A 60948-nucleotide genomic window follows, 5' to 3' on the forward strand; every position below is an offset into this window, starting at 1 on the left:
TACCATATACAAGTAAACAACATTCATTAGCATTTTGTATGCAATCCATGTCCACATTTATCAATCAACATGCCTCCATAACAACCACGCATGTCATACATACACAGGGTGCAGTTTTCTTACTCAGATTCGAGCTAGAATGATTAAAAGAACGACCCTTGAGAACGATCAACCTTTAGTCCTTTAGCGGTCACCTAGTCATAACCAAATACGGGACATCATCAATAAAAATGATCAACATAGGTTTCCAAACCAATATATAGCCTCCGGGACATCAATCCAAACTAATCCAAGTAGTAGGAACAATCCCGAGGCCTAAAACTATGTTCCCGGGGTCAAAACACACAAACGAGCTCAAAACTGCCCAAGAGTCGCAGCCCCCAGCCCTCTCTGAAGCAAGCGCCGCGGCACCCTATACATAGGGTCGTGACGCTCAGCAGGCACAAACTCAGCCACCTGCTTCTTCAAGCTAGGGCCACGGCCCCCAGCCCAGAGCCATCCCCAAACATGTTCTCCTTCATCCCAAAGCCCCCAAAAACATGCCTAAACATCCCCAAATCATCAAATCAAAGTTCTCAAGCTTCCCAATGCCCCAAAACCATCAAAACCAAAGGCTCAATCGAACAAAAAACTCAACGATTCACAAAATCCAATTCAAAGCTTAGAAACTCTAAAAACTCAAAACTTTAAACTTAGGTTACCTTCAATTAGGTTGTTTTCCGTCAAATCCTTCGGTCAAGAAGCTTCTAATCTTTCCTAGGATCGCTATGCCTTGATCCTTGCTTGATTTCGACTCCTAGAATTCAAGATTTCTTCGAAAACGCTTCGAACGGAAAAACGAACTAACGAAGGAGAGAACGAGAGGTTTTTCTAACGTACGTTCTATCTGATAAGCTACTTCAAGCTTAAGTAACCTCAAATAAAACCTAGTGCTCGGGGTCTCGAAAACACCCCCAGGGACATTATAGTCAAAACTTCCAGAATTCCATCCTGATCTCAATAACTCCTAATTTATCATCAAATAAACATTCCTATTACCCAATAATTGACCCCGTTATGACAAAACTGCTAATCCATTATATAGGACTGTCTCATGCCGAATAGCTTGAATATATCTCCATAATAATGGAATCTCATTCACAAATCACAATACGCACCCAAATACAAAAATATACCCTTAACGGGCCAAATTATCAAAATATCATAATACTCAAATGTGGACCCACATGCATGCATATAACATCATATTATAATATAATTCACATAAACATGCATATTATCAATTAATGGCATAATTAAGCAAGTATGGCCCTCCCGGCCTACTAATCCCACCATTAAACCACATCGGAGAATTCGGGGCATTACAAATGGCAAATGACAAATTTACCCTTGAGGGCTTAAGAGGGCAAGGCTTAGGCTAAGGGCAATATGGTCATTTTGGTGCCAAGTTAGTGACTTATCACTCTTTCCATCAGCAAAAGGAAACCTCACAGCAGCAAAACAGAGCACTCCCTCCCTCTCTTTCTTGGCTAGCTCTCTCTCTCTCTCTCTTGGAAGTTTTGATTGAAAGCTTGGGTTTTTGAAGGATTTGAACTAGGAACTTGTTAGGGTAAAGCTAGAAGGTCATTTCAGCTATTAAGGTAATGATTTAAACCTTTGATTCCTAAGTTTTTTACTTTTCTGGTTGTGTTCTTGAGTTTCAAAAACTCAAGTATTGATTTTGAGCATTAGTGGTGTTTTGATTGTGTTTAAACTTTGGATTTGATGAGGTTGGTGTATTGATGAGGTTTTGGGGTCAAATTGCAAGTTTGGATGGTGTTTAGATGAGGTTTTGGTGATTGGAACTTGGGGGAAAATGCAAGGGAAGAACCAGAAGGTTCTGGGCTATAAGGATAGCGCCCCAACACTAGGCAGGGGAAAAACAAGGGTGCCTCTCTGACTTGGATGGTGCCCCTGCATTATTTTCAGCACCCCTGCGCTAGTCCAATTTCAACAAAGCCCATTTTTAGGGCTTGGGAGGACTTTGGGGGCTCGAGGGATGCTTCTACCACCCCGTAGGGTGGGATTGGAAGTCCCGAGAGCACGGGATTGGTCCCGGGGTTTGTGTAATGTCCCAAATTCCCTAATGTGGTTTAATGCTTGGATTAACGGGCCATAATGGCCATAATTGATTTATTACGCAATTATGTGATTAAGTGCATGATTATGTGAATTATATGATGATAATTGCATGCATGTGGGCCCACTTCTTATTAGAAGGGCATTTTCGTAATTTGGCCTGTTAAGGGCATATATGTATATTTATGTGCATGTTGGTGATTTATGGATGAGAAAACATCATAATGTGGATATGTTTGAGCTATTCTGCATGAGACGAGCTTAGGTTGCAAGATTAGCAGTTTGGTCATAACGGGGTTTAATTGCCAGGCTTGAGGTGAGCCTAGGGTAATTTGAAGTTTAGTACATTACCGGGAATGAATGGGTAATGGGATATTATTTAATTATTATTCGAGAATATTAAGAGTAACGGGAATTGGATGACGTTAATTATAATTAACGGGATAGTCGGGATATGACTGTTTTGCCCTTGGGTGGCTGTAAATGTTTTAATAGGGCTTAGGGGCATTTTGGTCTTTTGACCATGGGATATGTTTTAAGCTAGGAAGGTTGTAGATGCTTAAGGCAAAATCAGAGTAACTTTCTCCTTCTCTCTCTCGGGTTTGGAATTTTGAAGCTAAGCTTGAGGATTCAACTTGGGGAATTAAGGCTTGTGAGCTTAGGGTTGTGTTCAGCCATTGGAAAGGGTTCAATTATGTGTTTCAGGTAAGGTTTTCAGTTGAAGTTTCCTGGTTTTGCTCTGTTTTTGAGTTAGTTTAAGGTTGGAGAATCTTGATCTTGGAAGTGGTTATTTGGTGTGGTTTTTAGTGTTTTAAAGCTTGGGTTTTTATGGTTTAACTGATGGATATGTTGTGGTAATGTTTGGTTAAGATTATGGGATTGAATTGGTGAAGGTTTTGGCTGGTTTGAATTGAGAGAAAGGCAGGGGAGCTGGGTTCACAGGGTCAAGTCGCGACCGAGTTCATGCAAGTTGCGACCTGGACCAGAGCCTCCCCTGGGCTCTATCTAGCAGTCGTGCCGCGACCCACTAGGCCAAGTCACAGCCCACCTCTGGCACCCCAGACAGGGGCTCTCTATCTTGGGGGCGCAACGCGGCCCTAGGGGGCAAGTCGCGATCCGCCCCTCCCTTTTTGGCCAGGTTGGGTTTCCGGCTCGAGTTTTCATTTCCTAAGGCTCGGGATCGAATTTACTAACCGTTTTAGTACGATTCGAGGTCCCAAAGCGGGGTTTAGACCATGAACCTTTTATGATTTACTTTATTAATGGGATTTCATATTTGGTTATGACTAGGTGACCGCTAAGGGACTTAAGGACCGATCGTTCTCAAGGGTCGTTCTTTTATTATTTCACGCTCGAACTAGAGTTAAAAAGCTACACCCAATATGTGACATGCATGGTTATTGATGAGGCATGTTGAGTGCTCTATATATGGACATTGATTGCATTGTAAATGCATAGCAGCTTTTCTTATTTGTGAATGGGACTGACTTATTGTTGGGAATTGTGCCCTGAAAGCATATGTAGTAGAGATTGTTTTATGAAATAAATAAATAAATTGAATTGGTTATGCATATTTTTTTACAGACTATATTATTCTGTTATAATATTATGTGAATATCAGAAAAATTCCTAAGTTCATATATGTGATCTCAAACACGTATTGATACGGGAGGATTGTGTTTGAGATATGAACTTAAATAGTTCGCAATAAAATAAAGTTATGGAATCTTTAGATTAATTACTGCAAGTACGGCCTAGTAGTATTATGAATACATGTGATCTAGACCCGGGTCACTAGTGTTGTAGGACACTGTAGTGGAGGTACTTTATATATTAGAGAATATATAGAACTGGACCAGATATGTTTATTAATACTTAGTTAAATACCGTTTCGAAGTATTAATTAAATATATCAACTGATGATCATATACAAATAGATCTTAATCCTGAAGTTACTATGAACTCCTGTTTATGTTATATGAGTTCTTTAATTCACTCATTAGGGTCTGTCAGGATGATCAGGCTATAAACTTTTGTTTTGGGAACTCATTAATGTAAATGGTTGGGGACATAGTATACAGATATGGATTATATGCCTTCTTGCAAGAGATTGAATAATGGTTCTCTTAAGGGTTGACTTTTGGGACAGAAAGGTTATTAAGCTCAAATTCATAATTTAGTTATGAATTAACCATCACTAGTAAAGTCAATGGTACTTAAGGAAACAAGAGATAATGAAAAGGGTAAAATAGTAATTTTATTCCTAACTAATTATGAATCATTATTAGAGGGTCAATTTGTATGCAATGATTATATCAATAGACGCTTTATAATTATAAAGTACTCAGTAAATGAAATGTCTATAATTACAAGAGTGTAGTCTCATATTTATAGTGGAATAATCATATGATTATTTAATTAAAGAGTTTAATTAATAATCTCACATTTATTGGAGCTTGGAATTATAGGTCCATAGGTCCCTACAGCGGCTCTATCAACATTATTCAAGGCAAGAGTTGATATGAAGGGAATAATAGTTTAAAGACATATTTAAGAAGAAATTTGTTCTTCGGGCCAAATAGGCAATTATATGATAATATGATTAATTAATTAATTACAAATTAGTTATAATTAACAAAATTAATTAATATTTAATTATTGTATAATTTTCAAAATTATATTAAATAATCAAATTAATTTCAAATTTTAATTAAATAATTAATTAATTATAATTTTCGAAATTATAATAAATTAAATATCTAATTTTAAAAAATATTGGATTTAATTAATTGGTATAATTAATTAAATATCTTTATTTGAGTGGGAGCTAATAATTTGATAAGTTCAAATTGGATTTGAATTTAAAAGATTGATATTTATTCAAATAATTAATTATATTTGATAATTAGTTAAAAAGATATTTAATTTACATTTGAATTCAAATATGAATTAGTTATCAGGTTGTTAGATTTTTATCTGACAAAATAGTTTGAATAAATAATTAAATAAAAATAGAAAAATCAAATATCCCTCAAAATAAGGGTGGTACATGACCACACACAGTCATTTCTTCAGGGATAGGATTTTCATTTTTATTTATTTAATTAATTAACTAATGGATAATTCAAAATTTTAGTTTTTGGATATTTTTATTAATAAAATAAATAATTAATTAAAAAGATAAATTGTAAGTTATAGATTTATTTTTTAAATTTGAATATTTTCTTTTAAGTATGACTAATAAGAAAATATACAAATAACTCAGACAACTCAATCTTTCGCTCTGTAAAAAATAGAACGATATTTTTCTCTCCCTGAAAAATTAAAGAACCAATTCTCAGGCCTATTCTCTTGATCTCATGTGTTGAGTACGTCAAGTAGAATCACAAATAAACTATCCTTTATTCTCTAAGTGCCCACACACTTCTTGAGGTGTAGAGAATGTTGTGGAAGATCTTGGTGTGAATACTTGGGAACAGCTTGGATAGGAAGATCGTTCTTATTACGAAAAGATAGAAAGGACACTTGATAGGATTCAAGATGTATGATTTCTATTCCTAACTTGCTTATGATTAATGTATGTATATTAATGGATCCACATATTTAAAGGTAGTTTGAATATGTTACAAAATTTTTGTTGTACACTGGGCCAACCCCACCACCATTCCGCAGCGTATTAGGAAACTCGTTCCTAACACTTATTAGTCAGAGAACAACATTGGCATTTAGTATTGGTTGTGAACCTGTGACTTATCAGTCAAGATCAGTGATAGTATTGAGCACTGGTCATATGGTACTGGCTTAAGAGTCAAGAACGACATTAATGTGTTTGACACATGCCGAAATGATTAGATCTAATCACCATAAGCATGAAATGCTTAACCAACCTAAAGGTCAAAGAAAACTAAAGCGCTTGTTTAGTCTAAAGGCTAGTTACTTAGAGCTAGGGCCAAAAGGATCAGGTGACTGAAACGTCATGTGGCTTAGGGTGCAGAGCCCAGAGTGTGACTCATTAGTCACCTATACAGAGTGTGACTTATTAGTCACCTATACAGAGAGTGACTCATTAGTCACCTATACGGAGAGTGACTCATTAGTCTCCTATCTGATTAGGGCTGCAATCCCCAGAATGATTACCAAAATCATTTATTGATATTGTATACATGCATTAATAAGTTTTCTTGCTGAGCCTTGGCTCGCGGGTGCTATGTGATGCAGATAAATGGAAAGAAAAGCTCACCCAGCCTTAAGTGAAGAGCTTAGGTGGCGATGTGTACATATGCGGCCGCTTGACCACCACGACCAAGGTGTTTTTCAAAAGAACTAGGGATTAACCCTATTTTTACCACTTAGGTCAGTGGGTTGTAATTTTTTAACTGTAATGACCATTTTGGATTGTAAATAACTTTGTAAACACTTTTATGGGCCCATGTACAATTTAATGTTTTAAATAAAATATATCCATTACTTTTGATCAAGATTTTCACCCAGACCTATTAATGACACCTAGATGCACGTTTATAATCAAATGACTCGTTTAGCGAGTTAAGCACGATTCAAAGTCCACAGTAACGGTCCTGGAGTAACCGGGGCATTACAGTTTGCTTTTAAGGATTGAATCTAATTAGATTATTATGGTTGTGACTAGGTTATAGCTAGGGGCTCAGCGCCAGGTACGCTGGGCCAGCTCATACGCTTGACCGATCTATTGGTCGGGGAAAACTCAGCACCAGGTACGCTGGGCCAGCTCCAAGACTGGTTATACAGAGGATAGGGCAATGGGCCCCGGGGTGACTTATTAGTCCCATATCCTAGGACTGGGCCCCAACATTGACTTATTAGTCAAGGAAGACATTAACACGCTGAGTGATGTTCATGAAGCATTGGCTTATTATTCAAGGATGACATTAGCATGATGAGTGCTGATTGTAAAGCATTGACTTATTAGTCAAGGACGACATTAGCACGTTGAGTGCTGGTCGTAAAGCATTGAATTATTAGTCAAGGAAGACATTAGCACGCTGAGTGCTGGTCGAAAAGCATTGACTTATTAGTCAAGGGCGGCAATAGCACACTGAGCGCTGGTTGGTATGACTTAGTCCAACCTGGAGCGCATCATACGCTTGATTGATCTATTGGTCGGGAAAAACTAAAATGCCAGGTACGCTGGGCCAGCTCCAAGGCTAGTTATACAGGGGACAGGGCAAAGGGCTCCGGGGTGATTCATTTGTCCCATATCCTAGGGCGATGAGCCAGTATGGTTTATTAATCATGTGTTTGGGCGCCGGGCCCCAGTATGATTCCATAATCATGAATTTTGGGCATTGGACCTCGAGATGATTCTTTGACGGTTATCTTGGGCTATTGACCCAAATGACGTTGGAGTCATTTATATGGATGGTATGCATGCATGAGCAGGGTTATTACTACTAGGTATGCTTATTATGATCTAGTAACATGTTATTAACTGCTTATGAGCATGTTTAAGTTTTCATGCTGAGCCTTGGCTCACAGGTGCTATATGGTGCAGGTAAAGGGAAAAGAAAGCTAGACCATCCTTGAGTTGGAGAGCTTAGGTGAAAATGTGTACATATGCGGCTGCTTGACCACCACAGCTGAGGGTTTAAAGTAAAACTAAGGTCAAACCCTATTTTGCCGCTTAGGTTGGCAGGTTGTAACTCTTTTGTTGTAATTAACCTTTTAAATGTATTTTGGGATCTCATGTATACAATAAACGTTTTAGTGAAACGTTTGTATCTTTGAAAAAAAAAAATTAACCCTAAATTGTTAATCACGTTTAGTTACACGATTATGGCCAAAGGACTCGTTTAGCGAGTTTAGCACTATTTAAATTACACAGTGTAACGGACCCTGAGTAGTAGGGCGTTACAACTTGGTATTAGAGTGTACCAAGGTTAAGGGTTCCTGAAGACAAGATGGGCATGTACAATTGTCACTAAAGACAAGTTCCACTCATGGTATGGTGACTATTTATGTGGTTATGTGTTTAACTACTTAAATAAGATATAAATGCTTTACCTGCATGCCCTATTAGGAAGCATGAGATTTTGATAGGGCTTGGCCCTTGACTATTTATATGATTATGTGATTACCTACTCAATGAATATATGAATGTGTTATCTGCATGCTGGAGTTGAGAGCATGATGTGTATGTTGGAAAGAGAAAGAGTTATTGGTTTATGCATGAATGTTATGGGCATGTATTTTAGTACCATAGTGCTATGTGAATGTGGTGCGGTTTGGTTTTCCAATGGAAAGGCTTGTACATGTGCTCATTATGCTTAATGGGTCAAGTTACTGACTGCAAACTAAATCAGAGGTTAAGAACCCAAGGCAGTTAATGGGACCCAGTGGTGTTTATACTGAGGTTGGGAATTACAACCAAGGCCTAAGCCCTCTGCCTACCCCTCAGAATTGGCAGCAGGTGTTTACAGATATGCAATTAAGATTGCAGAGGCAAGAGGAAGAGATTATGTGTTTAAACATGGAACACCTCTTCCTTTGTTATGCCAGGAGTGGCACTAGTTTTGGCTCAGCCTAGGGTTGAAAACAGATGGGAATTTCTATATGAGAGACTTCAGGAGTATTACCCTCCAGTTTTTTAGGGAGGCCTAGATCCATTAAGAGCTAAATAATGGATGGGCATGATCAGTTCCATCCTCAACAGTATGGGGGTGGTATGTCACGATAGGGTGATCTGTGCTATATATGTGTTACAGGAAGATGCCCGAACGTGGTGGGAAGTGGTATCCCAGACACGAAATACAACTACGATGAATTGGGGAAAATTTAGGAAGTTTTTTAAAGGGAGGTATTATTGTGATGCAGTTAAGACTGAAAAGACAAATGAATTTATGTTAACAAATTCGATAGGTTGGCCAAGTTTGCTTTTGATACGATACCCATGAATGTAGCTCGAAAGGAGCGATTTATCTAGGGATTGAATTCCAGGATAGCTCAGGGCGTTAGAATCGCCCAGTACATGAGGTTTCTACCTATGCTCAGGTGGTAGGGAGGGTTCTTGTTGTTGAGAGCACAGAAAATGAGATTTGGAGGGAGAGTGCCGGAGAGCGCAAAGCTCAGGCAATGATACCTCTGTTTATTGGATCAAGCAGGGGAAGAGGCCCTAGTGATCAGAAAAGAAAAGTTATGAACATTTTCGATACTTCTGGACTAGAAAAGGGGTTCCAAAGTGCTCAGATAGGCCATCAGAATGAGGATTGGAAACTCTACCCGAAATGCGCTTAGTGCAAGAGACGCCAACTTGGAGGATTCCAAGCAAAGACATGTTTCTTATGTGGGATGGTTGGGACCTCAAGAGGGATTGCCCAGGGCTAAGGAAGGATGAACCAAAGGGAGCGAATAGCTCGACTCCAGCTCGAGTGTTTGCTCTGACGTAGTTAGAATCAGAGACTGAGACTGAGTTTGGTTCCTCAGTGGTGGCAGATCAACTTTCTGGTTATGATTCTTGTATTATGCTGATTAGTTTTGGTGCCATGTTGTTCCTTGTTTTGTTGCATTTAGTAGAGGCACAGACTTGGTATGGGGATTACGTGGTTATGTTGTGATGAGAATTTGGTACCCTACTAGTAACTCTTAAGAGATGGGTTAGATTATTGTGGGAAAAGACTCATCATTTGACTTGATAGAGTTGGTTATGACCAACTTTGATATGATCCTGGATATGGATTGGTTAGCCCAGTATGGGGAAAGACAAATTGCAAGAAAGGGATGGTAACCCTTGAGCCTGAGGGCGAGAAGCCCTTTGTATTTGTTGGCACTGTGCATGGACCCCGTATACTTATGATATTTTTACTGAGAGCTAGAGACCTATTGCAGGAGGGATGCATAGGATTATTAGCTAGTGTGGTGGATACCACTCAGGTCGTACTAGTGGGACCAGGACAGACTAGATTAGTCTGTGAGTTTTTGGATTTGTTTCCAGAGGATCTGTCAGGGTGACCTCTACACTGAGAGATAGAATGATAATTATGTAGGATCCAGGGACGGAACCAGTGTCTAGAGCACCGTATTGGTAGGCTCCGACAGAGCTGAAAGAACTAAAGGTTCGGTTAAGGGTAAAACGATATTCTCTAAGGAAGATTTTCGATCTGGCTATCACTAGCTGAGGATCAGGGAGAAGGATTATGCAGAAGACTGTTGTTTGTATCAGATATGGGAATTATGAGTTCTTAATTACTCCATTTGGATTGTCTAATGCCCTGGTAGTACTTATGGATAAATGAACAGGGTGTTCAAAGATTATCGAGATTGATTTGTGATCGCCTTTATTGACAATATTTTGGTATACTCTCAGTCAAAGATTGGCCAAGGCCAAGGAATGCCTCAGAGTTCAGGAGTTTACGTGGATTGGTAAGGTATTACATGTGTTTTGTGGGAGAATTCTCAAGGATTGTTACCTTGTGTGACAGAGTTGACATGCAAAATTAGCAGTTTGCATGGTCGGATAAGTGTGAGAATAGCTTTCAAAAACTGAAAGGTGATTGCCTATGCATCATGTTAGTTAAAGGATATGACCAAAGCTAGAGTAGAGTTACTGGTGGGCTAGTTAGCCAACATTACACTTCAGTTTACTCGTTTAGAGAGGATCAAAGAAAAATAGTTGAGTGACCCACAGTTAGGAAAGAGTAGAGGGGATGTCTTAGCTGGAATAGCTAAGGACTATACAGTGTCAGGCTTAGGTTCATTGAGGTATAAAGATCGAATTTGTGTTCCGATGGACACTGGGATCAGACAGGAGATTCTGGATGAATCTCATACTACCCCTTATTCTCTACATCTGTGCCTGGATCTGAAAGCTTTATATTGGTGGCCTGGGATGAAGATGGATGTAACCGAGTACGTGGAAAAATGCCTGACCTGTTAGCAGGTCAAGGGAAAGTATCAGAAGCCATTAAGGCCATTACAGCCTTTGTGTATTCCATAGTGGAAAAAATAGGACATCACGATGGATTTCGTGGTGGGATTGCCCAGGATAGTGGGCTAGTATGATTCAGTATGGGTCATTATGGGTCGGTATATAAAGACAACTCACTTTTATCAGTGAGGACGAGTAATACAGTTGATTAGTATTTAGATCTCGAGGTGAGAGAGATCGTAAGCCTTTCTTGGACTTTGAGGTCTATCCTGACTGGTAAGGACCCACTTACTTCCAAGTTTTGGGAAAGTTTATAGAAGGTGATGAGTATACAGCTGATGTACAATACAACTTATCATCCTTAGACTGATGGTAAATTAGAAAGGATTATCTAGATATTGGAGGACATGCTGAGAGCATGCGTATTGGACTTTGAAGGGTCCTGGAATAAATATTTGCCTCTAATAGAATTTTTTTTCTTATGATAATAACTACCAGTTGACTATTTGAGTAGCACCTTATGAGATGTTGTATGGTAGGAAGTGTAGATCGCCCATTCACTGGGATAAGATGGGTAAGAGGACCACTGAGGCTATTGAAAAGATTAGAGCTCGGATGCTCGCTTCTCAAAGTAGACAGAAAAGTTATATTGATCTGAAACGCAGGAACGTGGAGTTCTAAGTGGTAGACTATGTCTTCCTTAGAAGTTCACCATGGAAACGGGTGGAGAAATTTGGGAAAAATGGCAAGTTGAGCCCTAGATTTGTAGGAGCGTTTGAGATCTTGGAGAGGATCGGTCAGGTGGCTTATAGATTGGCCTTAGCTCCGGCACTGTTGGCCGTATATAATGTATTTTATATTTCCATGTTGAAGAAACATGTATTAGAGGAGGCTCGCGTGCTGAGTTATGAAGATCTGGAATTGGAGGCAAAGTTATCCTATGAGGAACAACCAGTTCAGATTTTAAATAGAAAGACAAGGTCTTGAGGAACAAAACCATACCTTTAGTTAAGGTATTTGTAACGCCCTGGTTACCCCAGAATAGTTACGGTGAATGGTGAACCGGAAATTTAACTCGCTACCCGAGTTCTTTGGTTAAAAACATGCTTCTAGGTATTATTAACAGGCTAAGGTGGAAAACCAATCAAAAAGAAAGGATATATTTTATTTAATACATAAAATTGTTCATGGGCCAATCAAAATGTTTACAAGTTATTTACAACTCAAAATGGTCATTACTGTTTAAATTTACAACCCCGCCGACCTAAGCGGAAAAAATAAGGCAAACCTCTTAGTTCCTTTGAGAACCCCTTGACTGTGGTGGTCAAGCGGCCGCATATGTACACATCACCACCTAAGCTCTCCACTCAAGGCTAGGTGAGCTTTTCTTTCCATTTACCTGCACCACATAGCACCCATGAGCCAAAGCCCAGCAAGAAAACACAATAATACATATAAATATTAACAAATGATTATTATTATAATCACATAAAGCTTATAGCTCTGAACAGATGAGTGAATATCACTTGAGCTTCTGGTAAACCATAATGAGTGACTGACAAGCAAGTCATTAGCTTAAATAGATGAGTGACTACTAGGTAAATCACTAGCATAAATAGATGAGTGACTGCTGGGTAAGTCACTAGCTTAAATAGATGAGTGATTACTGGGTAAGTCACTAGCTTAAACAGATGAGTGACTGCTGGGTAAGTCACACAAGCGCTTTTAGTTTTCATCGAACTTGAGGTCGGTCTAACATTAACGCTCTTCTGAGTAATTTAATGCAGATGTCAATTAGATCTAATTTTGTTGTCTTGCGTTGAACACGCTAAGGCCATTCCTGACTTATGAGTCAGCACTGTGTGACCAGTGCCCAGTACCACTGCCAAACTTGACTAATGAGTCACAGCTTCACAGTTGATACTGACACCTTTACCAATTCTGACTAATTAGTCAGTGCCATGCACAAGTGAGAAAGATTTGCTAAGCATTCAATAATCAATCCATGTCCATATTTAAACATTCATCATGCCTCATGAATAACCATGCATGTCACATATGGGGTGTAGTTTTCTTACCTCTGATTCGAGCGAGAATGAATAAAAGAACGACCCTTGAGAACGATCTGACTTTTAATCCTTTAGCGGTCACCTAGTCATAACCAAATATAGAACACCATCAATAAAATGAATAAAAAAGGTTCCTGAACCAAGATCTAGCCTCCAAGACATCAATCCCCACTAATCCTGGTAGTAGGAACAATCCTGAGGCCTAAAACCAAGTTCCCGAGCTCAAAACACTCAAACGGCCTCAAAACCCTACCTGAGCCGCAGCCCTAGCACCTTGAGGCACGACCCCCAGCCACACCAGGAGCAAGGGTCGCGAAACCCATTACCTAGTGTCGCGGCGCCCAGCACAGGCCTAACTCCACCAGCTGCTTCTTCGAGCTTGGGTCGCGACGCCCAAGAACAGGGTCGCGGCCCCCCACCCAGAACCAGCCAAGAACTCGATTTCTCCCATCCTGAACCTTCCAAAAACATACCTAAACACTTCCAAATCCAAAAATCAAAGTTCCCAAACACCCCAATGATTCAAAACCATCAAATCCCGAGGCTCAAATGAACCAAAAACTCAACGATTCATAAAATCCAAATCAAAGCTTAAAAACTCTAAAACTCAAAACTTAAAGCTTAGATTACCTTTGATTGGGTTGTTTCTCGTCAAATCCTTCGGTCAAGAAGCTTCTAATCTTTCCTAGGATCGCTATGCCTCGATCCTCGCTTGATTCCGACTCCTAGAACTCAAGATTTCTTCGAAATTGCCTCGAACGGTAAAAGGAACTAACAGGAAGAGAGAAATTATTTTCTAACGTACGGTTCTATCTGACAAGCTACTTCAAGCTTAAGTAACCTCAAATAAAACCTAGTGCTCGGGGTCCCAAAAACACCCCCGGGGATATTATAGTCAAAACTCCCAGAATTTCCTCCCGATCTCAATAACTCCTAGTTTATCATCAAATAAACCCTTTCATTACTCAATATCCCAATAATAGACCCCGTTATGACAAAACCCCTAATTAATAATATAAGACTGTCTCATGCCGAATAGCTCGAATATATCTCCATAATAATGGAATCTCATCCATAACTCACAATATGCACCAAAATACACAAATATGCCCTCAACGGGCCAAATTACCAAAACACCCTAATAATCAAATGTGGACCCACATGCATGCATATAACATCATATTATAATATAATTCACATAAACATGCATATAATCATCTAATGGCATAATTAAACAATTATGGCCCTCCCGGGCTACTAATCCAGCTATTAAACCGCATTAGGGATTTCGGGGCATTACAATATTATAGAGGAACAGCAAGGTCGAGGGAGAGACCTAGGAACTGGAATCAGATATGCGGGATCTATATCCCGATCTATTCAGGTAAAATTTCGAGGATGAAATTCCTGTAAGGAGGGGATAGTTGTAACGTACCAAATTACCTAATAAGGCTTAGGGCCTTGATTAGGGGGCAGGATGGAAAATTATGGAAACTATGTGATTATGTGATATATATGTGTGTATCATTGTATGATTATGTGAGTTATATTATAATATGACTTAATATGCATGTTTAAGTGTATTAAATATGCATGTGGGTCCGTTTCTAATTAAAATGGGCAATTTTTGTAATTTGGCCTGTTACGGGTATATTTGGCATATATGTGATATATGTGTGGAACTACATCATTATGTGGATATATTTTTATTATTCAGCACGAGACGATCCTAGCGAGCAAAGTAGCGGTTTAATCACAACGGGGTCAATTACCGGGTTCGGGTTGAGCCTAGGGGTAATTTGATAATTTAGTACATTATTGGGATCTGATAATGGGGAAATTATTTGGTAATTATTTGAGGATATTGTAAGCAATGAGAATTGTGAGACGTTAATTATGATTAACGCGATAAGTGGCAAATGACAAATTTCCCCTTGAGGGCTTAAGAGGACAAGGCTTAGGCTAAGGGCAATATGGTCATTTTGGTGCCAAGTTAGTGACTTATCACTCTTTCCCTTAGCAAAAGCAAACCTCACAGCAGCAAAATAGATCACTCCCTCCCTCTCTTTCTCGGCTAGCTCTTTCTCTCTCTTGGAAGCTTCGATTGAAAGCTTGGGTTTTTGAAGGATTTGAGCTAGGAACTTGTTAGGGTAAATCTAGGATGTCATTTCAACTATTAAGGTAATGATTTAAACCTTTAATTCCCTGAGTTTCTGAGTTTTTTAGTGGTGTTCTTGAGTTTCAAAAACTGAAGTATTGATTTTGAGTATTAGTGGTGTTTTGATTGTGTTTAAACTTGGGATTTGATGAGGTTGGTGTATTGATGAGGTTTTAGGGTCAAATTGTAAGTTTGGATGGTGTTTAGATGAGGTTTTGGTGATTGGAACTCGAGAGAAAACGTAGGGGAAGAACCAGAAGGTTCTGGGCTATAAGGATAGTGACCCAACGCTATCCTGGGCGCCCCAGCGCTAGGCAGGGGAAAAATAGGGGTGGCTCTCTGACTTGGATGGCACCCCTACATCATTTTCAGTGCCCCTGCGCTAGTCCAATTTCAACAAAGCCCCTTTTTAGGGCTTGGGAGGACTTTGGGGGCTCAAGGAATGGTTTCACCACCCCGTTGGATGGGATTGAAAGCCCTGAGAGAACGGGAGTGGTCCCAGAGTTTGTTTTTAAGGATTGAATCTTATGAGATTATTATGGTTGTGACTAGGTTATCATTAGGGGCTCAGAACCAGGATCGTGCTCGAGGGTCTTTCATTTGTGACCTGTGCTTGGACTAAAGGTAAGAAAACTTTACCCAATACGTGATGTGCATGATCAGGGTTGGGCCTGAATGTTGAATATAGAATTGATCAGAACTTGGGTCTCTGTAAATGTGCATGATTATGATTATGCTTGTGATTCCCGAATTATTGAACAGGAATATGAATAGGGCATGAACGCCTGAGAATGTGCATGATTATAATTATGCTTGTAATTGTTGATTAAGCATGTTGAATGCTTTATATTTGGATATTTGACATATGATATATGTCTTTTTGCATTATCTTATTGAAAAAGGCTTGACTTATCAGTCAAGGAAGACAATAACGTTGAGCGCTAGTCATAAAGCATTGACTTATCAGTCAAGGACGACAATAGTGTTGAGCGTTGGTCGTAAAGCATTGACTTATCAGTCAAGGACGGCAATAGTGTTGAGCGCTGGTCGTAAAGCATTGACTTATCAGTCAAGGGTAGCAATAGCGTGTTGAGCACTAGTCATTTTGGTTATGCTTAACCAGGAGCGCATCATACGCTTGAATCATCTATTGGTTGGGGAAAACTCAGTGCTAGGTACGCTGGGCCAACTCCAAGGATGGTTATACAGAGGATAGGGCAATGGGCCCTGGGGTGACTTATTAATCCCATATCCTAGGGCTGGGCCCCAGCATTGACTTATTAGTCTAGGACGACATTAGCACGCTGAGTGCTGGTAGTAAAGCATTGACTTATTAGTCAAGGACGACATTAGCACGGTGAATGCTGGTCGAAAAGCATTGACTTATGAGTCAAGGGCGGCAATAACGCACTGAGCGCTGGTCGATATGGTTTAGTCCAACATGGAGTGCATCATACGCTTGACCAATCTATTGGTTATGGAAAACTAAAGCGCCAGGTACGCTGGGCCAACTCCAAGGCTGGTTATATAGGGGATAGGGCAAAGGGCCCTAGGGTGATTCATTAGTCCCATATCCTAGGGCGATGAGCTAGTATGCTTTATTAATCATGTGTTTGTGCGCTGGGCCCCCAAATGATTCCATAATCATGTATTTTGGGCATTGGACACCAATATGATTCTTTGACGATTATCTTGGGCTATTGGCCCATATGATGTTGTAGTCATTTATATGGATGGTATGCATGCATGAGTAGGGTTATTACTACTAGGCATGCTTATTATGATCTGGTAACATGTTATTAACTGTTTATGAGCATGTTTAAGTTTTCTTGTTGAACCTTGGCTTACGGGTGATATATGGTGCAAGTAAAGGAAAAAGAAAGATGTACCATCCTTGAGTTGGAGAGCTTAGGTGACGATGTGTACATATGCGGCTGCTCAACCACCACGACCAAGGGTTTAAAGTAGAACTAGGGTCAAACCCTATTTTGCCACTTAGGTCGACAGGTTGTAATTCTTTTTATTGTAATTAACATTTCAAATGTATTTTGGGATCCCATGTATACAGTAAACGTTTTATTGAAACGTTTGTATCTTTGACCAAAAATTTTAACCCTAAACTGTTAATCACGTTTAGTTACACGATTATGACCAAATAACTCATTTAGTGAGTTTATCACGATTTAAATTACACAATGTAACAGTCCCTGAATAGTAGGGCGTTACAGTTATGGAAAAATAGCTTAGGTTTGTATTCTTTTATTCCCTTTTCCATATTTTATTTTATTTTTTAAAAAAGTCATATAAATGTAAAGTTGTATATAAAAAACCAGTTATTTGAAAAAACTCTATATAAAAATTGGAGGAATTTACACTATTTATGACTTTTTTTGTCACTTAACTATTTATATGAGAATTTCACTTTGTTAATGTTCCTATGCTTTTTTTTTTTTTAGTTTTCAAAGATATGGCTTTTTATTTCCCATGTAAATGTATAATTTATAAAATATGGCATAATATGTGCATAATTAGGTTGTATTATTTTCTAATGTAGTTTTGTAATTTTGATATATATATTTTTTTTTTGAGAAAAAAAGGCCTCATTAAAACCTCAAGAGTAAACCCAATGGGATAAACCTCAAGAGGAAAAAGAATGCCTATAAAATATATTGATCAAGTAATGTCATCCTGAATTACAACATTGATACAATTGGGGTATCCAGGCCACCAAACAAAATCATTAGAAAGAGATAAAGCAAACTTAGCCAAAGAGTGAGCAACACTATTGGCCATTCTAGGACAAAAATTAAAGGAGATACTATGAAAAGAATTACAATAAGCAAGAATATCCCTAATAATATATCCTAGATAAGAATGCTCGATCTTGTGACTATTAATAGCATGGACCACAATGGCACAATCAGATTCAATGACCACCGTATGATACCCAAGTCTTGAGCACAACAAAATACTGTGATAAACCACCAAGGCTTCAGCAATAGTAGGGTCCAATAAATGATCCCATGACCATGTACTAGAGGCAAGGACCATGCCATGAAAGTCACGGAATACGGCCCCAGCTCCTGCCTTCTTCGCAACATGGTCAAGGCCAGCATCACAATTAATTTTGACAACACCCTCCACTGGTTTCTCCCAACGATGCACTTTCGGAGTTTCCCTCAAGGACTCACTGGCAGGGAAAGAACCACCATTGGCATTCAAGTGACGATCTAGAAATGCCAAGCTCCATTCAATAACCATCTGATCAGGAAGAGTAGTCTTCTCATTAACAAATATATTACGCCGATACCAAATACGCCATAAACACACAATGAGTTTTCCAAAGTCAGTTACAGATAAAGAATCTAAGCAATTTAACAAAAACTCATAAATGTCCATTCCAATGTGAGGAACAAGCATAATATTACCAACCGTGTGTCTAAAGTTACTTAGTCTATCACAATTCCATAAAGCATGGAGTGCAGTCTCAGGACCCTTTAGGCAAAAAGGGCATAAAGAAGCAACAGAAATACCTCGATTGCAAAGGTTAGAAAAGGTAGGTAGCCAGTTATTAGCACCTCTCCACAAAAATTGCCTCACTTTCCCAGGAATATTTAATTGCCAGATTTTAGTCCATATCACTAAAACTCCATTAGAACCTGAAGCCTGGCCCATCCCCAACAAACGAATGGCCTGCCAATATCCACTTTTGACGGTATAAAAACCTGAAGACTCAAAATGCCATATAACACAATCATTAATAGGAAGATGATTGCAAGGGATAGAGAGAATAGCAGTCGCCTCTTGCAAATTAAAAGCCTCATTGATCAAAACAGAGTTCCAATTACCATCAGGAAGAAGAAGGCTAGAGACCATTGCATCTTCAGGAAGAAAATGATTCGAACAAGACCTATCACCATTCAGGCAGGGGATCCAGAGGACATGATACACAGAGACATTATTTCCATCTTTGATAAGCCACCTAGCCCCTGAGAGAAAAAGTTCTTTACCCCATAAAACTGATCTCCAGATGAAAGAGGATTTTTTTGAGCTAGTGGCAGTAAGCACTGAGGAAGTAGGATAATAGAGTGCTTTCATAACCTTTACAACGAGGGAATCCAGATTAGAATAAATTCTTGCGGCCTGCTTAGCTAAAAAAGCTTGATTAATCAAGGCAAGATCTCTGAACCCCATTCCTCCATCCGACTTGTGCCAACAAAGTCTCTCCCAAGTACACCAGTGTAACTTATGTTTATCCACATTACCACCCCACCAGAATCTAGCACAGAGCCGATGAATTTCTTTAATGAAACTAGCAGGCAGCTTAAACAAGTTCATAGAATAAGCAGGGATAAATTGGATGACAAATTTAATATGCACCTCTTTCCCAGCAGCAGAGAAGGACCGAGATTTCCAGCTAAACAATTTATTCCAAATACGGTCTTTGAGGGATTGAAAAAGGCCTTTCTTACTCTTCCCAGCATAACAGGGAAGACCAAGGTACTTCTCATGGAAAAAAACCATAGGAACACCAAGAATAGCGGCCATGTCAGTAGCATCACTAGAAGAAATCTGAGAACTAAAACACATGGCAGACTTAGAAAAATTCACAAGTTGACCAGAAGCCTTACCATACCAATTCAGAAGCTGCTTAAAACGGTGACAAGCAAACATTGATGCTTTGAAAAAGAAAAGGCTATCATCAGCAAAAAGGAGATGGGAGACCTGGGGACCAGTACGCCCACAAGAGAGACCTGAGAGTGCGCCATTCACACAATCACGATGTACAAGAGCAGACAAACCTTCAGCACAGATCAGAAATAGAAAGGGTGACAAAGGATCACCTTGTCGAAGACCCCTGCCAGGAATAATTTTACCCAATATTTCACCATTCAGATTAAAAGCATAGTCAACCAAAGAAATACAAGCCAGAACTAAACTGATCCATTTCTCATGAAAGCCCAGTTTCCTCATAAGGCTACATAAGAAACTCCATTCAACACGATCATAGGATTTAGACATGTCAAGCTTGAGAGCAAAAGCACCAGTTTTACTTTTAACACGCCGTTTCAGATGGTTAACACACTCAAAGCCAATCATGGCATTATCAGTAATAAGTCGTCCAGGGAGGAAGGCACTCTGCTCATCAGAAATCACTGAACCCAGAATCTCACATAATCGATTAGTCATAGATTTTGCAATAATCTTGTAAAGCACATTACACAAACTAATAGGACGAAAATCCGAAGCATGTTTAGGATCATCAATTTTCGGGATAAGAGTGATAAGAGTAGAATTGATACCTTTAATATGTCCACCCTCATTTAAAAAACGGAGACAAACAGAGCTAACTTCAGGACCAACAGTATCCCAATACTTCTGATAGAAGCCTGCAGACATACCATCCTTGCCAGGACTTTTAGAAGGATTCATTTGGAAAAGAGCCTTCCTCACATCCTCGCCAGTATAGGGTCTAGTCAGTTGATCGTTCATACGAGAAGTGACCTTGGGAACAATAGCATTAAGAACAGGATCCATATCAGCACAAGTAGGAGAACCAGACTCAAAAATAGACTGGAAATAGTCTTGGAAGACACCCGCGAGGTTATCTTGCCCGAACACTTCAGTATCATTCTTATCAAAAAGAGAGCCAATAAAGTTTCTTTTTTTCTGAGCAGTGGCACTCTTATGAAAATAAGCAGTGTTGTGGTCACCCAGCTTGAGCCAATTCTGCTTAGAGCAGTGTAACGACCCAAATTCACTAATAAGGCTTAAGGGCCTTGATTAGTGTGTCAGGAGGGCATTACTGGAATAATTGTGATTTAATGAGTAATTATATGTTTAATGATGCTTATATGATAATTGATTATATTATGTGGTAATATGATATGTGATATATGCGAGAACCACATTATGATGTGGATAAAGCTGCAGCCGACGACTCGAGGCGATCCTAGGGCTAGATAGCGGGAAAAGTCACAACGGGGTATTATAATTGACTTTGGGCAATTCAGGGGTATTTTAGGTATCAGGTAGTGATTTAGACTATCGGGTGATGAAAATAAATAATTGGAGATATATTTGAGGTCAGGATGTCTAGGCGGGAATATTGGAGGATTTTACCATTTTGGCCTCGGGGACGGTTCCGGTACCCCGAGCCTCAGGATTAACTTAATGGATAAGTTAGACTTAAGGAAGCCTTTAGAAGAAAAACACAAACCGACTAAGCATTTTCTCTCAGCTCACTTACACGCTCAAAGGAAACCAAGGAGGGAAAAACACAGAAAACTTAAGGGAGAAGCAAGTTGGAATTCTGAGATTTGTAGAGTGGATTTGGGAGTCTAGCTCAGGGGTTTAATCAAGGAACTGAAGCAAGATTTAAGGTAAGCATCTAACTCTATTTTCTGTGGTTGAATTATGAGTTTTAGCTGGGTTTTAGTTAAGTGCTGAAGCAAGTTTAGTTGTGATGTTCTAAGGCAGAATTAAGAAGGGAACTTGGGGACCTAGCTTGGCCATAGCTTGGTGAAGTGATTCTACAGCAAAGGTGAGTTCTAACTCCAACTTTAGAGGTTCTAGATTGTGTTTGAGTGGCTGGTTTGGGTGTTTTTAGCACTTGGGTTTCAGAAATGGAAAGGAGAGGATTAGAGTGTGATAGACTATGTTTTCTTGGGAATTATGTTGCTTAGATCATGTTAAAGAAGTTGGGAGTTAATTGGTTTTGAGTTGGGGTCTTTGGGATATCTTAAGGTGAGGTTTAGAGATTGAAAATGGTGGTTTTTTCTGGATTCGAAGGGTCGGGCCGCGGCATGGTTATTGGTGAGCCGCGGCCCTTCAAGGTTGTTGCAAGCTAAGGAAGGAGGGCGGGCCGCGGCATGGTCCAAGCAATGTCGCGGCCCTTACCTATTTTTGTGCCTTGGATGGCTCTGTTTGGGGGCCATGCCGCGGCATGGGTGGCCTATGCCGCGGCGCTTAAGGGATTTTGGGATTTTAAGATTTTAGGCTTGGGAATTTAACCTAGGGTGCTCGGGGTTGAGTCTTTTACCATATTTGGTGAAGTTCAATGTTCTGAGTACTAGAACTTGGCTTGGAAGCTAATTTAAGGTTGTTAATGGTGTCTTTCTTAATGGTTGTGACTAGGTGTTAAGCTAGGGCTCGAGGATCGGATCGCGCTCAAGGAGTATCGCCCGTAACTAACTCATCTGAAAGCTAAAGGTAAGAAAACTGCACCTGGTGGATTATATGAGACGAGACTAAGGGCTCCCTATTGTAAAAGCTTGAAAGGATGGTATTATGCCATGCAAGCCATTTAGTGAACCAACGGCCTAAGGGTGCCAATGGTCTCACTAACGCACAGGGCGCGGCTCGGCCACTGGTAGCCGAGGACAGCTTATTATGCACTGAGCTTGGTTTAAGCGGGCCAGAGTCAGTGGGTTAAACAAAGGGCGCGGCCTAAGTCGTCGGCCCTAATTATTATGTGATATGAGCAGTATATGTGGTCGAATGTATCTTGTATTGGATTGTATTTGTTGATTATCTGTTGTGGACTATCTAGTGAGTATACATGCATACTGAGCTATTTGTCTGTTATTATTGTTTGAGTTATCTGTGATGTTTTCTTGCTGGGCCTTGGCTCACGGGTGCTACGTGGTGCAGGTAAAGGCAAGGGCAAGTTAGATTAGCCCTGACTGGAGAGCTCGGCGAGCGAAATGTACATAGCCAAGTGCTCGGCCGCCACGGTTGAGGTCTAGGCAAGGACATGGAACCTAAAGACTGTCTGTTTTGCCTTAGTATGGCTAGTGGATACTTATGTACTTTTGGAAGTCTGTAAACTTATTGTAACTTTGTGTTTATGGGATCCCTTGTTTATTACAGTTTAAATATATGAAATGAGTCTTTTGAGACCGAAACCTTTTTAACCATAGATCTTACATGTCTAGTGACACGTTTTCAAATTAATGACTTGACTAGCGAGTCTTGCACCTTTATAAGTACACAGTGTAGCGGTCTTGGCTATCCAGGGCGTTACAAGCGGGGTGCCCAATATTTTTCTTCTTTGTAATGAAGCACATCCAATTCCTTCTCAAGAGACACATAATCTTTCAAATTAGCAGCTAAGAGAGAAGCATCCAAACTTTTTAATTGTTTTTGCTTTTTCTTAATATCCTTATGATGCCTTTTAAACACAGTAGTGTTCCAACGACCAAGATTAGTGGCAACATTAGCAATTTTAGTAGCCAAAGTCTCAAAGTTATACCCCACACCTCTATTCCAAGCCAAAGAAACAATATTCCCACATTCCTCATCCTCCTCCCAAGCAGTCTCATAATGAAACCGAGACTTAAGCAACACATGCCCCTTAATGCCCTCATTAGTATGATTAAATTGGACATGAAGAGGTCGATGATCAGAACCCCAAAAGCTAAGATGAGACACAGAAAAACTAGTGATATTGTTGTTTAAACGTAACATTTTTTTTAAAACATTCTACTAAACTGTTTTGCACGTTTTTTATTTTAATGAATGTTCACTTTTTTATTTTAAATTTTACATAAATAATTATTTAATATTCAAAGTATCTTTATATTCAGTTTTTATTTTAAGTTTACAAAAAAATGATTTTACAATTTTTTTGGTCTTTTTTTATTTTTATTTTGAAGGTATATTAAATCAATTTCACTCTAGTCAATAGTAAGTATTGTCATTATTTCACTCTCATCAATTAGTATTCTATGACATTGGGAAAAAAAAATATCAACAATAGTTGTAGATATATATAGTTTGTATAATTACATAATAATATGAGTGTAATTAAATAATGAATTTTTTATTATTTTGTACGTTAATGAATTATAATAAGTATTGATTTTTTTTTTTGTAAATTAATATTATATAAATAAAATAAATTGTGATTTTGTCTTTTTTTTTTCTTTCCATTTACTAGATATATGAATATAATAAGTATAATTATGTAATAATAAGACAAATAAGAGTATAATTAAATAATGAGTTCTTAATTGTGTTGTATATTATTGAATTATAATTATTTTGATTATATAAATGTATTGCATAAAAATATCCATAGAATTAGCATCTAAAATATAAGATTAGAATAAAATAGGAGAAACTAGAAAATATTACTTTAAATTTAGTATGAAACTATATACATAGTTATATATATAAATAAATTATTGGTTTTTGATCATGTGATTGACAGTGAAGTGGAGATAACATTTAAATGCGAAAATAACAATTATTAAACTATAAGAATGAATCACTTTGGGAACTATAACTAAAATGAGATCTTTCTCATGCGACATTAATATGAATAAAATAGAAAATTACAAATACAATTTTTAGATGTAGAACACGCGTAGATCAAATAGAGTCTTAGCCTCCTAACCAACCATCATCCATACTATGGCTCGCACAAAGAGAAGGAGACAAGTGGATGTCTATGTTATTTAGACACAAGAACACACTTTTGAATCTCAACACATGATAGAGTGTTTTTCTCACAAAACAGAAAGAACAAAGTTCTCTATTTTTCTCTCTTGACAAATAACGTAAGATGCATATGCTTTTTTTTTTCAATCTTCTCTATTGATGTTATGTTCTACTTATATAATATTCAAAAGAAGACCTAGCCCTAATCTCATTTGGCCTATGTGTGGGCCACAGTTCATTTGGACAATGGTTGACACCAACTACAGGGCTTTAGGCCCTATGTCATTTTATCTTTATAAAATCCTATTTGTTGTGCATGTAGCATACAATTATACCACTAAATTAAATATGATTAAATTTATTTTTCTTTAAATATTATTTTACAAAATTATCAATATAATTTTATTTTCCATTAAATACTATTTCACAAATAATATTAATTTTGTGATATTAAATTTATTATTTTTAATTATTTCTTTTTAATACCAAAATCCTACCTCTGCGTTATCGAGCTAGTACGTGGACAGTATGTACCCGTAGTTCTAAACTCCAATTATTTAATTAATTTCACTAACTCTTACTTCCATTAATTAACTTATTAAATATGAATAATTCTACTAGAAATTCATAGTTGAACTCTCAAAACTACCGTCTTATATTATTAGAAGATATAACTGTAATGTCATCCATTGATTTAATCATTGCATGAGTTATGACCCTCTGCTAGTTATTCATTATTAGAGCAAGGTATTAATGTTCGTCAACCTCTCTAATTATATTTTTATCAATTAGTTTCATTGATCCTCTAATGAACATTATTCTATAAATTTAATTATAGAATGAAATTTATGTTCTCTAACAAAAATTGAGCGCTCTATGTTCAAGTCCCGAATCAACAATAGAAGGACAACTAATATGCTTTCATTTAAGTAAGGAGCAGAATTCATATATGTGAAGTATGTTCACAACCCCTTATTGTTCTATGACTCCAAGATATCAAGAATTCGGTCGTAGGAATATTGAATCTTACCCGATAAGTCTAAACTCATAAAAGCACAAATAGGAGTTCATTACTCACTTCAGGATTGAGGTCAAGTCTCAAATGACCATCGATTGATGAATGTTGAACTTCTATATTTTAACGGAGATTATCAAAACTTCTTTCTTTCATTGTGTCCCAGTCCAATACAATCTATATTGTATACGGTACATCTATCTCTTTGTATCGCTATACTTAATAGTCTAGATATACTGATATGTCTTAAATAGAAGATATATCGTACTCATAATCTTTATTAAATAAAACTCCTACTTTATTTAGCGATTACATACAATTTTTATATTAATATCTTGAATTAAATTCTCTTGTATATATATCATTATACATATATCTAATTCAAGGCCACATCAATAATATTGGATTTTCATGATAAATATCATGTATAGTTAAATACAAATACAAGTACAAAATATTATTTTATTTAATTAACAGTAATCGTTTCAAACAGAAATACGCTTTAAGGGTACAAATTCCAACATAAAAACATATACATATATATATATATATAAATACTAGTAGTGGAAGCCATCAATTATATATGTTATTTTATCATTTATTTCCTTAATTATCAATGCCATCAAATTATTTTATTATTATAAATTAAATAAAATATCATTTTTAAATTAAAAGTCATTTTTATTAATTGAGATTATATAATGTACAAGAATGAGTATGTTTTTTCTTTAAATTTTAGTTATTTTAAAATTTTATATAATATATTATTTAGTATGCTACATGTTTACATGTTATAATTTTGAAATATATTTTATTTTTCTCAATTTATATATTATGTTATATCTAGATTAATTTGCAATATTATCATGACATATTTATAATAAACCTACAATAATTATTTGTTGGATTTCGTGATATTATTATTTTAAATATTTGAAAATTACCTTGTGTGTTATTATGATAGAGATATTGGCGACAATAATACCTAAATTTTTTTTCAAAAGTTACACTTTACGCCTAATTCTTTTTTTTTTTTGCAGTAATAATACCTAAAGCAATAATTTTGGTGCAACTATTAGTACTCAACGTTAACTGCTCGTTAACTATTCATGTGACACATTTTTATACTTGTAAATTTAGGTATTAAAATTTAACTTGTGAAACGATTTGGGTATTATCGCCACCAATATCCCTAAATCATATAAATACTATAAAAATAATTTAAATATTCATTTTAAATTTTAAAAAATTTAAAAAGATTACTAAAAACTAATTAATAATATAGATTTTGAGATTATTTTGAGTTTCAATTTTAATTTGGGTTGTTTCAAATTTGTAAATTTTAGTTTTATTAATTAGTTTTTAATAATCTTTTAGATTTTTTTAAATTTTAAAATGATTTTTATAATATTTAAATAATTTAGTCTAAAACCCTCCCTAAATCCATATGTGTCACTTTTATACTTAACGGGCACTTAACGGTGAGTACAAACTGTAACGTCCTCCTAATCCAGAACCGATACACTGTGTACTTTAAAATTGTGCCAGACTTGCTAACCAAGTCATTTGGTTTAAAAATGTGTAACTATGGTTAATGTCAAGGGTTAGGGTTAAAAAATTTGGTCAAAAGAACCGTTGACTTTTATTTAAAAAGATTCATGCAATTATGAGATCCCAAAATATTACAACTAAACTTTTAAAAAGGTGTATATACATCAAAATTTACACTACGCCGACCTAAGCAGCAAAAACAGGGCTACTACCCTAGTTCCTCTGAGATATCCCCGGGCGTGGTGGTCGAGCAGCTGCATATGTACACGTCGCCACTGAAGCTCTCCAACTCATGGTTGGTCAAGCTTTCCTTTCCCCTTACCTGCACCACAAAGCACCCATGAGCCAAGGCTCAACAAGAAAACTATACATGTGCGTAAATAGAATAATACAAATTCTCACATACTTATCTAGCATGACCAGCAATATCAACCTACACATACAGTCATTTAGTTACAAACAAGTGGTCATTGGACCAATTTGGGGCCGCTGCCCTGAACATTTGACCATAGAGTCAATCTCGAGGCCCTATGCCCAAGCTATGTGACCATAGAGTCACATGGGGCCTTTTCCCTTAGCTCTAAGTAACTAGCCGTAGAGCTAGTCTAGCGTACCTGGCGCTTTAATGTTTCATCAACCATAGGGTCGACAAACGTAGTAGTATGTTGCTGGTTTAGGCATAAGCGGGCCGCAACCTGACCCTGTGGGTTGCGGTGCGCCCCCTCCTATCCGAGAGCCTCCCTCTCTGTCAAAGGGACGCAGTCCGTGACTTGCCCTTGAGGGTCGCGGTGCATCTCCTAGACAGAGACCTCCTAGGGCCCTGAGTTCAAGCTGAGTCGCGGACCCTCAAGAAGAAAGTCGCGGACCCTGCGAACCTAGATTTTTCACACTTTCCAACAGCCAAATTCATTCCAAACTATCCCAACTTTACCCCAAAACCATAATTCAATTACCACAATAGTTCTAACATCTTTCCAGCAGCAAAGCCCAACAAAAATCTAGTCTTAAAACTCATCAAAACACCAATTTCAATCCTTGAGCTAAAAGGTTCAAGAACACCTCAAAACATCCATGGATTCTACATAATTTCAACTATAACAGAGAGTTTAAATGGTTACCTTAGCTGTGAATGAAGATCCTCTAACCACTAGCTATCCAATTCCCAATTCCAAGCCTTCAATTCTTTGGTTTTTAGCCAAAAATCTCCTTAGTTCTTCAAAGGTTAGCATAAGAAGCTTTTGAGAGAAAGAGAGTGAAGGAAAGAGAAAGAGTCGGTTCAGGGAGGTTCTGAGTGTTTCTTTATGTTTCCTAAGGCTTAAGTTTCACTTAAGCTAATCTCGAGGCTCGAGGTACCAAAAACATCCCTGAGGGAAAAATGGTCAAATTCCCCGGTATTCCCTCCTAAACTTCCTAACTCCAAATATATCTTCAATTATTCATTTCCTTTACCTGATAACTCAATTAAATGCCAAATACCCAAAATACCCCTCGACTCGCCTTGAGTCAGGTATTGGGTCCCGTCGTGACTCTCTTGCTACCTTGCTCCCTAGGATCATCTCACACCAAGTAACTCAAATAAACCCACATAATAATGTGGTCCCACACATATATCACATATATGCACATAAATATACAATTATACCTGCAACAGGCCAAATTATCAAGATTGCCTTTCTAATAAAAAATGGGCCCACATGCATATTTAATACTCATACACATGCACCACTACTTATAGTATCACATAATTCACATAATCACAATCAAATATATCAAATAAACATATAACTCCACATATTACCATCCTGGCCCCCTAATCAAGGCCCTAAGCCTTATTAGGAAATTTTGGGACGTTACAACTATCCCCTCCTTACAGAAATTTTGTCCTCGAAATTTTACCTGAATAGCTCAAGATACTGAGTCTGCATATCTGCCTCTAGCTCCCAGGTCGCTTCCTTCACCTTGATGTTCCTCCATAATACCTTAACTAAATGTATAGTCTTGTTCCTCAAGACCTTGTCCTTCCTGTCTAAAATCTGAACTGATTGCTCTTCATAGGACAAGTCTGCCTCCAGTTCTAGATCCTCATAACTCAGTACATGACTTCCATCAGACACATACTTTCTTAACATGGAAATATGGAATACATTATGCACGCTAAAAAGTGCAGGGGGTAAGGCCAACCTATAGGCTGCCTGCCTGATCTTCTCCAAGATCTCAAACGCAGTCCCACAAACCTAGGGCTCAGCTTGCCCTTCTTCCCGAACCTCCTCACCCCTCTCAGAGGTGAAACCCTAAGGAAGACATAATCTCCCACTTGGAACTCTACATTCCTCCGCCTCGGGTTTGAATAGCTCTTCTGCCTACTCTAAGATGTGAGCATCTGAGCTCTAATCTTCTCGATAGCCTCAGTGGTCCTCTAAACTACATCAGGACCCAAATATTTTCTTTCACCCATCTCATCCCAGTGAATGGGTGATACGCACTTCCTACCATACAACATCTCATAAGGTGCTACCCCAATGGTAGACTGGTAGCTGTTGTTATAGGAAAATTCTATCAGAGGCAAATATTTACTCCAAGACCCTTCAAAGTCCAACACACATGCTCTCAGCATGTCCTCTAATATCTAGATAGTCCTCTCAGACTAACCATCGGTCGGAGGATGATAAGTTGTACTAAACTTTAGCTATGTACCCATCACCCTATGCAAACTTCCCCAAAACTTGGAAGTAAAGGTAGGGTCTCTATCAGACACGATAGACCTCAGAGTCCCATGAAGGCGAACTATCTCTCTCATATAAAGATCTACATACTGGTCAACTGTATAATTCATCTTCACTGGTAGAAAATGAGCTGATTTCGTATATCGATCCATGATGACCCAAATAAAATCATGCTGGCCCAATGTCATGGGCAATCCTACCACGAAATCCATCGTGATGTCTTACCACTTCCATTCTGGAATTTCTAGAGGTTGTAATAGCCCTGCTGACCTCTGATGCTCAGTCTTGACCTGCTGACAAGTCAGGCACCTTGCCATATACTCAATCACATCCCTCTTCATCCCAGGCCACCAATATAAAGCTTTCAGATCCCGATACATCTTCGTGGTGCCCGGATGTAGAGAATAAGGGGTAGTATGAGATTCATCTAGAATCTCTCGTCTAATCCCGGTGTCCATCAGAACGCAAATCCGATCCTTGTATCTCAATAAGTCCATACTTGACACCGTACAGTCCTTAGCTATTCCAGTTAGGACGTCTCTTCTAATCTGCCCCAACTGTGGGTCATCTAACTGCTTCTCCTTGATTTTCTCCAAAAGAGTAGACTATAAAGTGATTTTGGCTAACTGGCCCACCATTAACTCAATTCCTACTCTAGTCATGTCATTAGCCAACTTCCTCGATATCTGCCTAGCACTATATAATTGTTCCGGACCCTTCAAGCTTATGGCATCTGCTACCACGTTGGCTTTCCTAGGGTGATAGAGCATCTCACAATCATAATCTTCATCAGCTCTAACCAACGTTTTTGCCTCATGTTCAGATCCTTCTGGGTGAAAAAGTATTTTAGACTCTTGTGATCAGTGCATATCTCACACTTCTCACCATATAAGTAGTGCCGCCACACCTTCAGTGCAAAAACCACCGCTGCAAGTTCTAAGTCATGTGTGGGGTACCTCTGCTCATATTCCTTCAATCGACATGATGCATAAGAAATCACATTCCCTATCTGCATAAGAACACAACGCAGAGCCTGCCTCGAAGCATCACAGTAAACTACAAACTTGTCTCGATCTGTAGGAAGGCTCAATATTGGAGCGGTGATCAAACTCTTCTTGAGCTTCTAGAAGCTATCTTCACACTTGTCTGACCATACAAACTTCTTATCTCTAAAGCGTTCTTCAACCTTGGCCAATCTCTAACCGCCTTGATCTTCGCTAGATCCACCTTCATCCCATCCTTACTGTAATGCCCTGAATTCTCCGATGTGTTATAATGGCGGGAATAGTAGGCCGGGAGGGCCATACTTGTTTAATTATGCCATTAAATGAGTATATGCATGTTTATGTGAATTATATTATAATATGATGTTAAATGCATGCATGTGGGTCCACATTTTAATTATAGGGGTGTGATGATAATTTGGCCCGTTGAGGGCATAATTGTATTTATATGCATGTCGGTGAAATATTGTTGAGACCACATTATAATGTGGGTTTGTTTGAGCTATTCAGCATGAGATGATCTTGGAATATTGATTAGCGGTCTAGTCATAACAGGTTTAAGTTCGGGGCTCGGGATGAGTCTCGGGGTGATTTTAATGATTAGAGCGCTACTGGGAATTAAAGGGTAAGGGATATAAATTAGAAGTTGTATTGGATGTTTGGGTGGTGTTTTGGCTTGGTTTAAAGGTTGGTTCCAAGGAAAATCGTAAGGGAGGAAAAACCAGAGTATTGGCTGAACTGTAGGTTGGGCGGCGGCATGGCCAGGGAGGGCCGCGGCTCTTGAGGGGTGCTGAAGGAGGCCGCCTCTATTTGAGGGGCGGATTGCGGCATGGCTAGGGAGGGTCGTGACCCTTAGTGGCATTTTGGCCAGAAATGAGTTCACTACAAGTAAAAAATGCTTTTAATAACACCAAAAATGTGTTATCAAAACCTACGATAACACTTTCTGATGTGTTAAGATAGACTATGTTATCGTAGGTCAGGGTACTTTACATAACACTTTATCAGTGTTATACAGATGTGTTATTGTACTGTCAAGGATAACACAATTTCTATGTTATTTTAATATATAGATAAGTGTTGAATTATGTTATTTATAGTTGATACTATAACACTTTTTTTGTGTTATACTACACTTTAGTATAACACATTTTTTGTGTTATACTACACTTTAGTATAACACATTATTTGTGTTATATAATGAAGTTTGCATAACATAATTCTTTGCATAAAAAGTGTTATTGTAATATATATTATAACTCAATTTTCGTATTATTGTTATATTTAAATATGTTTAAATTCTCATTATATTTTTTATTTATATAACACTAATTTATTCTATTATATTTTAATTTTTTTTATATAATTAAAATTAACTTTCTAATATATACTAGCATCATCAAATGAACTTGATTTTCAAATAACAAAAAGTAAGAACATTCAACATTGAATTAACAATCCACAATTTAGTTTAAAACATTCAACACTGTCATCAAATATTCTTTAAGTATTCAAGGAGTCTAAAAGTTACTACTTTTAACACAAATAAATAAACAGAGTTACTACTTTCAAGGAGTCTTAAGTATCCTTTTATACTTCGCTTGTCACATCTGCAAAATAAACAAAGAAATATTTTATTGTTATTATCTAGCATCACAAATTACTTCAAGAAAAATGCTATGGAAATTATATCCAATAAATGACACCACATACAAAATAATGGATTCACAACTACACCAAAGCAAACAAAAACCATTCTACTTCGAAACTACTCAGAAATGAGCCTTTTACTTAAGAGTGTCAAAAACCATAATTTCCAAGTCTCCACATAAGATATAAAGGAAATACTAGCAGTTTTTTCTTTTTTGGTTTCATCAGGTTATGACAGGTGAGCAAAAGAAACAATTAACTGAAGTCGCACAAAATAGATTAGCATTTGCTAGTTTGGTAAAGTTGAGTTCTTTTCACCATTGTCAAATCTACCAATAAAGCTAAGATCAAAAGATTTATACAATTCTAATTAACATAGCTAAAAGTCAATAGTTCTATTGTTACTGTCACATTATATTCATTAGCAAGGCAACCATAAGCTTCTGATGAATGTTAATTAAGAAGTTCAAAAGCACCATCACGAACTTCATCATATGCCATACAACCTTTAATGCATATACAACTCCAAAACAATTAGTTGCTCCTATTGCCACTGCTAATAAACTTATGGGTGAGATATGAATATGAGAGAAGGCATAGCTCCATACCTAGGGAATCTGTAGAGTGCCAGAGGTGTTGTTGCCGGAAGTCTTAACTTTAAAGTGAATAACAAGATTACTGCAGTAGATTGTTGCTGCAGAGTTTTATATGTTTTTTTCTTTCTGATTCTTTGATCCCTGAAAGTAAATAAGAATGACCATAACCAATTAACCAACCAAATAAGAATGCATATGAGACAAAAAAGCACAGAAAAAAATCTTACTATCAATCAATATCAGCTTTACCATTCTTAGTAATAGAATAGGAAACAGACCTATCATGTTTTGACCTAATAAAGCTCCATGACTTAATTGATTTTTAATAAACACATCTTCTCACCAATTTCCAAAAATAAACTACCACTAACTATTATTATTTTACTTATGCCAAATACATAAACCATCAAAAGGAGCATGTGCACAAACCAGTACAGTTAACAAATTCTTTAGGGAAAATAAAATAAAATAGAGAAGATAACATCTTGAATACATATTTTCCCCTACATTGTTTCACTTTCAAAAAAGAGAAATCAAGTTAATACAAGTTGCCCTCACCAAGGAAAGCCTCTGCTCACAATAAAGTTTGTGGCATTCTGCAAGTAGCTGAATATACTATTTTCTTGATGATCTACTTTCAATTTCCTTCAGCACTAGCTTAAGCTGCAAAACTTCAATTATTAGATATGGTCACATAAAATCTCTCAAATTGAGAAGTCTACTCCACCTCAAATTGAGAACTTATTCAATAGCATCATCCAACCAAGAATACACCCTCAGCAAGAAATGCCTTGCTGCTACTATTGCTCCGAATTGCTGACTGAACCTGATGAAGAAACAATAACCATAGAGAACCAGAACGTTTTCTTTTTTAGGTAACAAACAGAGCACTTGATTTAAGACCAAAAGGAGACAGAAATAGAGGTCTACCAACCCAACAAAACAGCACAAAACAATGGAGCGCATTAATTCAACCCCTACATTATTTTACCTGAGAAGACGCACTTTTGAGTACAGAAAGTACATGAAAGCGAATCATACCCAATGCTCGAGACTGTCATAACAAAAAAATTACTCAATTATTGGAAATGGAAACAAATTTTAGTGGAAACACACTCAAACTTCTAGGCATATCCAATTAAATTAATAATATAACTCCTAATTATTTAATATGTTGTTCTGTATCTTTTTGAGCTAACAGAGACTTTTGAGAAGAAATGAGGAATAAGTTTAACAACTGTTTCTCATTCGTGCAAAATGGGGAAGAGGATTGTCCTATAATTTAGCATTTTTTTTTTGTCAGGTCTATGTTTGAAATATTTTATTATTAATCAAAATGTCTTTTATATTATGGGTTAGTTATGCTAACACAAACATCTTCACCAAGCCTTCACTGTCAGTTTAGGTTGTAGTTTACTCATTTACCACGTATTAAAATTAGCTTCTTATCTATGGATATCATAATAATATGTGATTTCTTGCAGGCACAGGATAAAATTTTTGCTATGGAAGCCTCAAAAAAGTCACAGGTAGCTTTTGCAGCTACTAGCACTGCAAGCTTGGCAGAGGCTAAATCTGGGGAGGCTATCTCTTCCATTAAGAGGGCTCTTGATTTTAATTTCCAAGACGTGGATGGATTACTACGGTTGGTACGGCTTGCAATGGAGGCCATTAGCCGTTAAAGACTTAAAAGTGGTTGTGGACTTCTTAACTCTGGGATTTAAGATAAACTGGTGAAAAGCAAGTAATAAGAGGCTGACCTGATCTATGTGATGAAGGCTCTCTCTTTGTCCATGTTTATAATTTTTTTATTTGCTGAAGATCAGCTTATTGGCATGCACTGCAGTGCCCCAAGGTTGTTTCAAGTTTACCATGGCTGGTTTGTGCTATTACTGATTCAAGGCTTTTGCATAAAAGATTCTGAGCTCATCCCAATTGGCTGATATGCTTTTTCCAGAAGGAGCTAAAGATTTTCAAGAAAATAAATAAAAAAAAAGTGGATAATTTTATTATAGGTGTTTGTTTTTTTTAATCCATACTGGTGGCGACAACCCAAGGATTGGGAGCTGCCTGATGCATAAACCATCTAGCTTTACTTATATGAAGAGAATTCAGAAACTGCCCTACTAACATCACTTGAAGAAGGTAAGATATGGCAATTTTCTATAGACCAGTCCTTTTTGTTTTTCTCTTTCAAACTACTTTTTCTTAATCTTCTTTCAGTTGATATGAGAAGAAACCATAAAATTTATAACACAAGTTTCTACCATACTAATCTCAATTAAAGTACTCAAAAAGAAAAAAATTGTACCTTTATTCCAGAGGAAAACTGATAGCAAACCTCAGAATCATCCTGTAGAGTGAAAGAAAATTCACAAAATAAGCAAAAAGAGTGTGGTGTAAAGAAGAAAAGACAAAAGGAGTGTGGTCAACAGCTCTTACAACTTCTGAAGTTGTTTCAAATTGCCAAACTCAGGCATCCTTCCTGTGAAGTAGTTACTACTGATCCTTCTGCAATGAGAGAACATGAGTCAAGATTCAAGTGACATAAAACTTGGTTCATTTTGGTCATGGAGTTACATTACAGATTGACACTTACAGTTCTTTTAACTTGGTGAGACTAGTGAGATCAAGGAACTCTCCAGTAAAATTGTTTACAACAAGAGTCCTGCAGCCACACCATTTCAATTACTTAAGACTAAATTAATAAATGTCATTTTACTTTATTAATAAAATGCAATTTAAACGTTCTTCCACATACTTTATAACATAGTTTGCCTTGACCATATTAAAGTAGAGAATCACCTTTACCATTCTTCTTTCAAAGAGAATCTATTCTTCTTTCAAAGAGAATCCGACCAAAACCTATATGAGCCAAGCATTGAAAAAGTAAGGAATTAATCAACTTTACCATTCTTCTTTCAAAGAGAATCACTTGGCTCACAAAGTTCTTTAAACCCTGAGGTCCTTCATTTAATAAAACACATATTAAATATAAATATATATATCTAGCATCCAAGAGCAATATTGATACATGAAGCTATACTCTTTTACATGTCAGAATATTAAACTCGCCCAAACTAAAAGGGATTAAAAAAGTGACATAAAGGAAACAGAATCCAAACTATAGACTACTTCTAATTCGAAAGCAACAAATAAACATAAATATATAAATGTAACATAGAAACTAAGTTGAATAAACGTAAATAATTTTCCAGCATGATAACACACATCAACTCTTGCAAGATTTTCAACTGTACCTTGACCTATGAAAACAAAAACTATTGAAGGCCAAAACTGATCAAACATTGACCAATGCACAAAAGTTTGCATCTCTAAAAAGAATGATAAAAACATTAACCACACCAAACAATGGAATGTACAATCATTATTAAGTCCTCATTTCAAACTAGGACTCTCTTGACATTGCATCCCCTGAACAATGTGTCATCTTCTTGGGTCAATTATAAGAACAGAAAATATGCTTAAACCCATAAAAATTTATATACTACGTTACTCAACTGTAAAACAGATGATCCTCTTGGAACAGCAGAGCCAAATACACTTGACTGAAATCTTGCAGAGTTTGGGCTGCGATTGAAACTAATGCACGATGTCTGAAAAACAGAAGGAAAATATTAACAATATATATTTATATGTATGAGTGTATATGTGTGTGAGATAAAAAGATCTTATAAAGTCAAAACAAATAAATGTTGAAAACATTAAATATGGAAATCAAGCAAACCCCAAATATAAACAAACTAATAAAAAGGTTTATCTAATATACTCACTCCGCAAAAAAGAACAAAAACATTTTAATGAGAGAAATTATACCAAATGCAAAATTTATGTGTTGAAAAAAAATTGACTCTTTTGTGCAGCCATTCCTAGCTTAAAGCTTTGTATAGCATAGCCATCCTGCAGTTAAAAAGTCCCGTGAGCATGAAAATAATTAAATATGCTAATGTGTTATGGTGAAACATATTGAATGAAACTGAATATTGGAAATGTATAGTTTCTTGTTGTTTTCAAATTTACATCTCTCTTCCAACTATTTAGTTGCATGGTTTTTGGGAATGGTTACTAAACTAGCACATGTAGAAAAATGAATCAGTTAAGAGAATTCATATTAGTTTGAAGGAGTTCATTTGATTTCAGAACTGAGTAGACTAGAGATCACACTGTAAAAAATGTGCACTAATATACAAAAGAAATGAACCAGTGATGCACTCAAAAACCTTTTGCAGCATCTCAAGCCCATCAATTTGCTTCTTAAAATTTGTGCTTAGAAGCCGTCTATGCAAATCCTCTGTGAAGTACTTCATCAAATCATTCTGCATAAACATGTATGTTAAATAAATTCTGCATTAAATTAGATACAAAATAAACAAATCTGAGAAACTACTATATCCACAACCTCAAGGTCTTGAATTTGTTCTATCCGTGGATCTTCAAACTTAAACCTCCTTACTACCAATCTTTCCCTATCCTCCTGCAGATAAGTAAAGTCCAAATGATTACTTGTCAATATATTCAAAAGTAAGAGACATTCAAAAATTTCTTGCTTAAGTTTTACCTCATTGGAATCTTTAACATTTAGTAAAGCCTGCGATTGAACTGCTATATCTTGAACGGACATAATTGATTCTGACCTCAAAGCCTTCGTACCAACAGTTCTCTTTAAAAAATCATTAACCGAAAAAAATTAAAAAATAAAATAAAATAATAATAATCTCTTTACAAAATTATAAGTTATAAAAGAACTAGAAGTAAGCATTTAAGGAAACATACAGAAGATGCTACTTTGCTTCCATGCTTCAAAACACCATTAGAAGTGGATTTACCCACTTTCGAAAGGGTCTTGCAGCGGCCGAAATTGTTTTGGCAGATTCAAAAGATTCTGGAAAAAAATAATTATTATTGGTATAAATCACCAAAACTAAATACAAGCAAGAGACCCAAGTACCCAACAACCTTACCTTGAAAATTACCATAATGCTTCAAACGTCATGAACAAGAGCTAAAGCTGGTCCCTGAACATCCCTAACAAGCTTCTCAACCTAAAATAATACATTCAAATAATGTGTTCATGCACTGACTGGCCAATGAGTCAAAATAGTACCAAAAGTTACTAGTGCGCTTACAGTTTCTTGTGTACAAACTCTCAAGATTTCAGCAATGCATGTCTCTGCTGCTTTACGAACATCTGATGATTTATCCTGGATGAAAATTTCATAAAGTCATAACCAGAAACAATGGAAAGGGAACTGGCATCATGATTCTTACATCTCTATGTACATTATTGTTAGCATGGAAATATTCTAGCAATGCAAACAAGTAAAAAGAATATTTCACTATTTTTGACAAGTCAGAATTACCGTCAGAGCAGAGGAAGCTGGCTTTAGTAGCTGTACAGCATCAGGAAATTCAGTTAACCCAGATAGTTGTTTTGACAACCACTCAAAAAGATCTTTGCGCCCTTCCGCACCAAGTTTTGCATCTGTCCAAGCTGCTGTAATGTAAGGAACCTGCAAGAAGTATACAATCATGCCACCTGAGACAAAAAAACTAAACAGCTTCCACAGCGTAGAGCAAAAAAAAAAAACTTACCATTTTATCAAGATGAACAGCAGAGAGCCAAGAATCTAAAGTATTCAATGTGCATTCCCTCATATGCTTTTTATTGTCACCGAAACATTTCAAAACATCCGCTAAAATGCCCTGAAAGAAATCAATACACTCACATTCAAATTTAAAGAGTACACTACATAAAATTAGCGATCATGAATTAGAAATCAACCTTGCTTGCTTTCTCAACAGCTGGACCCATTGCACATGCAACATTGCCAATGCATGTCAATGTTGCCATGACTAAATTTTTGTTGCTGTCACCTAGACGAACCCGTAGAGCACCAAACAATTCAGCTGAAAATAAACACTAAACAATAATTAACAAATGGGAGGATATAAAGGAGGCTGAATAGCATGTACAATAATAAATAATAACAATAGAGGGAGAGAGAATTTAAACATATGATATAATGTACCAGTTCCATTGGGTTGGACGCCCTTGTTAGCCTCTTCCAAAACTTTATTCACAGCTTCAATTGACTCCAAGCGAGCCTAGAAAGTAGAAAATACAAAACATCAAAACACTACAATGGCTGCTAAATATCTCCCCTTTGGACCTTCCAGCAGCAGGCAGGTGTCAGGCTCCATCCCTAAAAACATTAATTATGATCAAAATATTACCTTCCAATCAGCACTTTCTAAGCCTTTAAGCAGGGTAAGTGTAATCTTCCCACTAATATCTTCCTGTGGCAGGCCATCTAGTCCACCAGAAGATGCAGATGTAGGTTCTGCTGATTTAATAGTTCTCTTTGGAGCTGGAGCTGCACCCTAGATAAGATATGGGAATACATCAGTAACAAATAAACAAAAATGAACAATACATGCATCTTGAATGATTAAGTTGGAGCACCTCAAATGGATTCTTCTCATACTCCGTATCCAGTGCACTAAGAAGTGCAGGTTTAACATCAGAAAGAAACCCTTTAATATCTACAAAAGAAAAGGGGTGGGAGGGAGTTACAAATTAATTATAAAAAAAAATCAATGTTTGGGAGCAGTTCAACTAAATATTTAAAAGGAAATTGAGGTGTGTGGACAATTCAAATAAAATGAGTATCAACCTGGGCCGACAAATTTATGCAAAACACCCAAAAGCTTGACAGAAAAAATTCTAGTAGCAGCTGCACTTGACTGCAGTCCAGTATCTTTACAAAAATCAATTAAATCCTGTAAAACAAAATATATCAATTCCTTTAATTGCTGAATATGGTAATTATTAACTAACAGTTAGACAAAGCAAAAAAAAAAAGGGCCCAAATATAACTCCAAACCTTAAGTTTCAAATGTGAGATGCCAAAATCTTCCACTGCTGAAACCATCCACAGTAGCCCCTCGCTAAGAACCTTGGGATTCTTGTGCTCTTTCAGTATCTTGTAAAGCTACAATACAAAGAATTCCTTGACTTTTATTGGATTATAAAAAATAAAAAAAGCAATCAAAGAAAAGAAATACAAGTTCCAATCAATTTAGAACCTAATATGTTTCATCCCTGCTTCAGAAGTTCACAAGAGAAGTGCAAACAAAATTCTCTACAGAAATTATTTAAATGTAAGACTTACTCTTTCAAAAATAAATCCAGGACCTACAGCTTCACAAAAAGTGTTCACTGCTGTGTAACAAGTTTTAAATCTGTTTAATATGATTTCTTTTATGATTTTACTGTTGGCAACATGATTAAAGCTGGTTTCAATTACAGTTTCTCCTATGTTTTTACTGTTGGCAACATGATTTAAGGTTGTTTCAACTTTCAGTTTCAATAGCAATCATTTCAGATTATCAATCATAATGGTTCATTTTTATTTAAATAGGAATTTGGCAAGAGAAATTTCTCAAGAATATGTTACTACAAGTTCAAAATCTATTCTGTCAATGTACTCATTGTTTGTTGATAAATTACTGAAGAAATCGATGCATAAAAATAAAGAGAAAGAAAATGAGTTGTTTGATAAAATGAAAAAATAAAGAGAAAAGAAAAATAAGAGAAAAAATAGAGGGATACCCACTAAATTTTTTCTCCTCTGCTTTCACTCTTCTCATCAATAAATCTATTTAGATCCTGCACCAAGTCATTAAATAAATAGTCAAATCCCTGCATATTCAAACCCAGCCAGCAGGTTGTCTGCAATTTCAAATGTTAAATAACAATTGTCAAATCCCTGCATATGCTTTATAAAGACTTCATTTCATGCTAGCAAAAAACCAACATAGAAAGCAGACATTTATATTGGTTTTGGTACTAAATCTATCCCAGAACAGAGTAAAAGTTCTTGCGACCACTTTCATTTGTTATCTTGAAAGAAAAATAGTTTATAGGTTAATGAAAATATTATAATCAATGTGCCAACTCATCCACCAGAATTATTGTGGGGAATAAACTCACTTACATGCCTGCTTAAAGCGTGTATGTGTGTGTATATGTGTAATTATCTGTGTACTAGTTTCTCATACCGCAGCACACAAATTACTTTTCTTCTCTTAATTGCAAAACAAGAAATATATGGGGTCCTTTTATCTACTGACCAAACAAGACATAGCGAATAGTAAACAGAGCAGTGTTGTAAATATAGTGTTGGGTTATTCGGAGACATTATACTTATGGACAGAGCAGCTACTAGTTATTTTCATGGGTTTTGTTGGCTATAACAGTACTAGAAGACCCTTCATGGAAGAAACAAGTGTCCTCAACCATGTATTTAAACATCATTTTTAACAAAAACAAGTGTCGTATATCTCACAATTCAATGCCAAATTAAGAAGCATACAAAGTCAAATTAAGAAAGGATTCAAGGCCAAGAATTCCATTTACTCATTTACAAGCAATTACTCATATATCTCATTGAAGCATTCTGTCAAACACCTTTAATGCATTATTTAAAGCTTAGTAATATATACTTTAAAACAGCAAGCAAGTCCAGATACGTCCTATATTCACTCTTTCTCTATCTTTCTATATATATATATACTAGAAAAAACTCAGTGAGCGGTCACTCCCATATAAAGCATCATTTTTTATAAAATATTGACACTTCATTTGTGCAGAACAGAGTCCAAATTCATAGAATATCTTAAAAATGTCAAAATTTGTAAGAGGGGTCATGTTTATTGTCAACTGAAACCACTTCAATGAATTATCAAGTGAAAACAGCTGCATAAATTAGGAGAAGCTGACAGTTAACAAAAGAAGTTCTCATACCCTTCTACTGAAACAAGGCACCAATTTTTAGGAATAAGATGACGGGAAGAAGCCTTTTCACTGATGGACTCAGATCGAGCATTAAACTGAAATTTTAGGAACCAAAAAAAAATTATAATATCTATAAAAAAAACCATCTTGAACAAAGCCAAAGTTAAGATTTTACCATCTTATAGTGATCAGGTTTCTCAGTTTTCTTAGTGAAACTGGGAATAAGTCCCCATTTCATGCATTGGAGGACCACTGCACCATCAGAGTCGTCTTCTCTGTGGATAACGGGTATGTTTGATCCCAGGGAAACATTGTACGAAGGACGATAGCTGCACACACATACGTATATATATTTATATACAGATATATATATATGAGTTTAACTTATATGTAAACATTTTTTCTTATCCGAAAACACACCAAAAAATGAATATATATATATATATATATTCATATGAGTTTAACTTATATAAATTGATTAACAAAGAGAAAATATGATTGATGAATAATTAAATCAATGATGAAACAACCAAAAACGAAATTACAGTAAAAACTTAGAGTGATGAACAATTAGAATCAGAGACTGTACCGTAAAGCTCCTTCGTTGTTCTTCGCGGATTGAAACAAGAAATTTCAACTGCAGTAATTTCGTCTTGAATCAGAGAAACCCTTTACTCGAATGTGGTGAAGCCCTTCTCAGATTTGTCTTTCGTGAAGGGGAGTGAGAGACCGAGAGAGCTACTATCCTACGTGAATGACCGAGAGAGACCGAGAGAGCTACTAGCCTTCGTGAAGAGAAAGATTGAGGAAGAAGAAATGGGTAAGGGGAAATGGGTACACGGGAAACTAGAAAAAGCTTAGTCATTTTGGTTGGCGGTATTTTATTTTACTTTGCCGCCCGAAATTTTTCACATATACAATAACTCTTTTTAAATACTATTATAATGATGTGTTATGGTAATGGGTGTTTGGTGTAGTGGTTCCTGGCTCGGGGATTCTAGTTTTAGGCCTCGGGATTATTCCTACTACTTGGATTAGTTTGGATTGATGTCCCGGAGGCTAGAAATTGGTTTGGGAACCTTTTTTAATCAGTTTATTTATGGTATCCTATAATTGGTTATGATTAGGCGACCGCTAAAGGACTAAAAGTCAGATCGTTCTCAAGGGTCGTTCTTTTATTCATTCTCGCTCGAATCAGTGGTAAGAGAACTGCACCCCATATGTGACATGCATGGTTAATCTTGAGGCATGTTGATTGTGTAAATGTGGACATGAATTGATTATTGAATGCTTAGCAAATCTTGCTCACTTGCGCATGGTACTGGCTAATTAGTCAGATTTGGCAAAGGTGTCGGTATCAACTGTGAAGCTGGGACTTATTAGTCAAGTTCAGCAGTGGTACTGGGCACTGGTCACACAATGCTGACTTATAAGTCAGGGCGGCCTTAGCGTATTCAACACAAGCCAACAAAGATTGGATCTAATCGACATCTGCATTAAATGACTCAAAAGAGCATTAGTGCCGGACCGACCTCAAGTTCAATGAAAACTAAAAGTGCTTATGTGACTTACCCATCAGTCACTCATCTGTTAAGTTAGAGAATTACCCATCAGTCTCTCATCTGTTTAAGCTAGTGACTTACCTACCAGTCACTCATCTGTTTAAGCTAGTGACTTACCCAGTAGTCACTCAACTGTTTAAGCTAGTGACTTACCCAGCAGTCACTCATCTGTTTAAATTAGTGACTTGCTTGTCAGTCACTCATTATGGTTTACCAGAACCTCAAGTGGTATTCACTCATCTGTTTAAGAGCTATAAGCTCTGTGTGATTATAATGATAATCAGTTGACAATGTTTATATGTAATACTGTGTTTTCTTGTTGGGCCTTGGCTCATGGGTGCTATGTGGTGCAGGTAAAGGGAAAGAAAAGCTCACCCAGCCTTGAGTGGAGAGCTTAGGTGGTGATGTGTACATATCTGGCCACTTGACCACCACGGCCAAGGAGTTCTCAGAGGAATTAGGGGGTTTACCCTATTTTTGCCACTTAGGTCAGCGGGTTTGTAAATCTGAAACAATAATGACCAGTTTGAGTTGTAAGTAAGTTGTAAAAGATTTTATGGGCCCATGAACAGTTTTATGTATTTAATAAAATATATCCTTTCCTTTTTATTGATTTTCCACCTTAGCCTATTAATAACACTTAGATGCACGCTTTTAACCAAAGGACTCGGGTAGCGGGTCATATTTCTGGTTCACCGTAACTGTTCTGGGGTAACCAGGGCATTACACTTACTAACTATGTGACCTAAGAAAGTCACCTGCGACAACCAAAACTCGCATTTCTTGAACTTCGCATACAACCTATATTCTCTCAATCTCTATAGTACCAATTTGAGATAATGCTCGTGTTCTGTCTCTGTCCAAGAGTGTTTACCCTAAAAACGGTTGTTGATGACGTGGCAGGGATTTCTCACACGTGGTTGACACGTGGCAGAAGTGTTGTTCGGCTATCGACCAAAAGCACATCACTTCGTCAGGCTTAATTATAAGATACAACCAGTCAAGTCGCATAGTTTGTTTTATTTACTTCTAAAATTGTAATCTTATAATAATTACATTGAATATTTCCTCATTATGACCCTGATACGTTGTTATTAAGGAAAGATACGCCCGTTGGCCCATGTAACCCTCCTTGAGCCTATAAATATACATGAAATAGCTCAAGGAAAGGACTTTTGATCCCTTAATTTCTTTGCTAAGATAGAGAGAGAAAGAGAGCTATAGTGCAATTATCCATCTGCTATCCCCAAAAAATGGAGATCGATGACGTGGCAATAAAGGTGACAAGTGGCAGTACATGCTCCGTAAAAGACATATTAAATAGTCAATAAATACATTGACTCCTCAAAGTTGTGATAAAGTGACCCGGTAAACTGATGAAGAGTTTTGACTGCTTGAGAAGTGTCATGACCAACCAGGCATGACCTTGTCCGACCAGTCACGTATTTGTCTGCCCAGGAGTGACATTGCTGCCCAGGAGTGACATTGTCCTACCAGCATGCACATGTCCTACCAGCACTGGCATGCTAGAGGAGAGTGCCATGTTAGACGAGAGACATGGCATGCTAGACCAGAGAACGTGCCATGTTAGAGGAGAGGAGTGCATGTCCTACCACCATGCACATGTCCTACCAGCAAATGCATGTCCTACCAGCAAATGCATGTCCTACCAGCACTTGCATATGTCCAGCATGCATGTGTCTGACCAGCACTTGCATGAATGGTCAATAGGAGATATGGGTCGACCAAATAGAGGAGGACTAAGTCAAGATTCCCAGAAACGGCTTCAACAAGAACCGGTCTTGGCACACGCGGGAATATCTCATTTTTCCCCACAAATTGGGTGTTCTGTTAAATTTTGAATATTTTTGTAATTTAAATATAATAAGAATAATAAAATATCCCGATTCTAGGGGATATCAGATGTATGATCCTAAGCCTATAAATACATGGCTTATGAGATCAGAAAGGGGCTTCTTCTTCTTTTGAGATTTTTGGGAAATTTTGGGTCTGAGTTTTCTAGAGAGAGAAAGTGTTTGTATCTAGAAAAATTCTTGTATTCTTGTAATCTGTACTGAAGAAACTCAGTTGGCTCAGTTCATCTGATCTTGAGTACAGATCTATAATCACAACTCTAAGTGGATTAGGCTATTACCAACATAATGGGGCTGAACCACTATAAAAATTGCGTGTTATTTATTTTCTTTATTAAACCATCTGTGTCGTTTGAATTCTCTTGAAGGTTTGTCATTTTTGACGTTCTCACGTCGTTGGCCAAAAACGCGATCAACACCATCGTTTCATTGTATTTCTTTGAAGGTTTGTGAAACTCAAGAACCCTAGTTCTTTGATCACAGCTTTGAGATTCAATATCAATAATAGCACTAAGTGGACGCAGGTCATTACCATTCTTTGGGGCAGAACCACTATAAATCCTTGGTGTTTTCTTCTTTTCCATTGGATTATATTCTTAATTGTCATTTTATCTTCTGTCATACATTTAAATCCGTGTCGTTGGCCAAATCATGGGTCAACATTCTGGTGCTTTCATTGAGAGCTTGAAGAAAAACTGTGAAAAAATCTAATGGCGAAAACATCCAAGAAGACTGGACAGGCTACTGGCGCTGCACCATCCCAACCTCCTCCCCCAAATGTGGCTGAGAATGAACCACATTTGGAGTTCGATGAGGAGGAGTTAGATTCTGAAACACTGAGGGCAACGCTAGGAGTGTTGCAAGATGAGTTGGCTAATCTGAGGGCCAATCAGGAGAAGGCTGCGGAGACAATGGCATTGCAGCAAAGAGAAATAGAACACCAGCACCAGGAGCTAATTAAGTGGCAGGCGGAAATGGATCGTCGGCAGAGGGATGCCATGGCCGCCGTTGAAGCAGCCATTCAACTGGCTAGGAGTCAGGCTATGCCAACCTCCTAGCCAAATTAGCCACCAAATGCGCCACCTCAAAGAGGTCCCAATCCAAGCCCTCCACTCCAGCTAGCAAGCCCTCAAAGGCCGGAGCAGCTGCCTATGGCTCAGGATGATGTCCCACCTAGGGATCCTGAGCAGCAACCTCCACCTCAGGCTGATCGAGACAATCCCCAGCGCCCGAGGCAGAATAGGGCCAGGCAACTGCCCCGCAACCCTAGACGCCCCGAGGATGAAGAGCCAAATCTACCGAGCAGGGGGCAGCGTCCTTCTGCCAACAAGAGGAGCACCGAGATAGGCTCTGCGGTCAGGGGCCCCCCACAGCATAACAATGTACAAGGACCCAACGACCAGCGCAGGTCTCCCCCTGACGCCCGGGAAATGCCAGCACAAGGAGTAAATAGCGTGAACATCCGGTCACGCCGTAGTCAACCACAATTCAGAGATGGCCAAGACTATAATGAAGCTAATTCCGGCAGAATAAATGCTGGCTGGAGAAATGAAGAAAGAGGTGGAGGCAGAAGCCCCCTACCTAGAGAAAATAGGCCAACTAGCCATAATGTTGGGGGGCAACCCAGGTAGCAGAACGTCTTTAGTCGGCTAGGAGCTAGCGAGCAAAGACGTAGAGACGATGATCTAAGGGATGTACTTAACGACCACTGTGAGAGGCATGACGAGTACGCTCCCCCGGCATTGGTGGCCCCAGTAGTCCCAGAAGCTATTCAGGCTCAAATTGATGCCTTGAACCAGGCAGTATAGTAACTGGTCGGGGGATGAACGTCCCATATTGAGTACGATAGGAGGAGGGGCACCCCTTTTGTACAGAGGATTGCTGCGACCGAAACCCCCAGTAAGTTCAAGATGCCTACATTGCAAAACTTTGACGGGTACGGAGATCCAGTATCTCACATTAATAAGTTTGAGATACAAATGGATATACAGAAAGTGTCGGAAGATGCCCGCTGTCGGATCTTCCCTGCGACACTGTCTAACACCGCCCAGGAGTGGTTTTTTAAATTCCCTCCTGCTAGTATAGTATCTTGGGAGATGTTCGTAAAGGAATTTTACGGACAATTCTATGTGGGTCGTGTACACCCCACAGAGGCCAACCAGCTGGTTGAGATATGCCAGAAAGAGGGAGAGCCCTTGAAATAATATGTCCAACGCTTCATGTGAGCATCAGCTGGAGCCAAGACAGTTGTAACACCCTGGTTACCCCAGAACAGTTATGGTGAACGGTGAACTGGAAATTTGACCCGCTACCCGAGTCCTTTGGTTAAAAATGTGCTCTAAGTGTGATTAACAAGCTAAGATGGAAAACCAATAAAAAGGAAAGGATATATTTTATTAAGTATATAACTGCTCATGAGATTATCAAAACATTTACAAGTTATTTACAACTCAAAATGGTCACTACTGTTTCAAATTTACAAACCCGCCGACCTAAGCAGCAAAATAGGGTAAACCCCCTAGTTCCTCTGAGAACTCCTTGGCCGTGGTGGTCAAGCGGCCGCATATGTGCACATCACCACCTAAGATCTCCACTTAAGGTTGGGTGAGCTTTTCTTTCCCTTTACCTGCACCACATAGCACCCATGAGCCAAGGCCCAGCAAGAAAACACAATATAGCATGATATAATATCAACAATGATCATAATAATCATTCAGGACTATCAGTCCAAAACAGATAGGTGACAGTCGCAAAAGTCACTAAAGTGGGTACAGCCCCCTTTAGCCATGTGACGATAGGGTCACCAGGGCTTAACAGATAAGTGAGCTTTTCACTAGCTTAAATAGGATAGGTGCATGGTGACTAGTCACCAACATAACCCTCCTCATGACTATAGAGTCATAACCTTGGAACATCGTTCCCTAGCCATGTGACAAATAGTCACCTGGGCCTTAGGCCCTGACTCTAGTAACTAGTCTTAGACTAGCCAAGCGCTTATAAGTTTCATCAACCTTAGGGTTGGTCCAGCATTAATGCCCCATATAAGTCATTCAACGCTAATATCAATTAGATCTAATCTTCATTCGGCCCTGCATTCAGGACGCTTATGCCGTTTCTGACTCTTAGGTTAGTGTCCCTGACTAGTCAGTACCATATACAAGTAAACAACATTCACTAGCATTTAATATGCAATCCATGTCCACATTTATCAATCAACATGCCTCAATAACAATCACGCATGTCATACATACACAGGGTGCAGTTTTCTTACCTCAGATTCGAGCTAGAATGATTAAAAGAACGATCAACCTTTAGTCCTTTAGCGGTCACCTAATCATAACCAAATACGGGACATCATCTGTAACGACCTAAATTTGCTATTAAGGCTTGGAGCCTTGATTAGGGTGCCTGGAGGGCAATATCTGTTATACTGCATTAATTTATGTGAATTTAATGAATATGTGGTTAGAATGCATGATTAGGTGAAATAAATATGCATGTGAACCCTGTTTGTATGATAGGGGTAAATTGGTAATTTTAGCCCGCTGAGAGTATATATGTGATAATTGTGTTATGTGATTTGTACCACGTGAGTGTGGTGATATTATTGTGATGCACGTGCCGAAACGGTCCTAGAGAGCAAGTTAACTTAAAAGTCACAACGGGATTTTATACCCGGCTCAGGAGGAGCCTAGGGGTACTTTGGGAATTTTATGGTTAGGTAAAGAATTAGCGGTTAATGGTTATTGGTGATTAAGTAACCTGGGTAACCATTAGTTACTGCTGTGAGTAACAAGTTTAGAGGGAAAATGGTAGAATTGAAATAGAAGTGAAAGGACTAGTGTGCCCTTGAGGTTTAGTTAGGAAAGGGTTTTGATGAAGGGGTAAAATGGTCATTTGGCAGGGGGTTTAGACAAGGTTCAGCTGGGATATAGGGGTACACGGTTTAGCATTTAGTCATATGATGGGTTTTATAAAAATTGAGAGAAGAAAAGCTAGGGCAAGAAGAAGAAGAAGAAGAGGAGAAGGAGCTGAAATTTGGAGACTTAGGAGAAGAAGCAAGGGAGCTTAGGGTTGGATTCTTCATTCAAGGTAAGGATTTTGTGTAATTATGAAGTTTATTTCTGTTATGAATTAGGGAGTTTGAAGTGTGGTGTAGGTTTGGGTCTAAGTTTTTTAAACTTTCTGGTTTGAATTATTAAGGCATGAAGCTAAGGGTGATTTATGGGAATCATTGCGGCCCTAGGCCATTTTGACAGCCAAAAATTGTGTTTTTAGGGCTTTTGCCCGGGGACTCGGGGGATGGTTCCTAGGTATTGTTTTAAGGAATTAGAGGTCCCGAGAGTGCGGGAATGATCCCGGGAAATGGTTTTGGATTGGTTAATATTAAAGAGTGTTTTATATGTGTTGTGACTAGGATTTTGGAGAGGCTCGAGATAGAGGACCGTGCTCGTGACTTTGGTGCATTGTGAAGCTCAGGATACAGGTAAGAAAACTGTAGCACCTGTAGGACAGGGCATGGACCCATAGTGTTAATGCAGGGCACGACCCTAAATTGTATTACATGTTATGGTATGGTTTTGATTGAAATGTTATATGTTTGAATGTTATTTGAATCGTACTATATGTGATTATAGTAGAGAGAACGGCAAAGGTGCCGAAAACGGCAGCGGGGCCGGAAGTAACACTTAGCACGTGGGATGCTTATAGTCAGGGTGGGACCCCAATGGATACATGGGATATCCTTACGGTGAGGACCGAGATACCAGACCTGGGTAATGCTTCTGGAACGGCATGGCCGTGTTTGTTTAGTCTGATGGACTACTTGGTTATCTGTGGATTATCTGATAGGTTGATTATATATTATGCATATGCTATGTGTTGTTTGAGTTTTCTTGCTGGGCTTCGGCTCACGGGTGCTCTGTGTTGCAGGTAGGGCAAAGATAAAGTCAACCAGCCATGAGTACGGAGAGCATGAAGCGGCGCGTACATGTTTGGCCTGCTCGACTGCTTTGGTTGGGGGCATTTTCTAAATGGATGTATTAACCTGTAATTTGATAGTCAACCAACTGTAAACGTATTTTAAGTTGTAAAACATTTTGCAAACCTTATTTTGGGATCCCAAATAATTGATACTTGAAGTTTTCAATGAAGTAAAGCATTTTCAACGATTACAGCCTTAACTTTTGCTTAGTCACACTTTTTTTTAAAAACCTCGGTTAGCGAGTTAATTGCACAAGGTTTTTTTTTTTGAAACTCACTTGGTAACGGCTCTAAGGAAGTAGGGCGTTACATCATCAATAAAAATGATCATCATAGGTTTCCAAACCAACATCTATCCTCCGCGACATCAATCCAAACTAATCCAAGTAGTAGGAACAATCCCGAGGCCTAAAACTATGTTCCCGGGGTCAAAACACACAAATGGGCTCAAAACTGCCCAAGAGCCGTGGCCTTGGCACCTTGGGCCGCGGCGCCCAGCAAGGGCAATTTCCCCCACCTACTTCTTTGAGCTAGGGTCACGGCACTCCAAGAACAGGGCCGCGGCCCCCAACCCAGAACAAGCCCAAACTCGTTCTCCAACATCCCAAAGCCTCCAAAAACATGCCTAAACATTCCCAAATCATCAAATCAAAGTTCCCAAGCTTCCCAATGGCCCAAAACCATCAAAACTCAAGGCTCAATCGAACCAAAAACTCAACGATTCACAAAATCCAATTCAAAGCTTAGAAACTCTAAAAACTCAAAACTTTAAACTTAGATTACCTTCGATTGGGTTGTTTTCCGTCAAATCCTTCGGTAAGAAGCTTCTAATCTTTCCTAGGATCGCTATGCCTCGTTCCTCGCTTGATTCCGACTCCTAGAACTCGAGATTTCTTCGAAAATGCTTCGAACGGCAAAATGAACTAACGTAGGAGAGAACGAGAGGTTTTTCTAACGTATGTTCTATCTGATAAGCTACTTCAAGCTTAAGTAACCTCAAATAAAACCTAGTGCTCGGGGTCCCGAAAACACCCCCGGGGACATTATAGTCAAAACTTCCAAAATTCCATCCTGATCTCAATAACTCCCAATTTATCATCAAATAAACATTCTTATTACCCAATAATTGACCCCGTTATGACAAAACCGCTAATCCATTATATAGGACCGTCTCATGCCAAATAGCTCGAATATATCTCCATAATAATAGAATCTCATTCACAAATCACATTATGCACCCAAATTCACAAATATACCCTTAACGGGCAAAATTATCAAAATATCATAATACTCAAATGTGGACCCACATGCATGCATATAACATCATATCATAATATAATTCACATATACATGCATATTATCAATTAATGGCATAATTAAGCAAGTATGGCCCTCCCAGCCTACTAATCCCGCCATTAAACCACATTGGAGAATTCGGGGCATTACAACAGTGGGTGATGAGGGTAAGATGATGGCTCTAACTACTGGGGTTAGGCGCCATTCACCCCTCTGGGGTAGCCTCAGAAAGAATGGGGTAAAAAGTACCCAAGAGTTTTTGGATCGGACTGATCGATACATCAAGCTCAAAGACGCGATTGCCAACAAAGGGAAATCGCCAACCAAAGACAAAGGGCCCAAGGAAGAACCCACCAAAGCCGCCAACGGGTCGGAAAATCCCAATGGCAACGGCAAGGGCAACGGGAATAGCAATGATAAGAACAGTGGAAAATGGGCGATCAATGAATCCTCAGCTTCTGAGAGGAAACACCCCAAAGGCAATCGATATGAGCTGAGATTCACCAACTACACAACCCTTGTCGAAAGCCAAGCTGAATTCTACCAGGCGACCAGCTCAAGCGTGCCTTACAAATGACCCGCAGCTATAAGGAAAGATATCTCCAAAAGAGATACGACAAAGTTCTATCATTTTCACCACGACTACGGGCACGACACCAATGAATGTAACCAGTTGAAAGACAAGATTGAGTTCCTGATCAGGCAGGGACATTTAAGAAGATATGTGCAAGCTGCATGAGGGTCTCAGCGAGAGGCTCAAGGTGGCAACGAGCAGGCCCCTGCACGCCAACGCTCGCCACCTCTACAGGCAACTCCTGTGGCAGACACTTTACTCACCATCTGCGGAGGCCCACATCTTGCAGGAGACAGTAGGAAGGCAAGGGAACGATATGCTCGAACCCTCTGCCACGACCAGGACATCGAGATGATGAGTGTGGAGGATCGAGTACCGAAAAAGGCTCGAATAGAGGAGGAATTGATAACCTTCTCTGAAGACGATGCCCAGCACGTGCGATTCCCACACTCCGATCCGCTGGTCATAGACGTACAAATTGCCAACATGATGGTAAATAGGGTGTTGGTCGACACAGGAAGTTCGGTCAACATCCTGTACAAGTCTTCCCTGGAAAGAATGAAGTTGTCCGTCAAAGACCTAGAGCCATGCAACCAAACCATTTATGGTTTTTTTGGTGAAGGGCTCGCCCCAACAGGGTCGATTAGGCTTCCAGTTACAGCAGATACTGCACCTGCTAATAGGACATTACTCACTACTTTCATAGTAGTTGATTGTCCTTCAGCATACAATGCTGTAATTGGGAGACCAATTCTGGTCGACCTATGGGCCGTCACTTCAATATGGCACCTTGCCATGAAATTCCCGATAGACGTAGGGGTAGGATGCATCTTGGGGAATCAGCAGGAAGCAAGGGAGTGCTACAACGCCTAGATCACCAAGGAAAAGAAGGGTGTATCAAGAGATGTTCCCAGAAAAGAGTTACAAGTGGCAATTGATGCTCAGGCCCACTCAAGTGATAATGTCACCAAATAGGGTGTTGCCCAAAGGAGGATAGAGACCTAGATCCTCGCTTTGGGGATTTTGAAGAGGAAATTAGATCCATCAAGGACCTTGAGGAGGTCCAACTCGATGAAGAAAATCCAACCAGGGTTGTGAAAGTCGGTAAAAACTTAGAGACAACAACAAAACAAGCACTGGTGGAGTTTTTAAGGAGGAACTAGGAAGTCTTTGCCTGGTCACACAAAGACATGGTCGGAATATACCCTGCCGTCATCAGCCATGTCCTGAACATCGACAAGAGTTTTCCACCGGTGCAACAAAAAAGAAGGTTGCTCGACAAAAATAGATCAAAGGCCTTAAAAGAAAAAGTCAAAAAGCTGAAGGAGAATGGATTCATCAGGGTGGTTTTTTATCCATCGTGGGTCTCTAATCCTGTGCTAGTTCCCAAGCCAAATGGAAAGTGGCGCACGTGCATGGATTTCACATACATTAATAAAGCCTACCCCAAAGATTGTCTCCCACTCCCAAGAATCGACCAACTGGTCGATGCCACTGCAGGGCATGAGGTTCTCTCATTCATGGATGCATACTCCGGGTATAATCAAATTAGTATGCATCCCCCCAATGAGGATCACACTAGCTTTTAGACTGATACAGGGCTTTATTGTTATAAAGTAATGCCTTTCGGTTTAAAAAATGCTAGTGCAACTTACCAGCGGTTAGTTAACCACATGTTTAAAGAACTGATCAACACAAACATGGAGGTCTACGTAGACGACATGTTGGTCAAGTCGAAGAAGGCAGAAGGGCATATAAAGTATTTGTAGGAGTGCTTCAACGTCTTGAACAAATATCAGATAAAATTGAATCCCCTTAAATGCTCCTTTGGAGTAGGATCAGGGAAGTTCTTGGGATTTATAGTTAACTCGAGAGGAATTGAAGCCAATCCCGAGAAAATTAAAGCCCTGATCGATATGAAATCGCCAACGAAGATTAATGATGTTCAAAGTTTAACCGGAAGAATTGCCTCTCTCAGTAGATTCATTTTGAAGTCAACAGATAAATGCTTTCCATTTTTTAATCTACTTAGAGGCAACAAAAAGTTTGAATGGACGGAGGAGTGCAAGCAGGCTTTTCAAGCATTGAAAACTCATATGGCGCAACCACCGGTCCTATCGAAACCGGTTGATAAGGAAACTTTGTTCATCTACCTGGCAATCACGGAATATGCTGCTAGTGTCGTTTTGGTAAGGGAGGAAGAAGGCGCGCAGAAGGCTGTTTATTATGTAAGCAAGAGGCTAATTGGAGCGGAGTTGTGGTACCCACCTATCAAAAAATTACCATATTGCTTAATTTTGGCCTCCAGGAAGTTGCGGCCTTACTTTCAGGATCACCTAATCGTGGTTTTGACCGACCAGCCTCTACGGAAAGTCCTGCAAAAACCCGAGGCTGCGGGTAGATTGTTAAAATGGGCAGTCAAACTTGGGTAGTTCGATATATCTTACTTGCCGTGAGTAGTGATAAAAGGACAAGCCATGGCTGACTTCATTGCAGAGTTCACTGAACTTACAGATAGAGAGCAGATTGAAAAGCCTAATGAGCCTGAGTCTCAAAACCAAACTCCCTCATGGAAATTATTTACAGATGGTTCTTCTAATGAGTGCCACGCCAGAGCAGGAGTGATATTGATAATGCTGGAAGGGCATCGATTTCACTATGCAATCAGGTTTGACTTCACTGCTTCTAACAACGAGGCCGAGTATGAAGCATTACTCGCTGGGTTGCGTTTAGCCAGGGACATGAATATAAAGGTGCTCAACATCTACAGTGATTCTTAGCTGGTGGTGAATCAAGTCATGGGAGAATACCAGGTGCGAGGTTTAAAGATGGTTGCCTACTTAAACAAAACAAGAGATCTATTGGCTCAGTTCGACAAATACACCCTCCAGCAAGTACCTCGCGACCAGAATTCCAATGCTGATGCTTTGGCCAAGTTAGCAAGTGCGAAGGATGCTGATACTCTGAATATAGTACCTGTTGAGCGGCTGTCTATGCCAAGCATCCAAGCAGAGGAGACCACTATGGTAATCCAGATGGCGGATACATGGATGGCACCATATATAGAGTATCTGACGCAAGGCGTGTTAACAACAGACAAAAATAAAGCTAGGACCCTTCAGCGACAAGCTGCTAGGTATATCCTGGTCGATGGAATCTTGTACCGAAGGGGATACTCAATGCCACTCCTCAGTTGTATTTCAAAAGAAAAGGCCAAAGAATTAATGAAAGAGGTACATGAAGGCTTTTGTGGAGATCACGCTGAGGGGCAAAGCTTGTCAAAAAAGATCCTGAGGCAAGGATACTTCTGGCCCACGATGAATGAAGACTCGATGGAGTTTTTCCAGAGGTGCGCAAGTGCAAGAGGTTCTCCAAAATCCCACGAGCAGCCCCTAATGAGCTTAAACAGATGCAAAGTCCGTGGCCGTTTGTAGTTTGGGGCGTAGATCTAATCGGATCTTTGCCCACAGGAAAGTGCGGCGTCAAGTATGATATGGTTGACGTCGACTACTTCACTAAATGGGCTGAAGCCGAGCCGCTCGCAACCATAACAACTAAGAAGCTGCTGGGTTTCGTGATCAAAAACATCGTTTGTCGTTATGGATTTCCAAAGAATATCGTCTCGGATAACGGCACCCAGTTTGATAGTGATTTATTCACAGATTTTTGCGAACGGCATGGCATTATCAAGAGCTTTTCTTCAGTCGCTCATCCCCAAGCAAATGGACAAGTCGAAACAGTTAACAAAACACTAAAGGATACACTAAAGAAAAGACTAGAAGAGGCTAAGGGGGCATGGCCAGAACAATTGCCTGAAATCCTTTGGTCATACAGAACTTCCCATCGAACAGCAACAGGCCATACTCCATTCTCTTTAGCTTATGGATATGAGGCTATGTTGCCTATTGAGTTAATTCTGCCTTCGCATCGCAGAATAACGTACGATCAAGGCTCGAACAGCCAACTACTGATGGAATCCCTAGTCTTGGTCGATGAGAAGCGTGAGCAAGCCCAACTCCGAGTAGCTGCGTACCAGCAAAAAGTCGACCAAGGACCTAGTAAATTCTAAAGTGCGAGAAAGGAAATCCAATGTCGGAGATCTAGTACTTCGAAGAGTTTTCCTAAACACCCGCGACCAAGATGCTGGAGTACTCGGTCCTAATTGGGAAGGGCCTTACCAGATTGAAGAAGTCCTTCATCCAAGCACCTACAAACTTGCTCACCTAAATGGAAATGTCATTCCTCGCTATTGGAATGGAGAACACCTACGCAAGTACTATCAATGAACAATCCTTCTTAAAGGATTGGCTTGTATTAATTTTACTTTTTACAAGTTATGAAAAAGGGTTGGTCATTTTATGTGAGTAATCACTTATAAGTGTAAGATCTTTTTTTATCACTCGTACAAACACGTTTTGTCCATTTATTACGAGAAATATAAGGGACTGAGCGCAGCTAGTCATTCTTGCCAATTATTGTATTTTAAACAAGTATTTGCTCATTACGTGTGTTGTTTTGTTGTATTACAATTTTAATTATTTTGCTCCGAGCAATATTGTTCGAACAATTTTTGGTCAAGGCAAGTGACCAAGGACCTAAAGCTCCTCGATCACTTGGGGGGCACATAAGGTATCTAGTAAGCAAAGCATATCGAAAGGTATGTAAACACATGAGCAAAATAAGTGAAAGCATGATAGGGTACTTAGAGTATTTTTCAAAATTTTGTATTTTGTTAAATCAAACCAAAGTAATATGCTAAGTTCGGTCATGCAAACAGATGTTATAATAAGATGCAAATATATTGTAATATCAAAATGTATCCTTTTACACCACGAGCAGTCGCTGCTCGTGTGTAATTCTTCAATTAAAAGTAAAAGCTGCCCGTGCAGCAATAAATATTCAACTAGAAAATAAGTGTCTTCACATCACGACACGTAGGCCATGTACTTGAAAAATTAAAGAGAAAGAAAAATAGTTGATTACGAGGCTGGAGGATCTTGAGGGGTGCCCTGGTCGACGACAGTTGTAGCTTCATTGTTCGCCCCGTCCACGCCAGTGGCGAAGGAAATTTTGGGCGAGGTAGGTACCCTTGCCCTCTCTTCTTCTGCCAATCGAGCAATGCAACGAGTTATCTCAGCATGCCTTGCACACTCGGGAAGGTAGCTAAAATCAACCTCTTGGTTGTGTTTCCAGAAGTCATAGAAACACTTAACCGTGGCGTTCTTGTACCTTTCCAAATTACTGGCGTTGGCTTTTTCAAGCTTCTCGATCCGGCCCTCCAAGGTTGTAGTCTCTTGTCTGCTCACAATCAAGTCCTACTCAAGCTTTTTAGCCTCATGATAGTTGACATGGTTAGACTCCTTGAAATTGTCTCTTTGCTCGACGACCTTGTCTAGAGCAGTCTGCTTCTCCCTTAACTCCTCAGCCAGTTTGTTCTTCTCCTCGAGCACTGCCTCAAGCTGTTCAACGTATTTCGCTTTGACAGCTTTGAGTTCTTCAGCGTGTCATTGCTCTAAAGTCCTGGACTGCTCAGTGACAGCACCCGAGCGAAGTCGGCCGGCAATAAGGGTCAGCATTGCCTGCAATCAGAGCGAAAGTTAGACTGACTGTAAAGTACAAAGGGCTTCCCCCACAAAAAAAAAATAATAACAACTTACACTGGCAAACTCATTCAATGCGTGGCTTAAGATCTGGTCGACGTCCATCGTCTACGTCGAAGCCATCACCTCTCGGCAATGTTCGTGCTTCAAAATTTTGGCCACCCTGTCTTTGACCAATCTCAAGGCGCGACTCGATATGTCGCCCCCCGTGGAAGTAGAAACAGCCTGCTGAGTCTGGTCGGTTGGGGTCGGTGGAGAAGGTGTCGACCCAACATGAGCAGGGGGCGTTTGTTGCTCAAGAGGAGAAGGAGGTGGTGTTACATTTGCTGAGGGTCCGTCTACCAGAGGGCCTGCAGTACGGGTTTTCTTGGCCTGAGGCACTTTACTGCTTTCCCCAGGATGCCTCTTGCTCGAGGGAGCTTCGGGAGCCTCGGGGGCACTATATATGTCGAACACATTCTCGAAGTCCATGTCTGTAAGAAAAGCAAATACACAAACAGTGAGATAGTATAAACGATTGAGTATGTTATGACAGGAAAAGAAACAAAGAAAATTGTAAGTCAAATACCCGAGCTATCATTACTGGTCGCTACATTATATACTCTACTAGTGTTACACTCACTCTCTGGTAGGAAGAAGTCTGAATCTAAATTGGGAGCGTACTTAAAAATTTTGTCCCCATCAAATAAGTGACAGGGAATTGGCAAACTATCTAAGAGCAAGAGATCAGTACCGTTTTCATCCGAGGATTCGTCGAGGGGCTCGAGAGGTTCGGTGGCTTTCTTTTTTCCCTTTCCCATTGGGGTGGGGGGAGCAGCAGTCCGCGGGGCGCTGGAGGGTTCCCTGATTGTCACTCCAGTTGCCCTCCTCAGAGGGGGTTGTGACACATTTGGGTCCTGCTCGAGAACCTCTCCACCAGTGGCACTCCCCGCTATTGACTCCCCTACATCTTGATGAGGGGCCAAAAGGCTGACCAGTCTCAAATTGGCCTCTGTGACCAGCTGTTTGACACTTTTATCTATGTCGATCATGCTGGCCAGGAGGGCTGATCATATCTCCATGTATAGAGTAGGGTCTGGTCGCAACCATGGGCCTGAAACACACTAAATTTCTAAGGGAAATGCAGCAAAAAATTGAAGAAAGATAAACAACCAGTGGTACAAATACTTTACCTCCTTGTGTGAAGGCCAAGTTGTTCGCGACCATGTCAGTCGTCAGGAAATACTCCAGATGGTACTTCCCCACGTTCGAGATATAAGTGGTGTCAGTTAGGAAAGTGCGACCTGTTTCCTGGTGACAAAAGTGGAAAAACCCCATGTTTTCTTAGTTGGGGTTAGATTTTATGTTGACCAGATAGTTGACCTCATGTGGTGTGGGGACGGGCCATTTCTTATGGCTATAGAGTGCAGCAAGCATTCTATATCTGTTGGGGGTTATTTGAAAAGGGGTGACCCCGAAGTAATTGGCCACCCCCTGGAAAAAAGGATGAAGAGGCAGGGTCGCTCCTGCCTCGATGTGGTACCTCGACTAGGCGCTGAAAGCGCCTCCAGGCAAGTTCTCCCGTTGGTCCTGAGTGGGTTGGACTAGTGTCACCCTAGGAAGTCCATATTTTTTAATATAATTAGCGATCATCCTGCTCGTTACCCGGATGACAGGGGTGACGTACCATTCAACATCTGGTTGAACAGCGTTTCGAGGCTGAGTGCGAGTTTGAATGTTAGGGTCAGGGATATTTCTTTCCCGACCACTGGTCGATGGAACTCCAGCCTGAGGAGCAGGCTGATTTGAAGGGTTTGAAGGTTTCTTTTTCTGGGCAGTGGATTTTACTCTACCCATGGCTGGAAGGTTTGACTGAGGTCTATTGGGTAGGGTTCAAGAAAAAGGAATTTCTGGCATCAGCAGCGACGGATGCTCCTCATCTTTAAGTAATTGGGCAAGCAAGTCGTCGTCGATAGACCTTTCACCTCCCCATGAATCTTGCATGAAAAGTTGTGAACAGAGAAAGGGGGAGGTGAGAACGTAAAGCCTAAAAATCTTTGTTGAGAGTTAGAATAACGTTGCTCGCGTATAAAAGTTAAGCATTTATACGGCCAGCAGCATTCTAGCAAAAACACTAAGTTCTATATGAGCAGTTTGAAAAACATATTGAAAAGCGGACGTAAAAAGTTTTTCGGGAAAAAAGCTTTTTCGACTCCGAAGGGGCGGGGAAAACCTAGTTTTTCAGCTAGCCTAAAAATCGAATTTTTACTTCGATTTACGCCCTAAATCTACAATCTCGACTACCAAACGGGCTCCTAACTCCTACGAAACATTACCTCACTACCCTACCAAACATCCATTGGTATACACTCAATCCCCATAACAGTTTCAGCCAAGAACATGCAAAGTTCAGAGATAAAAATAAGTATGAAACAGTTTTGCATGGCAACTCAAACGTCTAAGAAGTTCGTGAAACTTACTCAGATGAAGAACAAAGTCTGAACAAGAAAGCTTCTGAGCGTCCGAATGAGAGTTCCTGGGAATTTCTGGGCTCTGAAGATGAATTTCTTCGAAGATCTTGGAGAGGAGATGGCAAGTGAAAAGTAAAAAGTAACAATGTGAATGGGGTATTCGAAGGGTCAGTTTCCTAAGTTTACTTATTGTTGGTCACAATAAATAAACTTGGGCAGCAAATGTTTACCCTAAAAACGACTGCTGATGACGTGGCTGGGATTTCTCACACATGGTTGACACGTGGCAGAAGTGTTGTTCGGCTATCGACTAGAAGCACATCACTTCGTCAGGCTTAATTATAAGATACGACAAGTCAGGTCGAATAGTTTTTTTTATTTACTTCTAAAATTGTAATCTTATAATAATTACATTGAATATTTCCTCATTATGACCTTGATACGCGGTTATTAAGGAAAGATACGGCCCGTTGGCCCATGTAACCCTCCTTGAGCCTATAAATATACATGAAATAACTCAAGGAAAGGACTTTTGATCCCTGAATTTCTTTTCTAAGATAGAGA

The 60948-nt window shown here is 38.9% G+C and overlaps 1 protein-coding gene across 1 annotated transcript; it reads right to left on the reverse strand.

Moving 5' to 3' along the window:
• Positions 1-33983: 33983 nt before the first annotated feature.
• Positions 33984-58965, reverse strand: LOC133795829 (uncharacterized). Its single transcript, XM_062233284.1, has 28 exons — positions 58668-58965; positions 58061-58407; positions 57861-57913; positions 42221-42374; positions 42055-42140; positions 40421-40619; positions 40133-40240; positions 39923-40028; positions 39712-39791; positions 39483-39629; positions 39278-39353; positions 39031-39155; positions 38841-38951; positions 38609-38758; positions 38375-38449; positions 38210-38290; positions 38022-38130; positions 37807-37908; positions 37648-37722; positions 37469-37564; positions 37065-37148; positions 36750-36844; positions 36033-36092; positions 35827-35895; positions 35670-35738; positions 35539-35580; positions 34219-34281; positions 33984-34053 (listed from the first exon to the last, which is right to left on the reverse strand). The coding sequence occupies exons 1-16, from the start codon at positions 58963-58965 to the stop codon at positions 38231-38233; spliced, it is 2175 nt and encodes a 724-aa protein (XP_062089268.1). The 3' UTR covers positions 33984-34053; positions 34219-34281; positions 35539-35580; positions 35670-35738; positions 35827-35895; positions 36033-36092; positions 36750-36844; positions 37065-37148; positions 37469-37564; positions 37648-37722; positions 37807-37908; positions 38022-38130; positions 38210-38230.
• Between the last annotated feature and the right edge of the window lie 1983 nt (positions 58966-60948).

Source organism: Humulus lupulus, chromosome 8 (genome assembly GCF_963169125.1).
Source record: "Humulus lupulus chromosome 8, drHumLupu1.1, whole genome shotgun sequence".
NCBI lineage: Eukaryota > Viridiplantae > Streptophyta > Magnoliopsida > Rosales > Cannabaceae > Humulus > Humulus lupulus.

Excerpts from the sequence above, each read along its gene's own strand:
- LOC133795829 (XM_062233284.1), bottom strand. The coding sequence starts at position 58,965 with ATGATCGACATAGATAAAAGTGTCAAACAGCTGGTCACAGAGGCCAAT. Across the intron at positions 40,029-40,132 it reads TCTCACATTTGAAACTTAAG|GATTTAATTGATTTTTGTAA; the intron begins GTTTGGAGTTAT and ends TTTGTTTTACAG. Across the intron at positions 38,291-38,374 it reads GAGTTTGTACACAAGAAACT|GTTGAGAAGCTTGTTAGGGA; the intron begins GTAAGCGCACTA and ends GTATTATTTTAG.